Source organism: Apium graveolens, chromosome 6 (genome assembly GCF_009905375.1).
Source record: "Apium graveolens cultivar Ventura chromosome 6, ASM990537v1, whole genome shotgun sequence".
Lineage (NCBI taxonomy): Eukaryota > Viridiplantae > Streptophyta > Magnoliopsida > Apiales > Apiaceae > Apium > Apium graveolens.
Window position 1 is genome coordinate 87106063 of NC_133652.1, and position 72089 is coordinate 87178151.

The 72089-nt window shown below is 35.4% G+C and overlaps 4 protein-coding genes and 1 non-coding gene across 7 annotated transcripts; 4 read left to right on the plus strand and 1 right to left on the minus strand.

Annotated features, from left to right (window-relative positions):
* Positions 1–6430: 6430 nt before the first annotated feature.
* Positions 6431–9610, plus strand: LOC141667796 (pentatricopeptide repeat-containing protein At2g46050, mitochondrial). The gene is made up of 2 exons (XM_074474418.1): positions 6431–8542; positions 8959–9610. Exon 1 carries the CDS (start codon positions 6455–6457, stop codon positions 8435–8437), a length of 1983 nt encoding a protein of 660 aa, XP_074330519.1. The 5' UTR covers positions 6431–6454; the 3' UTR covers positions 8438–8542; positions 8959–9610.
* A 257-nt stretch (positions 9611–9867) lies between these two features.
* Positions 9868–13062, plus strand: LOC141666960 (calmodulin-binding receptor-like cytoplasmic kinase 2). The gene is made up of 6 exons (XM_074473224.1): positions 9868–10296; positions 11171–11415; positions 11501–11669; positions 11822–11911; positions 12002–12303; positions 12552–13062. Exons 1-6 carry the CDS (start codon positions 10062–10064, stop codon positions 12813–12815), a joined length of 1305 nt encoding a protein of 434 aa, XP_074329325.1. The 5' UTR covers positions 9868–10061; the 3' UTR covers positions 12816–13062.
* A 12608-nt stretch (positions 13063–25670) lies between these two features.
* Positions 25671–25777, plus strand: LOC141669754 (small nucleolar RNA R71). Its single transcript, XR_012554015.1, has one exon. It is a non-coding gene; the product is annotated as a small nucleolar RNA R71 (small nucleolar RNA).
* Positions 25778–31503: 5726 nt separating this feature from the next.
* On the plus strand, positions 31504–46449 carry LOC141664337 (uncharacterized). Of its 3 annotated transcripts, none has more exons than XM_074470267.1 (23): positions 31504–31840; positions 31946–32053; positions 32302–32450; positions 33226–33307; positions 35267–35682; positions 36415–36847; positions 36940–37163; positions 37525–37720; positions 37865–38010; positions 38087–38261; positions 38344–38397; positions 38723–38902; positions 39017–39129; positions 39828–40010; positions 40845–40902; positions 41336–41395; positions 42194–42235; positions 42320–42450; positions 42539–42677; positions 42761–42838; positions 44974–45090; positions 45748–45814; positions 45887–46449. In XM_074470267.1, the coding sequence occupies exons 1-23, from the start codon at positions 31694–31696 to the stop codon at positions 45904–45906; spliced, it is 3318 nt and encodes a 1105-aa protein (XP_074326368.1). In that variant the 5' UTR covers positions 31504–31693; the 3' UTR covers positions 45907–46449. The 3 variants fall into 3 exon arrangements, with proteins under 3 accessions (XP_074326368.1, XP_074326366.1, XP_074326367.1); XM_074470265.1 differs by having other exon boundaries at positions 31505–31840; positions 45748–45810; XM_074470266.1 differs by having other exon boundaries at positions 31506–31840; positions 42542–42677; positions 45748–45810.
* A 420-nt stretch (positions 46450–46869) lies between these two features.
* On the minus strand, positions 46870–51123 carry LOC141664214 (ferric reduction oxidase 2-like). Its single transcript, XM_074470127.1, has 8 exons — positions 50896–51123; positions 50724–50817; positions 50367–50558; positions 50039–50273; positions 48475–48802; positions 48155–48398; positions 47225–47931; positions 46870–47130 (listed from the first exon to the last, which is right to left on the minus strand). The coding sequence occupies exons 1-8, from the start codon at positions 51065–51067 to the stop codon at positions 46991–46993; spliced, it is 2112 nt and encodes a 703-aa protein (XP_074326228.1). The 5' UTR covers positions 51068–51123; the 3' UTR covers positions 46870–46990.
* Between the last annotated feature and the right edge of the window lie 20966 nt (positions 51124–72089).

Sequence of the window (72089 nt, forward strand, 5' to 3'; positions counted from 1 at the left end):
ATAAGTTTTAATACTTTTACTTCAATTATTTTATAAAGATTATTCTTTATGGGAATATTATTTAAATAATAATATTCAGTTATTTTTTAAATATTCTGGGGACTGGTTTACTTCATTAAATCAGCTTTACTCCAAACACTCTATAAAGTGTTTTCGAGTCTTCAAAAATGATTTTTAAAAGATAGAGCGGATCCCAAAACTCATTTTTATATTTAAGATCTTCCTTTTAAGGGGATTTAAATACTCGCTCAAAACCTGAGGGATCCGGCTCTGTGGTGTGTTTTATATTCGCAACGAGGTTGCTGTTTTGATAAATGAATTGATTACTTACCCAACACTCGGGAAGTAAAATTCTTGGAACAAGTTAATCCATTAACAGGCATCGCCTGGGAAATATCGGTGAGTTCTCCTTTCCAAATAGATACGACTTCTTGGTGGAGCCGTATCAACAAGTTTCTACTTGGGGAAAGTGGGGACGAGCTTTACGTTTCAGAGTCATGGATTTCATCTGAACTAGGAGTGGCGTAAGTGGCCGAGTAGCGCCGGCCCAGCCTTATTATATTGGCCCAAATGGCCTGGAAGTTCCGCTAAGGCGGTCCATTCCTTAGGAGTTCAGTGTTCGGTTGACAAGTAAATCCGACAGGTTCTCCTCTACATGTAGAAAATGGTGGGGTTGTACTACTACGACTGATCATCGTAAGTGGTCTTCCTGGCGCGGCAAACTCCCGTAATGAGTTCATCATCCAATTGGATAATTTCTGCAACACTACCCAGAGCACTTTGATAGAAAGGCTACGGTTGGGCGATTGTTGGGTGTTGGCAGGGTCAAGTTTTCAAAATGATGTTTACATCAAATGAAGTATCTCGTAACTTCATTTTATTTTGATAATATTTTAAAGATTTAATCTATTCAAATCTTGTCTTATAGTCTCATCTATGTGATGAACTTTTGAAATTAATTATAACTTGAACGGTGGTAGTTCAAGTAGTATTTGGAAAAGATATAAGTATATTGGAGTATTTGGTAACTTCATCTTTTAAACTTATATCTAATTAATAATTGTCTTATGTATGACAAAGATTTTCAGAAAAACGTTGAGACAAGGTTAGATATATGAGATCACCTTGCAACGATATTTTTTTTATACAGTTATACACTGGGACTTTGTGTATATTATGCATGGAAGAGGACTTCCAAGATTTTGAAAAGTATATATGTATATATATATATACTGAATATTTTACGACTTCATCGCATTAAGATATCAACTTGGTTCATTTCTTTTGACCAAGACTTTCATGAGTACTAAGAGAAGGCTCATATACTATTAATCATTATACATATTATTTTGGTGGGCTTGCTGCTCACCCTTGCTTTCTTCTTTCATCACACAACAACAGATAGAAAGGATGAACAGGACCAAGCTCCCAATTCGCAAGCGATTAGGAGACGTTCCGCAGTTTTCTAGAAGCATTGATGCCGCCGTAGCTGAGGTAGGAACTACCAATAGGCTAGGCTTTCAACTTCTAATGTACCAGATTTATGTATAATTATGAATTGTAATAATGGCAAAGAAATGTAAATTTATTCAGAAAACCTTTTAAGGTGTATTGGCAGATAATTGTGGAATAAAATGACTTGTGGTCATTTTTGGATGTTCATCTCTGAGACTATAACGTATGGTGTGTGTGTTTATTGTGGGGTCACAGTACAGAGTAGTTGAGTAATTATTAAGATTGGGTGTTATTAAGGGAAATGGAACTCGTGACAACCCGGATCCCCGACCCCGGATTTGGGGGTGTTACAATGAATCTTTTATTGCTTCACATACAATCATTCTATCACAAGATGCTGATACTGAAGATTCTGCAAGTTCTGTTGAAGAAAATACTGGTGAAGCTGCTACAAATATAAATGCTGATGCAGCTGGTCCTTCTGGACATGCACCTCCATAAACAGTTTGTAAAGCTGAGTTGATTAAGAAGTTTGTGAGAAAGGATGCACCAGTTCCTTGGAGTGAAACTCACAGAGGAAGAGAGTGGATCAAGGAGTGGAACAAAGTTTATTTTGTTTCTTCTATAGATGTTCTTGTTGAGCACCTGGCTAAAGCTGATGAGATGCTGATGAGATGCTGATGAATGATGACTTCAAAGCACAACTCAGAGTTACTGCATTGAGTACCAGGAACCTTCAAGGTCAACACTCAATAACTCAAGCCAAGGTGGACAAACTTCAAGATACAGTGACTAAGCAAACTATGAATATCACATTGGACAAGAAAATGTTTTTTAATCCAGCCTTTGACCGCATTGAGTATATAGAAAAGACTCAAGAAAAGCAGCAAGCTCAACTTTCTGATATTTTAAAGAATCAAGCTGTTCAACAAAACCAACTCAGTGAAATCCAAAAATATGTGGACTTGCTTGTCTCCCTGCTTCTACCAGATGATGCCAAAAAGGGGGAGAAAGTAATTAAGTCCAAATGCACAACTGATCAACCACTGAAGGGTAAGGATAATGATAATGAAGACCAGGGAAATTCTGAAAGGAGTAGAGGTCTAAGTCAAGGCAGGGGTTCTTTATCAAGGAAAGCCAGAACTATAAGTCAAAGAACAAGTTCCGATATTGGTAAAAGGATAAGTTCTGATGAACAAACTCTGAAACTTGATGAAGAGATCTCCAAAAGGCTGTTCCTAAAGGACAATCCAGGCATAGATATTGAAAGTCTGAAGGAAGAAGAGATTAGACTGAAATCTAAAAATGACAAATTTAAGTCAAAGTCTAAAGCTCAAGTCATAGCAAAGAAACCACCTAAGCCTAAGGGCATTGTGATCAAAGAGAGGACATATACTGAGGCATCTAAGGCCAAGTCCAAATCACAGGTGGAAGTTGATCCTAGATTCAAGGGTAAGGCAAAAGTTGATGAATCTGTAAAGATATATATGCCAATCATGGATCTGAAAGTAAATGTTGATGAAGATACAAGTCTGATTTTAAAGAAGAAAAGGAATATTCAAGCAACCTCTGACAGAGCTCAAGTTGTCTTGACATCAGAAGAAAAGGAAACCTCTGACATTGCTCATGTTAAACCTTCAACAGTTCTACTACCTGGGTTTACTAAAGCTCAACAATCTGCTCAACCTATGAAGACTTCAACAAATGTTTTTCAGGGTAGATTGATCCAAGGGAAGGAAGCTAGAGATAAAAAAGGACTGGGTAATCCTTATGAGAAAAGAGTAAACAACTCTACCTCAGATCCTACATCTCTTACTGAACCAGGATTAGGGACAACTCTAGAAAGACTAAATCAATTGGAGTCTGTACAGATGGTCTACAACTTCAATCTGAAAAGAAGACATAATGCTTTATTTTATGACAGATGGGAGAGTATTCCAGATAAGAAAGGATGCAATTCGGTTGAAGTATTATGAAGAACTGCAACATGTTTTATTTCTACTTCAAGTGAAGAACAAGTCAACAGATGGTGCTGCCAGATACTTAATATCTAATATTCAGAGGCAGAAGAAACTTTACTGTGTAAATTCTGACAGACCATACTATCCAAAGTACAGAGCTCACAATGGTGATTTAGTTGAGATGAAGCCCAATACCGCCAAGATCACTACTTTTCTGGGTAGTAAGGGTGTTGAATTTAATCTGGAGTCTGACAAAGCTTATCTGATCAGACTGGATCAGGAAATAAGGAAAGCAAAGATTAATGATCTCAGGGCTGCTATCTTTCAGACAGGAGAAGATACAACTGAACTTAAAGATGTTAAAAGGAGGATGATAAATGAACTTGAATATGCTGAGAGAACTCTTTTGAAGAACTATCTCAGAACAACTCCTGATATTCAAGAGATCAAACACTGAAGCCAGGTCGAGGACTACAACTGTTAAATTTTGAAGGATATACAGGCTAAAGCTGATATCAGACTTTAAGGATGGTAAAAGCTACAAGGACTGTGAGTTGTAGTTATCTAGTCAAATTCTCATATGCATTTGTACTTAATATTTTTGACATCATCAAATATCTATTGAACTTGTATATTATGCTAATTTACAAGTTGGGGGAGATTGTTAGATATATTTGTGATGTCATGTCTAATAATGATTTGTGTTTAGTTTTCAGATCTTGACTAACAGGACAAATCAGGACTTAACTGGAAATCAGTACTTATACTGAAGTTAGAACTTAAGATATCAGGACTTAAGTTATCAGAACTTAAGATATCAGAAGATATTCATCAGAAAATAATATCAGGACTTAAGAAGACTTTCAGATAAGGAAGGCGGCTGATTGAAGGGAAAGAAGATCAAGACTAAAACAAGAAGAGATATGTATGGAGAAGAATTCTATGAAGAATAGAAGACTTGGAGGAAAAGATAACTAATTGATATATTTTAGGATACAGAATTATATTCGATATCAATTATAAATTATCTTGTAACTGTGTAGTATATAAACACAGCATAGGGTTTACACTATAAGTGTTATCATTATCGAGAATATTATTCATTGTAACCCTAGCAGCTCTCGTGATATTTGTTCATCACTGAGAAAGAACGGTTCCATTGCAATACTGTTTTATTAATAAGATTATTCTTTGTTACATACTTGTGTTCTTAATTCGATTTGATTGTATTATACACTGTATTCAACCCCCTTCTACAGTATGTGTGACCTAACATAACTTGTTGATATCTCTGAGATCTCTATATGCAGAAATGACTTGTCGATATCTCCAATCTTCACATCTTCATTTGACTTGTCGATATCTCTGAGACTTCTCTGTAAGTTATTTTGGACTTCTCGATAAGTCATTCTGGAGTTCTCGAATGACTTCTCTATATGATTTGATCTGTGACTTGTAGATATCTTGACTTTGAACATTTTTTTCTAAACCAGATTTATTCAACTCCAAGCTTCTTCACCTTTTCTCTGAGGTATGATCTTTTTGATCTTCTTCCAGAGTTTATACTTAGGTTTGAGACTGTTCATAGAAAAATATTTCAGTCTGATCTTTAACATTTTTACAGACTCAAGTAATACAATACAAAATATAGATTTAGGCTTTTTGGGGTTTTAGATTGATGGATTTAAATTGGGTCAAGGGTGATGATTTTACATTTACCAGTCTTATTAATGTTTGTCTAGGATGGGGATCCTATGAATTTGGTAGGTTGATTTACGGAGTTATTCTTAAACAAGGTTTTGAAATAGATGTAGTTATTGCTAGTGCACTAATTGATATGTATGTAAAGAATGATGTTATGTATGATGCTCAGAAAGTTTTTCAGGCTATAAAATTTAGAAGTTTGATATCTTGGACAACTTCAATTGTTGGTTATGAAAGGCATGTGGTGGGAAATTGGCTGCCATGTTGCTTGTGCAAATGTTAGGAGAAGGATTTAATCCTGATAAATTAATAAGTAGCCTAGAGAGTTACATATCTTTTCTATTTAAAGAGATATTAAAACATACTAATATAATTGATTCTTCCATTATAATTGTGAATCAATATTCCAACACTCCCTCTTGATTCGAAATTATAAAATTAATTTAGAAATTAAAAAGATGGCAGCCAAAAGAGGTGGATCGATTCCCTTTATAACCATGGTGTACTTCTTAGTTCTTACCATAAATATGGAACACTTTTTTCCATAAACATGATTCACTTCTCACCACAAACATGGAGCACTCGATGCGCTTAATGAAAAGGAACTCTCTAGATTAAGAAAATTCTCTCCACAAACATGGAGCACTTATCTCCATAAACGTGAGGTTAACGCATACGGTTTCGAATCCGACCCGAAATTCATTCCATTCCGACTCGAACCCGAGCCCGACCCGAAACCCGTGTTAATTTGTAAATAATATTTTACATATACATGTCTATGTCTATGTAGTTGTATTATTATAATATTTAACATAATATATTACCAATATTAATATTAATAATGATTATACCCTTACAAATTATTGCATTAAAGTCTAACATTACTGAACTATTATCATTAAACATGTTTTCAATAACAGGGTTCGAAACAAGTATGTTATAAGGCAAGATTGTTATCTTGTTTCACCAACAATTTCATTCTTAGAAGTGTGATCCATTAACTTCTCTAAATCTATAAATCAACCGTAATAATTTCAATATCGTCGTACCTAAGACCCCTTTCCTCGAATCATATCATAATAATCCTTAACTAGAGTTTGTGGTCAAGATGCAGTTTGGTAGAGATTTATAAATCTGAACCCGAACCGAACCGAACAAAACCCGATGGGTTTGGATTTTTTCAGGTTCGGATTTGGCAAAGAAATTTGGATTCATGTTTGGTTTTTGCTAAACAGATTTCGACCGGCCCGATTGCCATTCCCGGTCTTGGGACAATATGAGACAAATTCTTCTTCAAACCGTCTCAAAAATCTGAGCCGTTGAAATCAGTCTTCATGTTGATCACTTACCGCTCCCACTCAATCCTCACCGTCCATTTCAAAAATTCGTTACTTCTTGCCGCAAATTTTCACAGAACTCTGTATAAAACCCGCAAAAGTAGTACTAAAAAAGATGATCAATTGAGTAGAGTCGGTGCTTCAATGGAAATTTCCGACCCGCCCCATTTTACTAACCCTTATTATATTCAATCTTTTTACTCAAATTCATTAAAATTGTGCGCAAAAAAGGGGTTTCTTGCACATGGAAAACAATTACATGCATCAATGATAAAGTTTGGATTTTTTCATAATGTGTTATGGTTACAAAATCAAATCTTGAATCTTTATATTAAGTGTAAACAAGTGGATGCTGCTAGTAAGGTGTTTGATGAAATTCATGTGAGAAATGTTGTGACTTGGAATACAATGATTTCTGGTTTAGTTGGGTGTGGTAGGATATTTTGTGACTTGGGTTTTTGTTATTTTACGAGAATGTTGATAGGAAGGTTAGTTCCGGATAGCACGACTTTTACGGGGTTGCTTAAGTTGTGTATTGAAGTTAATGATATTGAGATTGGTAGGCAGTTAAATTCTTTGGTGATTAAGGTTGGCTTGTCTAAAGATTGTTTTGTTGGTAGTGTTCTTGTTGATTTATATGCCAAATTTGGGGAGGTTGAAGATGCGAGAAAGGTTTTCGATTTTTGTTTGGATAGAGATTTAGTTTTGTGGAATGTGATGGTCTCTTGCTATACGTTGAACGGGTTGGGAGGAGAGGCTTTTCGGGTGTTTAAATTGATGGATTTAAATGGGGTCAAAGGTGATGATTTTACATTTACCAGTCTTATTAATGCTTGTTCTAGTTGGGGACCGCGTGAATTGGGTAGGCTGATTCATGGAGTTGTTCTTAAAAATGGATTTGATATGGATGTAGTGATTGCTAGTGCAGTAGTTGATATGTATGTAAAGAATGATGTTATGTATGATGCTCGGAAAGTTTTTCAGGCTATGAAATTTAAAAATTTGATATCTTGGACCACTTTAATTGTTGGTTATGGAAGGCATGGGGATGGCAAAGAGGCTACCATGTTGCTCGTGCAGATGTTAGGAGAAGGTTTTAATCCTGATGAACTAACATTAGCAAGTGTACTTAGCTCATGTGGTAATCTGTCTCTTTCTGGAGAAATTGTTCAAATTCATGCTTATGCAATAAAAACTGCTATTTCGGCTTTTCTATCAGTTGGAAACGCTTTAATAAATGCATATAGCAAAAGTGGTAACATTGCCAGTGCATTTCTATCTTTTAACTTAATTATAGAGCCTGATCTTGTATCATGGACTTCAATGATAGGAGCATGTGCATTTCATGGTCTATCAGGAGCAGGTATTCAACTTTTTGAGAAGATGCTATCACATAAGATTAGGCCAGACAGAGTTGCTTTTTTGGAAGTTCTTTCTGCCTGTTGTCATGGGGGATTAGTATGTGAAGGGTTCCACTACTTTGAGTTGATGACTGATGCTTATGAAGTTGTGCCAGACTTGGATCACTATACTTGCCTCATTGACCTCCTAGGGCGAGGTGGCCTTCTAATCGAGGCCTTTAACGTATTGCTTTCGATGCCAATACAACCTGGATCAGATACCTTGGGAGCATTTATTGGGGCTTGTAAAGTCTACGGAAATGTAGATTTAGCACAATGGGCAGTAGAACAGCTTGTTACTTTGGAGCCACATATGTCAGTTAATTATACTCTCATGTCAAATTTGTATGCTTCTGCAGAATGTTGGAACGATGTAAGTAGGGTTCGTAAGATAATGAGAGATAATTGTCACTATAAAGTTCCGGGTTGTAGTTGGATTGAGATTGCTGGTCAGGTTCATACATTTATATCAAGTGACAAAATACATCCACAAATACTAGAGACGAATGCTACCCTGGTATTATTGTTTAGTCTAATGAAGGACAAAGAAGGCGTGCCCTGTGTTGACCTCTTGCACTGAGAATAGCTGTGCTCTGATTTCAATTGACTCAATGTATTTGACTTAAAAATATAATTTTATTTATGAAAATATCCCGGGGCATATTGATCGATCTCTCTGTTTTCGGTGAGAACTGTAACTCATGCATTTTCTTAGCTTACTATGGTTTACTGTCATTCCTGTATCTGAAAATTCTCATAAAGTGAAAGTGTAGATTAACATAACTTATAACTATATATATATCACAGACTATCCATAATAATTCCCATGTTTTACAAGGCAAACTTCAATATCATGCCATCTCTTCTTGCTTAAAACTTTTAGTCATGGGGGGAGATATATATGGAACAAGAGTCCTGTTAATAAAACATACTACCAGTTTGCCATTTCAGATTGTTTCTGCAAAATGGAGAAAATGATAGTGTGATGAGTTTCTTTCTTGTTTAACTACAAGTCTATATATGTTGTTCCCAATGTAAATAGTAAGTGCTCATATTTTTTTTTTAATTCAGTTATTTTTTTGATCATTGATAATTTGTCAGGTTGCTGGATCTTTCTCACCAAAATGGGCAGCTTATGATTGCCATTTTGATGTATGATGGACATCAGTGCATGCTGTCGAGGATTTATTTCCAACAAGCACAGTATGTTTTGAAGTAGACTGTAAGTATTTTCAACCAACTGATGATTTTGACACATTTAGACAAGACAATGTAACTACAAGGTAAATAATCTCAGTGAAATGAACCTCATTTACAGCAACAGCAATGAATATATGTCCCTTTGCATTAATGCTCAAGCTTGCGGGTGAGTTATAATTCATGTCTCCGTCACTTAGCTGGAAAACATGCATCAGTGGTTGACTTGTTTACAAAACTATTAAATTGCTCTAGTTAGATGATCTTTTAACCTTTTTCAAAAATTGATTTTAGTCCAATCAAAGTCATCTTTATTAAAGTGTAGTTACTTCCAAATTTTAGTTTAATCATATATACCAACCTTGGGTGACCATTTAACCTTTTAGTCATAATAGATCCATCAAAATCAAGGCACCATAATTAGAAAGACAGCAGTTAGAGGTGTATTAGCAACAATAATAGAGTAAAAAAAATATGTTTAGCTCTCCACCATTGTTTTCTTGAGTAAAGTTTTTGGATTAAGGATCAAGAAGAGTGTCTGTATGTATATGTAAAAACACACATATGTATAGTTTACTGCTTTATCTTCACATATATAGATATTAACCTTTTAATTTGCTTTTATATTTTTAAAAGAAAAAAGTAGGAGTCTATGTTGATTTCATCAGGAACGATAATTTTAATATAAAAACAGACAACAATATTAAATATCTGATGTAATAAAAACTGTAAGATATCAGTAACATATAGAAATAGTGATTTCATCAAAACAAATACCATTGACCTTATTAATGAAGAAGTCAAGTTCCAATATATAGGAGCCTGTTCCAAGTTGGCGCCAGCCCCACCTGCTGCTGAACACACGTTACTCTAGCAATGACTCCACCAAATAAAAATCAAGAACTTGAATAATCTAAAGAATTATATTCAGCAGAAAGTTAAAGACTTTACAAGTCTATATTCACAAATATATATCTTTCTGTGAGCATTCTCTGCAGAACCATTCAATGAAAAGTACTAGCAAGTTTTCAGGTGGCCGGAGCACTCCTTCGCAAACACCGGACCGTGTGAGTAACACCTCAAGCTCTGCCTACTCTTCTTCATCTTCCTCCCACAGATCAAATTCTAGGAGAAACCCAGTAAAAGTTGCTGCTAAATCTGTTAAAGGAGTTTTTGTGGCTTGTTTTACTCCACCAGAGCCGGAAAATACCAGGGATTTTTCCGTGTTTGATACCCCTTCTGGTAATCTTGTTTGCTCAGAGTTCAAATGAGCACACACACACACAGAGTAGATATAGAAAGAGAATACAGAGTTATATATATAAAGCACTCACACAGTCAGTGGGGTTTTATCTGTTGCTTTGGTGGTTTGTTTGCGTTTCATACTTGGGTTGATGCCTCATGAGAGGGGGGAGGGGGGGTACTTATGTGCCTTAACTAGTTTATGCTTTAATTTTTTCTGAATTTTTTTAATCAAATTATTGATTTGTCTGGTAGTCAGTATTTCTTTTTCTTTAATTAGGTTCCAGAGACTTTTAAACCTGTGACAGATGAATTTAGATTTCATAGCTCGAAGTTATATTTTTTTTGTTCTTCAGAGTTTAAAACTTTTTAATCTTTCCAATCCTATAATTTCTTGGTGTTCCAAGTAAAAATTTGCTCAATGATTTCTTACCTGTTGATATCACAATGAGAACTGTCTCATATGTAGCGGATCATTTTCGGACACGTTTATGCTTCATTTTTGTCAGTCAATCATTGACCTGATTGTAAAAGTGACAATCTCTTATCGTCCTAATTCCTTCCGCTCTCATTTTTCTCCTTTCTATACTGATTGTGAGATATCTACAGTTAAGACAGCAATAAAGTATGTATTTGTTCTGTGTGATAACATCTAATCAACCATGTTGCAAGAGGTCAGGTTCTTTCTGATGGCGTTAAAAAGTTTGGGTTAAAACTAGAAATATGGAACTGAAAGGGGATTGTATTAACTTAAACTAATCTTCCTTAACCATTTTGGTCATCTAATAATGAGCACGCCAATCATCCTTTTTTCTTGGTTTAGAAAGTGAGTTTGAGGAGTAGTTGATCTTATTTATTTTTGACTTATTCCTAGTTGTTTCCGATGGTTCTCGTGCTGGTAGTGAGAAGAGAAATCGTAATTCTAGCAGTTTATATGGCAGTTCAAATGATTCAGCACGGATGAGGGATCCAGGGACTACTAAGTTTACTATTGCAGAAATATTAAAGGCAACTAAGAATTTTTCCCCTAATCTCAAAATTGGACAAGGTGGTTTTGGAACAGTCTATAAAGGTCGACTTGAAGATGGAACCTTTGTTGCTGTCAAAAGAGCTAAAAAGGTTGGATTTGTTATTAGTATTATTATTTGCTGAAGTTACAGAAAATATGGAGGTTTGTTACTTACTATGTTCGCATACTGGCCAGAGTGTGTATGATAAACATTTGGGAGCGGAATTCCAGAGTGAAATTAAAACTCTAACAGAAGTGGGGCATCTGAATTTGGTCAAGTTTTATGGGTACCTAGTGCATGAAGATGAAAAGCTTGTTGTGGTGGAATATGTTCCCAATGGAACCCTTAGGGAACACCTAGAATGTAAGTACTCTCTTGCTCATTATTTGGTGGATGTTTGTGAGTGTTTGTTTCTTTTTCCGTTCTATTGTCTGTGGTGGGTGTGGGGGATCAGAGGTGGGTGTTTCACAGTTTTTACTTGTGCATAACTAAAAATGTTTTCTGCATCAATACAGGTATGCATGGCACTGTTCTTGACTTTGCAGCACGGTTGGATGTTGCTATAGACGTGGCCCATGCTGTTACTTATCTTCACATGTATAGTGGTATGTGTTATCCAGAAATTATAAGTATATTTCAATGATGTTCTCTACAGCTTTTGGATACTTACAAAAGAGTTACGTTGCTGCAAATAGATCATCCCATCATCCACAGAGATATCAAGTCTTCCAATATTCTCCTCTCAGAAAAATTCCGAGCTAAGGTGGCCGACTTTGGCTTTGCCAGGATGGTAACTGATGGTGAATCAGATGCCACCCATATATCTACCCAGGTTAAAGGAACTGCTGGATATCTTGACCCTGAATATCTGACAACTTACCAGCTTACCGAGAAGAGTGACGTTTACTCATTTGGCGTGTTACTTGTGGAATTAGTGACAGGCAGGCGGCCTATTGAAGCAAAACGAGAACTGAAGGAGAGGATAACTGCTAAATGGGTATGATTACTCTTTAAAACATTGGGTCATTTTAGTTTTTCATATCAAAAGAGCTCAAACCTCATTTTGTAATTATAAACGGGGGTTCATCAGTGGCAAGTCCAAATCCACATACTACCAATTTTAAGTAGTCTTTAAATTAACGCATTCTGCTTTCTCTTCTAGTAATATACTGCATAAACCTAATCTTTATAGTCAAGACTTAATTTATTGTCTTTATATTTGATTTTATTTCATTATTTTCTTAGGCCATGAGGAAGTTTGCCGAAGGAGATGCAATATTAGTTCTGGATCCGAGACTGGAAAGATCTCCTGCAAATAATTTTGCTCTAGAAAAAATTCTTGAACTAGCATTACAGTGTTTGGCACCTCATAGGAAAAACCGTCCAAGGATGAGAAGGTGCGCAGAAATTTTGTGGAATATCCGGAAAGATTACAGAGAACTGTTAGGCTTTGACACCCCTTCACTCTCTTCTCATTCCCAAAGAAGTAACTCAGTAAGCGAGGGATAGCAAACGTTACTATTGATGAAATTCATCTTCTCGTGATTGCACTTGTATTAAAAGAACCAAGAAGAGATCTGCTGACATGGGAAATGTATAGCAGAACTTGTATTGTCAGATGCTAAGGATGCAGCCTAGGAAGAGTGACATGTGATTTGGCTTTGAAGTACACAAGTAAAAGTGTGAAATTTATTGTCAATGCATAATTACTATATTTGTTCCTTTTTTATTGTATTTGGTTATTTTTGGAGGGCTATTTTTTTAGAAAAGCCAGTAGATTATTTTACCATGTTCTGCTATACATTTGGAACTGAAGAAAATCTAATTCTAGTTCTACACAAGGCAATTCAAATTATACATTTAACAAGATATTTAATATACAGCTGATACAATTTTTGGGAGCTACAACGAAAGCTGATAAAACTCTTGTCAGTTGCAAAGACTTTAATTGTATATTTGTGTAATTAGGTTAATTGGATCTTGAACTCGCAGAGAGATCTTGTGTAATAGATTTAGCACTGCAAAGTTGCAACACATCCTGCAAACCAGTTTATAAATCAAGTATGGGAGTGAGCGTGATTTTTGATCTACCTGTGCCAAATTCCGTAGCTTTAATTGTTTTCCACTTCCCAGCATATCTCAGTGGAAACGCCTTAATATTTTCTTGATCACGCAATGAACCCATATCTTGAAACTATAAGAATAAAAGGAGAAACGTTGTTAGCGATTCTCTGCATATCAACCATGTAGGACCACTTCCATATATACTGGCTATACTGGGGACGCCTATGCTTGTCAGTATACGTCTTCTCATATCTGATTACTTTTCGAATTCTTCCAACTCATTTCACTTGGTGCACGAAGAAGTCTAAAATCACACTAGCAATCTTATAAGATTCTTTCAGAATGTATGAAGGGAAAGTCTTGATATATATGAAACTGGAGAGGAAGGGCAAGTTTTTTAGGCATAAAGGAAAAAACATTCATGAAGGCTACTACTATCTGTACATGCATGCTGATTATCTACTTGTGCAGGCAGTATGACATTCATATTTAAGAAATGATATGGTCACTTGCAGCGGCAGAATATTTGAAGAGGCCACAGGAGGAAGAAAAGTGTCCTAAAATCGTTTAAGTCAATCAGCCACTCCCACAATTAGACCTGCAGCCACAACTGCTTTCCTGTAACAAGAATAATATTGGATGGCCTTTTAATTTTGAGCACAGTCAAAGCGACTCATCGATAGTAAGTAATCAGTCACATGAACTAAAACCTGGTGGCTCGTACTTCAGCCATGAAAACTGTAAGAAAATGCAAAAACTTGGTGTAATATCCTCCATATAGAACTTAAACAGTAGAAGCCAAGTACACAAAAGTGCCCGCCTCCATTTTAAGTAAAAGCTAGAAATCCATCGACTAATTGTGCTCTTCAACCATTGAGATAGTTAGGAATCAGAAATCACTAATAAATAATTCTGCAACAAACAACCCCTAAACGTAAAAGAAGAAAAGGAAAAAAAAAAAGGAAAGAAAGGAAGGAAGATCTGCAGGAGGCATCAGTCAAAATCAAGCCAGTACAAGCAAAAGCATTGTGTTTCTTTCTCAAGGTTAATTCTCAAGTTAAAGATTAGTGAGCATTCTGGCGCGCGAATGTAGAGGCAGGTTATAATAGAATAGGACTCCTTGCAGCCCTTGTTAACTGGCCTCCGTCTCACTGTCACAAAAATTTTTTTGGCAACTCTAGCATTGCTGTTACTTAATCAGCCAGCAGCACGTACAAACGCAGGCGAGATCGGTGTTACAAGAATCACATTAGGTGACCTCTTGAATGTTGAGCACCGTGGTCAGTTGAAGTTGATAAATGTAAGTAACCTTACTAGCCTCGGTTGAAATTGCTGTTAAAGAAAAAGTGCTATTAGAAAATAGAAATTGCTGTTAAAGAAAAAGTGCTATTAGAAAAAATTGTAGACTGATTGGTAAATTTTATATCAATTTTATATCAAATCTGCTGTTAGAACGAAAATCATATATATATATGTGTGTGTTTTGTAATTAAATAATTTGTATAAGTATTGTTTAGCACTCTGAGACATATTAAGATAAACAACTAGTTTTTGTTATTATTTATATTTAACTATTGAGATTTATTCATCACTAACAAATTTAAAAAACAAAAAGATGAACACTTTACCAAAATTAATGTTGTTCAGCTTGATAAAGTAAATTACAATAAAAAATTCTAATAAACTACGCCACCATCAAACTGTAAGCAATTTGATTTTGAAGCAGGTCCACCTCACTTGTTCAATTGTTTGTTTGGATTTGGTCCATTGATGTTGGTATATGATCCCGTTGTACAAGACATGCCTGAACAATAACAAGATCAAGTCAAATTGATAGCCCTAAGTAAGTTGTATGGTAATCTAAGTTGGCATTTGGTATTGTATAGTATTTTTCTGTAAACAGTCTCAAACTTAAGAATAAACTCTGAAAGAAAATCATAAAGATCATGCCTCAGAGAAAGTGTGAAGAAGTTTGGAGTTGAATAAATTTTTTTTAAGAAAAACATTCTAAGTCAAGAAATCTAAAAGTCACTCATCAAGTCATATAGAGAAGTCATTCGAGAACTTCAGAATGACTTATCGAGAAGTCAAGATAAGCTTATAGAGAACTCAGAGATATCGACAAGCCAAAATGAAGATGTGAAGATTAGAGATATCGACAAGTCATTTCTGCATTTGAGAACTCAGAGATATCGACAAGCCAAAATGAAGATGTGAAGATTGGAGATATCGACAAGTCAAACTCTCATTAGAGATCTCAGAGATATCGATAAATCCATATGCAAATAGAGATTTCGGAGATATCGACAAGTCTTTTCTTCATGCAGAAATTCGGAAATCTCGACAAGCCAAATTCTCTTATAGAGAACTCAGAGACTTCGAAAAGTCAAAACAACTATAGAGTAATAAGAGATCTCAATAAGTCATTATACTTATCGAGATGTCGAGTTCTCTATATAACAAACTGGAGATCTCGATATAAAACTCAAGTACATAATGCAGACCAGTTAAATATCCAAGATTATCAATCAACAAAAAAATCAATCACTAATTTGAAAAGTCTACAAAAAGCAGCTTGAAGAGTACAAGATCAAAGGCCAAGATTAACTTACAAAGTAAAAGTAAAGTCACGGACATACACGATTTGCAAAGACACACTAAGCCAAAAATAGAAAGTTTTAGTTAACTTAAAGTAGGGTTTATTATTGCATGTTGTGTAAAACATGTGTTTACTGTTCTATAAAGTAAACACTAAATGCTTTGTTTTAGAAGTAACAAAATAGATCCAAAAATCTTGTAACTCTCTCAAGAAAGATACTGAGTTCTTGATCAACAAAGAATCCAGAAATTTGTAAAAAGAAATATTTGATTTTAATATAAAATTAAGTGAGTTTTGAAAGATAGGTGTTTATGTGCATGTTTTATTTTATTATTCATGTTAAAACATATTATCTCTACAAGCTAGACTATTTTGTTTACCACTTCCATAATAGTTCAAAAAGCTTAAAAATAATCTAAAACATATTCACCACCCCTATATGTGTTGTATTCATTACCTAACAAGTGGTATCAAAGAAAAATCTGAAAGCAAACAGATTAAAGATCTTGGAAGAATGAATACTCAGAAGCTCAGCAGTATCAAAATCCCTACCTTTGATAGATCTAAATACACACTATGGAAAAAAATATGATGTTGTTCATCAAGATGGCCAATCCATTATACATTCAAATCCTCAAGAATGGGCCTTTCACTCCCATGGTAAGAGTTGAGGAATCTACAAATGAAGACATGGTCATTCCTATACATTATACTCCTAAAGATCTTTCAAAATATACTGATCCTGGAAAAGAAAAAGTCTCTCTGGATAGTGTCTTGCAGCTGATCTTAATAGTGTCACTTGACAATGTAATGTACAATAACATTGTCAATTGTGACATAGCCAAACAGATTTGGAGAAAATAGAGATCATATGTGAAGGAACAGAGGAAGCTAGGTCAAACCAAATGAGGATTCTGGTTTCTCAGTATGAGGGGTTTATGGCTAAACCAAAAGAAGGAATTACTGAAGTTTTTAAAAGGTTAAATAAATTGATAAATGACTTGCAACTACATGATAAATATTATGAAGTTGAGGAGGTTAACCTAAAATTCCCGCTAGCTCTTCCTGACCATCTTGAACAGAAAATATCAACTATTAGAGAAGGAAGAGGTTTAAGCAGAATGACTTTGAAAGTTCTATATGGAATCTTGAAAACTTATGAACTTGAAATGCTGCAAAGAAAATCATTGAGAGCACACCATGGTCATGTTATTGATGGTTCAAATGTTTTGATTGTGAATGACAGAGAAGAAAGTGAAGATGAGCAAGATGATCAAGTTTCGGTTGTTCAAGCTATGGAACAGAAGGACAAAGGACCTCAGAAGCAAGTTATATTGGAGCTGGAGGAAGATGAATATTACACCTTGGATGAGCTAGATGAAATGGACCAATCCATAACTTACTTGGCTAGGAAACTTTCCAACATAAGAGTCAAGAAGCCAAGGTTTTTCAAAGGCAAGGGACAATCTTCCAACAACAATAATTGGAAACCAAAAGCTTAGTACAATTCAGCTATCAAAGGTGGCTACAAACAGGGTATGTGGACATATCAAAGATAACTAGCATCCATTGTTACAACGAAATAAAGAATCACAAGAAACTATACTTCCTCTTCGTTGCGATGTGCTAAAACGGTCTTCTTCCTTATCTCCTTGCTCCTCGATTAATACCACAATTCAACACACGTGAAACGTCTCTGAAAACTACTTATATAGGAGTCCCACAAAACCCAGCTATCTCAGAAGTCGGAAGCTCAATAGAATTAGGAGTCTAAAAATAATTATTTTAATTTACGTCCCTGAGCAGCCGCTCAGCAATCCTGAGCGGGCGCCCAGCTTCCTGAGCGGTCGCTCAGCAGAGCTGAGCGGGCACTCAAAACCTTTCTGGAAAATTCTTTGTTTTGCTCCCGTTCTTCGCTGCATTATGCTCCTAACTTCCCACTTGTCATGCCAAACACATACTAAGGCTTATTCTTGATGAAATCTCTCCACAAACGCAAGTAATACCCTGAAATGCACAAATACTAGAAAAAACGCATCAAATACACAAAATACTTGATTTCAAGACATCAATTCAATCCATTATAAGACGTTCTAAGTGGTATAAAATGCCACTTATCACACCCCCAAACTTAAATTGATGTTTATCTTCAAGCGTCACAGACTCAAAAACAAAACAAAAACATGCATGAATGCAATCTATATGAAATGCAGCGATCTCCCTCACTATGACCAAACCAACCAACTTACGACATCTCAACAAATGCAATTAGGCGAATAAAGATCAATCAAATCATGCAAACTAACATACAGCCAGAAACGTGGTGTGTGCAAATGCCTAACATATATGCTTCGAAACTAGATCAATTATCATAACTCGACTATCCTCAAGGCAATCACATGATTATACGAAGAATAAATTTCTAGGCACAAAATGACTTATAACACTTCAAGATTACTGGAGCTTATTACGGAATCATGCTTTTTATTTAACACACAAACAAATATTTATTTGACCGTGCAATGAGTGAGGTCCACAAAAGACTTATGCAATGGCACCCATTTAGTGAGCGTTAGGTTAGCGGATCCCAGACTACAAAAGCCTTAGGTCACTAGGCACAAAGTCCCCTAAGAACTTAATAACTCGAATACCAAAGAGCCCACTCATGATCAATTATGCATTAACTCTTTATTTTTTTCTTTTCTTTTTTTTTTCTTTCTTTCTTTTTTTTCTATATTTTTTTTTCTAAATTTCTGAGCAAGTGCGTTTCGCTCCATCTTGCTCAACCCTAGACTACTCGCATAAAAATACGAGCCGACTACTAGCCATTTGACGCCTAGCCACACTTAGCAATGAATTCCAATTTTTTTTACTCCATTTCTTTCTTTTCATGCCTTTTATCACTAAGAACCTATTATAAATTCTAAGCATAATCAATAGATTAACCTCAAAAACCATCAAACCATGACAACAATCTAGTCCTTAAGCATTCTCTAAGACTTGGTGAATTACAAGTGTTTCTAGCATGCACGTCTGCTTACAAGACTCAACATCACTCTAACGCTATCACTACACTCACATCAACATCACAAATCAATTGGTAAAGCAACGCAAAAGGGATCATGGTAAATGCATGAGCTAAATGACATGATAAATAAAGCGATAAAATAAAATAAAAAAACTATATGACAAAAATATGCAATTATATGAACTAAACTATCATGAATATGCAACTATATGACACACACACAAAAAATATTCCTTAACTACCATCCCCAAACTTAAAATCTTCATTGTCCCCAGTGAAGGTAGTAGAAAGGAACACAGGGTATACATACTCGGAGAAATCATTATCACCCTCAGAGGGTGGAGTATCAAGAGGCGGATACGCAGAGTCCTCACCAAAAACGGGCCACTGAATGTTAGCTCCAAGGCCTCTAAAAGCAGTCCCAAGTGCAAGGATGAGCTCCTGAGCAAACCTGCTCTGCATCTCATACATAGCATCCATCCTCCTCGACAGCCTCCTATACTGGGCATCAGCCATCCCAACACCCTCCAGAGCTCTAGAAGAGCCTGCCTCATCACACCCCAATCTCGCCATGGTAGCATCAGCAGCTGGACATCCTCCTGGAAGACGATAACCCAACCCATGCTCCTCGGGCTCTCCACCAGTCCACTCCTGCATCGCATTCAGAGTCCCGGAATCAATAGGAGCGGCCAGCAGCTGCAACTGCTCGTGAGAAGGCCACTGAACTCCCACTGCTCAGCAAAGCTTTGTAACAGTAGATGCATAAGGGATGTTCATGTGCTTCTCTCCCCTCAAAAACTTCAGAATTCCTTGGTAGATGAACTCACCAAGGTCCACATAGTACTCCTCATTCAAAATACCCCATAACAACTATGCTCGCTCAGCTGTAATCTCATGTGCATGTGAAGTAGGCAGAATATTAGCACAAATAAAGGCATTCCATGCACGGGCATACCTATTCATCGTAATCGCCGGAAAATGACGATACTCATTAGTCCCAATCTTGAACATCCAAATCGTGCCCGGCCGACAGAGAGTAGCACAGATCAAATCCAAGTCAAAATCTTCAGCATTCTTCTCATTCCAATTCTCCTCCGTGGGATTCCTCTATCGTTGCCCAATCACACGGCGAATCGCCTCAGGATGATAATCCACTGTTAGCCCACGCACAACAGAAAACCCATTCTTTTCAGCCTTTGCGTTTGCATAGAACTCGCGAACCACGCTCATCGGAACCGCCTCCGGCGACTCACAGAAAGAAATCCAACCTTTTTCAGCAATCATTGGCAACAACTCACCATCCCTCCCCGATGGTAAGAATCCACTCTCCTTCAAAATCGGCTTACCCAGAAGCCTAGTATACTCCTCCTCAGTAGCCCTATCAAACAAACGAGGCCTCGCAGCAGTATCCCTAGAAGAATCAACAGTAGGAACAGTGTTGCTGCTATCAATCGTCCTGGATCTCTTGGGTGCCATTGAAACTGAGAAAAAGTGCTTAAGATTTGTGTTTTTGAATATGATAGAGAGTTTAAGGTTGAAAGTGTATGGGGGAGTATATGGAATAGTTGTATGTATATATAGGGTAAAGATTAGGGTTAAAATTTGATTAGGAGTGGGGTTGAGGGTTAAAAACGTGGGTTTATGGGAAAAGGATTCGTGGGTAGTGGGTTTGTGTTTGTATTTTTGTATTTTCTGATTTTTTTGTGTTTTTTATTAGGCTAAAAAAAATTCAGGCAGTCGGGCCCTGAGCGGTCGCTCAGCAAAGCTGAGCGGGCGCCCAGCTTGCTGAGCGGGCGCTCAGGGACCTTCTGGAAAAAAAAATTCTTGGCCTGGTTTTTCAGATTTTTTTATGGTTTTGGATAGGTTACTGAATTGTAAGGGTTCCTATAGTCACAAATTATGGGTTGCCTCCCAAGAAGTGCTTCTTTTTCGTCATTAGCTTGACGTAGGGTACCTCGCTCAAGTTGACAATAAAACGGCACTAACCACTTCCCGATTTTCCATGTCCCCATAGTAATGCTTCAAACGCTGACCATTAACCTTGAATGCTTGGTCCAAATTATTCTCAAAAATCTCCACCGCTCCATGTGGAAACACAGTTTTGACAATAAAAGGTCCAGACCACCTTGATTTCAACTTTCCAGGAAAAAGTCGGAGACGAGAGTTGAATAAAAGAACTTGCTGCCCCGGCACAAATGACTTAGGATATAGCTTCATGTCATGCCACCTTTTCACTTTTTCCTTGTACATTTTGTTGTTCTCGTACGCTTGGAGTCGAAATTCATCAAGTTCATTTAGCTGAAGCATTCGCTTCTATCCATCTGCATCTAGATCAAGGTTCAACTTCTTCAACACCCAATAGGTTTTATGCTCAAGCTCCGCAGGTAAATGACATCCTTTACCATAAACAAGTTGAAACGGGGACATCCCAAGTGGAGTCTTGTATGTTGTTCTGTAAGCCCAAACAGCTTCATCGAGCTTTAAAGACCAATATTTCCTTGACGGACAAACAACCTTCTCTAAAATGCGCTTGATCTCTCTATTAGACACTTCTGCTTGACCATTCGTTTGCGGATGATAGGCAGTAGTGACACGATGATTCACATTGTAGCGCTACATCATAGAAGTGAACTTACGGTTGCAGAAATGCGACCCCTCATCACTTATGATTACTCGTGGCGTTCCAAACCTTGTGAAAATCTGCTTATGAAGAAAATTCAACACTATCTTTGCATCATTCGTCGGTAGAGCCTTGACTTCTACCCATTTTGAGACATAATCGACTGCCAGCAAGATGTACTGATTATTGCAAGATGAGACAAATGGTCCCATGAAATCGATTCCCCAAATATCAAAGACCTCGACTTCAAGCATCACATTTAACGGCATCTCATCCTTCCTCGTAAGATTCCCCACTCTTTGGCAACGATCACACCTTAAAACGAACTGATGAGCATCCTTAAACAAAGTAGGCCAGAAAAAACCTGCTTACAGAATACGAGCTGCCGTCTTCTCACCACTATAATGTCCACCATAAACTGTGGAGTGGCAGTCTCGTAATATCCCCTTCATCTCACAGAATGGGATACATCTCCTGATGATCTGGTCAGCTCCTTGTCTAAACAAATACGGTTCATCCCACATATACCACTTCACCTCATGCAGAAACTTCTTCTTTTGAGCTGTACTCATATTAGGAGGCATTATATTACTGACAAGATAGTTCATAATATCTGCGAACCATGGCTCTTCCTCCTGAACTGCGAACAACTGCTCATCCGGAAAAGATTCATTGATCAATGTCTTATCATGTGAAGTAGAATCGGGATTCTCTAATGTAGAGAGATGGTCAGCTACTTGATTCTCAGTACCTTTTCGATCCTTGATCTCTAACTCAAATTCATGTAGCAAGAGCACCCAACGAATAAGTCTAGGCTTCGAATCCTTCTTGGAAACCAAATAGCGAATGGCCGCATGATCAGTGAATACTGTCACCTTTATCCCAAACAAATAAGATCGAAATTTTTCGAAACCAAAGACTATAGCTAAGAGCTCCTTCTCAGTAGTGGTGTAGTTCATTTGAGCTCCATTTAAAGTCTTACTAGCATAGTATACCACATGAAAGAGATTATTCTTGCGATGCCCAAGAACTGCACCCACCGCATAATCACTCGCATCATACATCATCTCAAAAGGCTTTGTCCAATCAAGTGTCGTAATAACTGGTGCAGTTATCAAACTCTTCTTGAGAGTCTCGAATGCCGTCAAGCATTCATCATCGAATTTGAAAGGCACATCCTTCTCGAGCAAGTTACACAACGGCTTTGATATCTTCGAGAAGTCCTTGATGAAACGCCGATAAAAACCCGCATGACCAAGAAAACTACGGATTCCTTTCACAGAAATAGGTGGTGGAAGATTTTCAATGACTCCCATATTGGCTTTGTCCACCTCGAGACCCTTGCTAGATACCTTATGCCCAAGAATAATGCCTTCACGCACCATAAAGTGACATTTTTCCCAATTGAGCACCAAATTAGTTTCCACACACCTTTTGAGCACCGCACGAAGATTGTTCAAACATTCATCATGCGAATGTCCAAAAACGGAGAAGTGGTCCATGAACACTTCGATATTGTTTCCAATCATATCAGAGAATATAGCCATCATACATCTCTGAAAAGTGGCAGGTCTCCACATAAGTCAAACGAAACTCTACGAAAAGCAAACGTGCCAAATGGACAAGTGAAGGTAGTCTTTTCTTGATCGTCTGGTGCAATACATATCTGATTATACCCTGAATAGCCATCCAGAAGACAATAATACTCATGACCGACCAACCTGTCAACCATCTGATCAATAAATGGAAGAGGGAAGTGATCCTTTCTCGTGGCCTCGTTTAACTTTCTGTAGTCCATGCATACCCTCCATCCTGTGACTGTTCGAATGGGGATGAGCTCGTTCTTCTCATTTGCTACCACTGTAATACCTCCTTTCTTAGGTACACATTGCACGGGGCTCACCCAAGAACTGTCAGAAATAGGATATATGATTCCTGCATCCATCCACTTCAGAATTTCTTTCTTCACCACTTCTTTCATGATAGGATTAAGTCTTCGTTGTTGCTCAACCGTCGGCTTACTACCTTTCTCTAGCAGAATTTTATGCATACAATACGAAGGGCTGATCCCTTTTATGTCTACTATAGTCCATCCAATAGCCGATTTGAATTCTCTCAAGATCCTCAAGAGTTTGTCCTCCTCGCTACCTGAAAGGTCAGATGCAATAATAAATGGTAAAGTAGATGCATCACCTAAAAAAGCATACCTCAAGTGTTCAGGCAATGGTTTAAGCTCCAAAGTAGGTGCTTCCTCAATAGATGTTTTGAGCTTTCCCTTCAACATTCTTGAGGTCAGAAGTACCAAGAGATTCAAACGACATGTCTAGCTTTCGCCTCCAAGGAGAAGCATTTAGATATTGTAGTTGCGCATTGCCATCCTCATCATCACTGTCAAATTCCCCCACTAAGGCTTTCTCTAAGGCATCAGACCTTAGCATATGATCAAGTTCTGAAGTTACCGCAGAATCAATCAAATCCACCTTTAAGCACTCCTCGTCTTCTGTAGGGAATTTCATCGCTTTGAATACATTGAATGTCACATCCTGATCCTGCACCCGTATAGTAAGTTCACCTTTCTGCACATCTATCAAGGTATGACCTGTAGCCAAAAAGGTCTCCCCAAGATTATGGGAATCTTCTTATCTTCCTCGAAATCCCGAATGACAAAGTCTGCAGGAAAGAAGAGCTTATCCACCTTTACTAGCACATCATCCACTATGCCTGGTGGGTATGTAATAGAACGATCAGCCAATTGTAGAGACATGTAGGTGGGCTTTGGATCAGGCAAATTCAACTTTTTGAAGATAGACAACGACATCAGATTGATGCTTTCTCCCGAATCACACATGCATTTGTCAAACGACAACTTGCCAATGATGCAATGAATGGTGAAGCTACTTGGATCTTTAAGCTTTGGAGGTAATTTTTGTTGCAGCACAACACTGCACTCTTCCGTTAGAGCAACGGTCTCAAGGTCATCCAGTTTCACCTTCCTTGAAAGAATACTCTTCATAAATTTCACATAACTAGGCATTTACTCCAGAGCCTCAACAAAAGGTATGTTGATGTGAAGTTTCTTGAACACCTTCACAAAGCTTTTGTTATTGCAATCTCTTAGGGAAATGTGGTGGATGATAGAGCTGTTTCTCCCCTGTATTACCCTCAGGCAGAGTGTGTTCAACAGTAGTCTTCCTTGGTTCCGCCGCTTTCTCCTTTTGCTTAACTTCTTCATCACCAACTTCAGCTTCTCCGTCTTTTGCTTTTTCAGTATCAACAACTTTTCCAGACCTTAAGGTAATAGCCTTGACTTGCTCTTTAGCGTCCTTTCTGCCTGGCACTTCAGTATCACTGGAAAGTGTGCCAGGTTGACGATTGAGCACTGCATTGGCTATTTGACCGATTTGATTCTCCAAGGTCTTGATAGAAACAGCCTGACTTTTGCACAACAGTTTGAGTTCCTCGAAATCAGCACTAGAAGGTGGAGCTGCACCTCCTTGTTGAGGATATGACTGCATTTGAGCATAATGTTGTGGTTGCTGAAATCCAGGTGGATTAAACTGTTTACTTACGCCTTGCTGATATGGTTGCTGAATAGCATTTTGATTATTGCTCCAGCTGAAATTGGGATAATTTTTATTGTTGGGATGATAGGTAGCTGGCACAGGCTGCTGTGGTCGCTGATAATTGTTCACATACTGAACATATTCATTAACAAGGGAACACTGATTCGTAGCATGAGAACCTGCACAAAGCTCACAGACCATAGCTATCTGATTGACTCCATAGGTGGCTAAAGAATCTACCTTCATACACAGCGCTTGGAGTTGCGCTGCAATAGCTGTAGCTGCATCAACTTCCAGAATACCTGCTACCTTCCCAGGCATCATCCTTTGAGTTGGGTTTTGATGCTCATTTGCAGCCATAGTTTTAATAAGATTATAAGCCTCAGTATAACTTTTGGCCCACAAGGCGCCTCCAGCTGCTGCATCGAGCATGGGCCGAGATTGGGCCCCCAAACCATTATAGAAACCAGTGATCACCATCCAATCAGGCAAACCATGATGTGAACACTTTCTTAACATCTCCTTGTAGCGCTCCCAAGCTTCGCACATAGATTCTGTAGGCTGCTGCGCAAACTGAGTAAGAGCACTCCTCATAGCTGCAGTCTTCGCCATTGGATAAAACTTTACCAGAAACTTTTGTGCAAGATCTTGCCAAGTAGTGATGGACCCAGCTGGTTCAGAATGTAACCAGTCCTTAGCTTTATTACTCAGAGAGAATGGGAAAAGCCTCAGCTTGATAGCCTCATCAGTCACACCATTATATTTGAAAGTACTACAGATCTCGACAAAATTTCTGATGTGCATATCGGGATCTTCAGTAGCAGCACCTCCAAAAGAAACATAATTCTGCACCAACTGAATAGTGCCCGGCTTGATTTCAAAAGTGTTAGCCTGAATAGCCGGATGAAGGATGCTTGACTGAATGTCATCAATTTTAGGACGAGAAAAGTCCATAAGAGCTGGATCTGCCGGAACTATACGATCACCCATGATTACTGGTTCTTTCTGCTCACTCTCGTTATCTGAATCTTCAAAATCTATCTTCTCCGGAATATCAAGAACTTCGTCCATCTCCTCAGCCGTATCTAAAGTCCTATTGCGAGTACGAGAACATGTTTGCATAAACGCTCGCTAAAGTACCTGAAACACAACTGGAAACAATAAGTAACACGTCTTAATCAATGAGTCCTAATGACCACTGATGGTAAGTGCATAAACTAAACAAATACGCCGAGTCCCCGGCAGCGGCGCCAAAAACTTGTTAGGGTGGAAACACGCGCTAATAATACACGCAAGTATACGCGTTCGCAAGTAATATAGAATACTTTCTAGTTCGTTCCCACAGAGACTCAGACTAATTATGTTCAATTAACACTTACTCACCAATGTATAATTACTTCTCAATGTTAAGACAATAACACATAAAATTGATTAACTAGAATTAACTACGAAAATTAAACACTTAATTGACACTTGAATTAACAATATTAAACACACATGAGATCATAACTTCATTACTACTTCCTTCAATAGCTATTGTTATTACCCTTAGCATATAACGGTGATGATATTAATCGAACAACACGAAACTGATAAAAGACAACTTTCATTGTACTAATACCATTCTACCAAGCATCCACAATTAAGACAGAAGTTGAATAGGCATCAATTATATTGAGACCCTGTATGTCTACAGAATTTGACAACATAACGATTTAAGCACAAGTTATTCCTTTTGATTACACATGGCAAGTAAAACGGTTAGAGTTACCCACTAATCATGCATACACATACATGAACCTATGCTAGCATGCCAAGTTCTAAACCTCAAGATCCACCGTCGCTTCACAAGAGATTAACACCCTATCTTATATATTTGTGACACACATAAGACGAATAAGCACAACCAATACTAGATATCATACAATCATCACACACTAAGGTATTAAACATCTAACTAAAGAATTCCATAGCAAATCTGTTACGACCCCATGATCACGATTAGCCCATGATTGAACTCATCGTCACCATGGGTTCATATGAAAACATGATAAAAAAACACACGAGAATAACTAAATAAACTACTTATATTAAACCAGAGTACGTCACAAGAGTAAATAGGTTCAAAGTAAAGAAAACTAGCATCCACTGTTACAACGAAATAAAGAATCACAAGAAACTATGCTTTCTCTTCGTTGCGATGTGCTAAAATGGTCTTCTTCCTTATCTCCTTGCTCCTCGATTAATACCATGTTTCAACACACGTGAAACGTATCTGAAAACTACTTATATGTGAGTCCCACAAAACCCAGCTATCTCAGAAGTCGGAAGCTCAACAGAATTAGGAGTCTAAAAATAATTATTTTAATTTACATCCCTGAGCGGGCGCCCGGCTTCCTGAGCGGTCGCTCAGCAGAGCTGAGCGGGCGCCAGAACCTTTCTGGAAAATTCTTTGTTTTGCTCCCGTTCTTCGCTGCATTCTGCTCCTAACTTCCCACTTGCCATGCCAAGCACATACTAAGGCTTATTCTTGATGAAATCTCTCCACAAACGCAAGTAATACCCTGAAATGCACAAACACTAGAAAAATGCATCAAATACACAAAATACTTGACTTCAAGACATCAATTCAAGCCATTATAAGACGTTCTAAGTGGTATAAAATGCCACTTATCAAAATCTCAAACCTACCTTCTGATAAGCCACCAACCAAAATTCATTATAAATTTGTTGGGAAAAAACCAAAGAAAATGCAAGTTACTGAGAGGGCCATCTGGAACTGTTTCAATCAAAGCGATTTTCTACCTCCGAATTGGTGAATCTCAGATGAAGACTACTTTCAACAATTAGCTGAAGAAATGGTCAGAGTTTGGGTTGTAACATTGGGGGAAGTAAGAATCTACTATCAGGATGGAACCTTCACATTTCTTGGCAGTAATCTAATGGACACATTTTCTCCCATAGAGATCAAAAGGGTGATAAGTTTACTGAAGGACAAGGATACTGCAACAAAAGCATGGAGATCAGTTTTGGCCGAATGGTTGGTAGAAAGAGAAGAAAGAAGAGCACGAAACAAGGCTGAAAGTGAGGAGAGAAAAAGAAAGTATATTGAGGAGATGGACATGTATATACAAAAATCTGAAGATCTCAAGGCAAAAGGAAAAGAAAGTATATTGAGGAGATGGACAATTCTTAAACATCAAGGCTGGCAGATTCTCAAAAATAAGGGTTGGTTTCTTGGACAGTTATCCATTAGCTGATAAACTCAAACTTGTAGAAGCTCTAAGAGGGACACCTATCATAGAGGAACTGGAAATACTTGTAAAGTTAAAAGAACTCATTATAAAAGAAATAGGAGATGCGAAATTTGACTGATGAATGTATCTGTCAAACACAAGAAATCACTTATATATAAATGTTGTATTTCTGTCAATTTGTATGTAAAGTTTTATTGTTCATGTAGCTTGGGGTTAGTCTTGTTACCAGACATGAATTTGTGATAAGCAATCTTCTCACAAATTAGGGGAGATTATTGTACAAGACATGCCTGTACTATAATATGACTAAGTCAAATTGACAACCCTAAGTAAGTTGTATGGTAATATAAGTTTGCATTTTGTATTGTATCACTTGAGTCTGTAAAAGTGCAAATAGATTAGATTGGAGTATTTTTATGTAAACAGTCTCAAACCTAAGAATAAACTCTGGAAGAAGATCATACCTCAGAGAAAGCGTGAAGAAGCTTGGAGTTGAATAATTCTGTTTTAAGAAAAACATTCTAAGTCAAGAAATCTACAAGTCACAGATCAAGTCATATAGAGAAGTCATTCGAGAACTCCAGAATGACTTATCGAGAAGTCAAGATAAGATTATAGAGAACTCAGAGATATCAACAAGTCAAAATGAAGATGTGAAGATTGGAGATATCGACAAGTCATTTCTGCATTAGAGAACTCAGAAATATCGACAAGCCAAAATGAAGATGTGAAGATTGGAGACATCGACAAGTCAAACTCTCATTAGAGATCTCAGAGATATCGATAAGTCAATATGCAAATAGAGATTTCAGAGATATCGACAAGTCTTTTCTTCATGCAGAAATTCAGATATCTCGACATGCCAAATTCTCTTATAGAGAACTCAGAGATTTCGATAAGTCAAAACAAATATAGAGTAATAAGATATCTCGATAAGCCATTATACTTATCGAGATGTCGAGTTCTCTCTATAAAAAACTGAAGATCTCGATGTAAAACTCAAGTACAGAATATAGACCAGTTAAATATCCAAGATTATCAATCAACAAACAAAGCAATCACTGATTTGAAAAGTCTACAAAAAGCAGCTTGAAGAGTACAAGATCAAAGGCCAAGATAAACTGACAAAGTAAAGGCACATATATGCACGATTTGCAAAGATACATTAAGCCAGAAATAGAAAGTTTTAGTTAACTTAAAGTAGGGTTTAGTACATGTTATTGCATGCTGTGTAAAACCTGTCTTTACTGTTCTATAAAGTAAACACTAAATGCTTTGTTTTAGAAGTAACAAAATAGATCCAAAAATCTTGTAACTCTCTCAAGAAAGAAGCTGAGTTCTTTATCAACAAAGAACCCGGAAATTTTAGCAAGACATACTTGATTTTAATATAAAATTAAGTGAGTTTTGAAAGATAGTGTGTCCATGTGCATGTTTTATTATTCCTGTTAAAACATATTATCTCTACAAGCTAGACTATTTTGTTCACCACTTCCATAATAGTTCAAAAAGCTTAAAAATAATCTAAAACACATTCACCCCTTGTGCTGTATTCATTACCTAACGATTCCGAAAAATATCTCTTGGCACAAAGTCTGGATTTGCATTAATCACATTAAAAAATTGTATCTCCTCTGAAATTTAGTCTAATATAAGTATGCAGTGCCATTGTTGCGACAACTATATTCCTTTGAACACCAAACCAGTCTGAAGGCATATTTAATAAAATCTTCCACCATTTTTTCCAAAATCCAAAAGTTCTTTCGATACAGCTTCTAAGTGATAAATGTGCCTTATTAAATATTTATTTGTATACTTGCGTTGGTTATAAATATTTATTTTTCATCATATATAGTTATAAATTTTAATTATCAAGTTAAAATTCGAAGTTACACAAGTTTTTTTTTATTTAAACAATCACTGAAATTAATGAGAAAGTTTAATTTTAATATTTTTTGAAATAAAATTTTACAATCTGTGATGAGATTCTATAATAAAATCAATAGTTCTCCACAATTTTTCATATAAGATAATTTTTCACGGAGTAAAGGCCTATATATATAGATCTATACTATACTACAATAACCAGATGGATGTATAATTATGTTTGTCTTTTTTTGGTTGGTTTGGTTACCCTATTTATGACCGTCAGATCTTTTTAATCAAGTGATCAGTACCGTTAGATTCAAATACTAAAAAAACATATACTATTCAAACTCCCAGGTCCGAACCCCGCCAATAATAAATATTTATATTATTATTTATACACTATCCATGATTCATGTTCGAATCCTGCCATTAACCAATATTTACATTATGATTCATAAATATAGTAATAAGATAATGATCAATTTTTTTTATTATAATTTTAAATAATATAAAAATATTAATGAAGACCCGCGCGATACGGGTTGTAAAGCTAGTATATCTATATTAATATACTATACTAACTAGAATGATGTAGAATTTGTAGTTTGGTTAACACATTATTTTGGTTATCCCTTTTCATCACGATCGTGGAATCTTCTTTATCAAATAATTATAGCTGTTAAATCCAAATACAAAAAAATACACTCCACGAGCTCTCAGGTTTGAATCCCGTCAATAACAAACATTTATATTATTATTTATAAAAATATATAAGTTCTCAGATTCGAATCCAGTTAATAACAAATATTTATATTATTATTTACAAAGATTTATACATATAAGATTTATGGTTTGAATCTCATTAATAACAAATATTTATATTATCAATTATAAATAAGATCTGATCAGTCATATATTATTTGAACTTAACTTGAAATTATACATAATGAAATTATAATTATATAATTATTATTAAATATTTAATTATTTATATAAAATTTTAATAAAAATAAAAATAAATAAAAATATATAAATATTAATTAAGACCATTATATTCAATTTGTTTTACAAGTAGACAAGGAGTCAGTCTCACGTAGTCATATTTTCGGAATAAAATCGAGTTCCGATTTTTTCCTCAAAACAAAAAAAAAATAAAAACAAATTCATTATTGTATTTGACGGTACCGAAATAAATTCATACAACTATATTTTGTAAATGTAGATCCAAACTACTTCTTCTTCTTCTTCTTCTTCTTCTTCTTCAGTTACCCTTGGATTGATGTGATTATGCTGTAAACCTCTTTGAAAACCCTAGGTTTCTCAATCTTAATCGCTCAATATTTTGTATAAATCACACACATAAACTTGTTGTATATAAATTTGAAGGATGTATATGACATACGGATGGCCACAAGTGATCCCTCTAGAATCCTCCAATTGCCCCACATCAGACCACATCATTTACCTCAAACTGCTCAATCATTTCTTGCTCGTTGTTGCTCCCTCTCATATCGAGCTGTGGAGCTCTGGACAGGTCACTCCTTCACTCGCATTTAATCACATTTTTTTTATATTATTAGTTTATGTTGTAGTTTTGTGATTAAGTGTGAATTGAGTTTATTGGATTTGGGGGTTTCAGCATAGACTCAGATTGGGCAAGTATAAACGAGATTCTGACTCGATTCGCAAGGAAGGGGAGAATTTACAAGCTGTTTGGAGTCCCGATGCCAAGCTGATTGCCGTTCTTGTATGTTTTCGTGTTTATTTATTCTACATTTTTAAGTGATTAGTGTTTTATCGTATGATGTTTATTACGTGTTTTTAAGTAGCTTATGATAGCTGGGGAATGTTTAAATCCAAGCTACTCGCAGCACATGAATTATATTTAATAAGCTGCTACAGATGTATAAGCTGGTACAGATGTAGTTTTAGCTTGTCAGGTACTAGGAAATGCAATAATGACTTTGTTTGTTTTCTGTAAATTTTTTATTGCAGACGGCTTCTTTTTATCTTCACATATTCAAGGTCCAGTTTACGGATAAAAAGATACATATAGGTGGAAAGCAACCATCAAGTTTGCATCTTGCTTCTATTTCTTTATTGCTCAATGAGCAGGTGCCTTTTCTCAATGCGGGATTGAATATGTAAGTTCAGAATCTTGATAATACAAACCACTTATAGTAACTGCTCTCTTTTGTAACTTTACTACGCTCTTCAACTTAAAAAGAATTATTCTTATATATTGCACTTGATATTTTTTTTTAACTGTATGGATATCATGTATAGAAAGGGAAATTATAATACTTTTACTGGCATCCTGTAACATTTATGTATAATTTTTCTTACACTCGGTTGGATATTTGCATTTTTTGTTGATCTGAAGCTGTTATCTTCTATTATGATATTGGCTGAAAATGGATGTATATATTGTTTCTGTTTACTAATGATATAGGTGAATGTTTAAATACAAAATGATGCATTCTATTAACTAAAAATTAGGTATATTTTATCTGTATTCTTTTCCTAATTGTTATTTTTTGTTAAGTAGATCTAAGTTTGGATTACATTATGTATTGTATCTGATATTTAGTAAATCTTGCAGGTTTTAGTTTGTAGTTTAAGATGGTTGCAGAATATATTGATGCATTTACACATCAGTGTGTGTCTATATTTCTTCCTATTTTTTGTGGTTCTCATGGCCATTGAACTGTAGAGATGACTATATTCCATGTATATGAAATAAAGCTGTTAGAATTGAAAATGTGATGACATTTGTGTTGTAGAAATATAGATATACTATGTCTCGTAGTTTGCACCTCTCCTGCTTGAGTCTTTACACAATATTAATTGGGTCCCCCTCCGAAATAGTGATATTAAAATCAGCTCATTTGTCACTGATTTTTTCTATATGACCAACAGGAGCAATGTAATTTGTGACAATAAAAACTTTCTCTTTGGACTCTCTGATGGATCATTGTACAACATATCCTGGAAGGGTGAGGTAATCCATATGTTGTTTTTTGATATCTTATTTGATTCAAATAAATGACTACATACAGTTTGAATTTTTATTTTCCATAAGTATAGCACATGATATTAGGGATGGCAACGGGCGGTTTGGTTCGGGTTTGACAAAAACCGATACCTTACCAAATATTATTATCAAAACCACACCCGGACCGAATGAAATCCAAAAATCAATAATCAAACTCGAACTACCAGTTTTCGGTTTGGTTCGGGCTGGAACCGGAACCCGAAAATATATAGAAAATATCAAAATAAATATCTAATCCATTAACAAGTTTTTTGTTCGAAAATTAATATATCCCAAAATTATTGAAAACATAATAAAATACATATGATTAAGTATAGCGGTTACATCAATTACTTAAATAATACTCAGTTGTTTACTAGACATACTTAATTTGCTTTAGTCAGTTATCTTTCTCATTTTACTCGTGTTTCATTCCAGATTAGTAGATCTCCTTTATCATACATCTAACCAAACTCTTAATTCATTCGAAATGTTTTATATTTAGTTACTCAATTAAATTAAGTTATCATATGATCATTTCTCAATAATATAAATGTATTATAGGTCAGGTATCCGTCGGTTCGGAAAGTTTTGAAACCCCTACCTGATATGGTGTCTATTTGGGGAATGTTAAAGTATCCAAGTTGCTTTGTCGATGTGTATGGTCTTCTATGTTATTATAGAAACTTTTAATGAGCAAAGTGACGTAATGTTCTGAGAATAGAGACCATACATGTCGACAAAGTAAGAGCTCCTGTCTGTCACATTGTGAGGTAGGGATTGTTTATTGTTATGCCCACTTTTGGCATGGGTTCTAACTTCTAAACAGGCCCAATAGGCTCTCACACTAGGTCCACATCTCTTAATGGGCCTAAATATTGAAGATGGATCATCAAGACATGAGGCTCCATGCCTGGAGACGTCTCACTATGATCAAATAAACCAAAGTGAAGAGAAGATGCGATCCCACCTTAGGATTACATTACATCGCTGGACAAGGGATATGTGACCCCATTCTAATCAGGGGTCGCATCGCACCTGTATATTTTATATGAAGACAATCTTAACTACAAAGTAAGAATGAAGACATGCGACCTTATCCCATAGGGATCGCCTCACAGTAAACTAATATTATTCTCTATATTGTTTGACTTGAAGGCCCATGGCCAGGCCTCCAAGGGTCGCATGGGAGGAAGGGGCGCATGGGAGGAAGGATTGCACGTGCTCTCTCTAGGATTGCATCACATGGCCAGATCCTCAGGCATCACATGCTAGCCCAACTAGTGGTCATTTTATGTCTCTTTATGAGGCATCTATGCTCTCAACTCCATGACAGGCTCTCATAGCCACTAGTGCTTGGGCCATGGTCAGTTATGAGCTTTTATAGGACGACCTCCACAGTCTTAGGACTTGACGACCTACACTGTCTTTGGATTTGGGCCTTGTTGTATTGGACGAACCCTAGTCTAACTAGGTATCTTGTCCTCCAAGAACTACATGTGGTTTGAACCACTATAGAAGGTTATGTATGCCTATTGTTTTCAGTTGAGAAACAGTTTGCAGCAAGAGAGAATTGCCATATTTTCTCTTGAATTCTTTGGATCAACAAACAAGATCAACTACGTTTTCAATCACTTTACTTCCCGTGTTCTTCATAAATTCAACATATTTTGCTCTGTGATTCCAGCAAACCTACAAAACATTGTTATACCAAATTCTCCCCATAACACACACACACATATGGGTCTTACTATTGGTAAGATCTTTACTGGGTCATAATTCAGTTAGGGCCTGATAGGCGGCTCTGTCTTATTTTTATTTGTTTTGGAGTGACTGAACCTCTCTTCCTGTTTTTTTTCGTGTAACTTATATCTCCTCTAGTGTACTTTATTGGTAACTAGATAATCTAATGTCTGTTTAAAACAGTTTGCTGGACCCTTTGAACTTGATTTTTACTTGGGCAACCACAATGAAGCTTCTAAAATGACACGGTCATGTGAAAATGGTGTTCCTTTTAAACGGATTCAAAATGTTCCTGTTGGCAGTCGTACTTCATCCACAAAGTCTGCTATTACTTTTCTGGAGTTCTCGATGCCATTAAGGTTGTTATTTGTGTTGTTCTCTGATGGACAATTGGTGTTATGTTCTGTAAGTAAGAAAGGTCTAAAGCAAGCTGATTCTATCAAAGCAGAGAAGCATTTGGGTTCTGGTGATGCAACATGTACCTCAGTTGCTTCCGAGCAACAAATCCTTGCTGTTGGCACAAGACGAGGCATAGTAGAATTGTATGACCTTGCAGAACCGGTTTCAATTATTCGTTCTGTATCAGTATATGATTGGGGGTAAGCTTCTTTACTTCATTCCTGTTTTAAATGATTGGGTTTATCAAAGATTTATTTGCTAGAGATATTACCTGGAGTTTTGGAGGATAACCATCAAATTACCAACTTTTATAAATAGAGACATACTTAGTTGTGACCATATAAATACCAACTTTTACATATAGAGACACACTTAGTTGTGGCCATCAAATTACTAACTTTTACATATAGAGACACACTTAGTTGTGGCCTGCGCGTGTGTATCTGAAAGGGGGATGTAAGACATACGGTCACAACAAAATTTCCTCTGGACTAGAATAAACACAACTGTTGTATGGATGCTGATTAAGAAAAAATTACTTTTAAACTTTTTCATTCTATATATAATATGCTAAATAATCCCCCTCTCTCATATAAATTTACTGGTAAGCCCCCCCCCCCTAATAACACAAAAGTGTAGAGGAAGTGTAATTACTTTATTAAATTCTCAATACATATCCATTATAAGCATTTAATTGTGTCAACCTAAAAAGGAAAAAGGATGATCAGATTGGAAGGGAGTGTTGTAAATGAATGTTCTTCAATTTGAATTGGACATTTTAAGAATATGTTGTTTAGGGTTAGATTGTAGATTTGTATTTATTCGTTATAAATTTTGAAGCAGTCTGTGCCCAAAACTTTTTATCTATGTAATTCTTTTGGTTCATAGAATTATGGCAATGAGGTTTTCATGTTTGGCATGGCTTTAAACAGATATTCAATGGATGATACTGGTGCAGTCAGTTGTATTGCATGGACTCCAGATCATACTGCTTTTGCAGTTGGATGGAAGTTAAGAGGCCTTACTGTCTGGTCTGTCTCTGGATGTCGCTTGATGTCCACAATACGTCAGACTGGTCTGAGTTCTGTATCTTCTCCTGTGAATAAGTCAAATCAAGATTGTAAGTATGAACCCATTCTAGGTGGCACCTCATTGCTGCAGTGGGATGAATATGGGTATAAGCTGTATGCTATCGAGGAAGGATCCACAGAGAGAATAATTGCATTCTCTTTTGGCAAAAGTTGTCTTAACAGAGGTGTTTCAGGCTCAACATGCGTTCGTCAAGTTGTTTATGGTGAAGACCGGTTGCTTGTTGTGCAGTCTGAAGTCACTGAAGAACTTAAACTTTTGCATATTAACCTTCCAGTTATGTGCTATATACAGCAATGATATTGGTTTTTTTATCCATTTGACATGCTACGTGATCATTCTACTAATACAAATTTGATTTGTTCCAGGTTTCTTATGTATCCCAAAACTGGCCAATTCTACATGTGGCAGCTAGCAAAGATGGTATGTACTTGGCTGTTGCAGGCCTTCATGGGTTAATCATATATGACATAAAATCAAATAAGTGGCGATTATTTGGGAATATTACCCAAGAACAGAAGATCCAGTGCAGAGGCTTGTTATGGATGGGAAAGATTGTTGTTGTATGCAACTATGATGATTCCTCTAACATGTGAGCACTTCATGCATTTATTCATTAAGAATGTTTGGTAGCTTTGTTTTACCTGTAATTTAATACGAGGATGCAGTATGGTAAAGTGCTAAAACGTCCCAACTGCATGCACACCACCCTTACTGACTATACTAGCCAAATGAAAACTTCTAATTATTTATCGGGCTATACATATCTATTTTACTTTCAAGTCGCCTTCTTTTTAAAAATGTGTTCACTCTGCCAGCCAAATGCCTTGTTGATTAATCAATATACTATTTGAGGTCCATATTGTTTCTGTTGATATCATTGTCATTGAAAATCTTTATTTTCTAACTTGAGCATATTCAGGCGACTTCAAATCCTATTTTGATGTTTACAGGTACGAACTGCTATTCTATCCGAGATATCACCTTGATCAGAGCTCCCTACTCTATCGGAAACCACTGCTTGCACAACCAATGGTTATGGATGTTTACCAAGATTATTTACTTGTCACATACCGGCCATTTGTTGTCCATATATTCCATGTGAAGATATTTGGTGACCTGACACCTTTAAGTACTGCAAACTTGCAGGTATAACTACTTTCCCCTAAATGTTTTAGATGACGTTTTAGGAAAAATTTGGAGCTGTATGATGCACATTACTTTGGATGAGAGTCTTCTTTTCATGCGAGCTTCATTATTCATGGGTTTCTTAAGTAATAAAATGACAAACAGCTTTCTACAGTACGAGAGTTGTCGATCATGACCGCGAAGAGCCATCCTTCCGCAATGCGCTTCATTCCTGATCAACTTGAAAGAGATTATATACCAGGAAAAAACATATCATCTTCCTTAAATTTATCAGCAAAAGAACCTGTTAGGTATGTCTTGTTGGTTTAGTCGGACAAAAACAGTATTCCCTTTTGATATATTATATTGACTGCTTGGCCTTTTCAGATGTTTGATATTGAGGACTGGTGGGGAACTTTCTGTTCTTGATCTGGCTGATGGGCGGGAAAAGGAGCTCACTGATTCAATTGAATTGTTCTGGGTTACTTGTGGTCAGTCAGAGGAAAAAACAAACTTAATTGGAGAAGTGTCATGGTTAGATTATGGCCATCGAGGGATGCAGGTGCAGTTTCGATAACCTTTTGGAATTAGTTTTCTGTTGATTTTCATTGATTTAACTTTCAAGATGAATGTCATCGTTACAGGTGTGGTATCCTTCTTTAGGGCATGATCCCTTTCAGCAGGAAGACTTCTTGCAGGTATTCATGTATTTAAATGCTGTTTAATATAGTGGTTAAAAAAATGGGACGGATGCTGCATTCCTCTTTTTAAACATAAAAACTTGTAAGGAATTTTATAAGGTTTATATGCCTGAAAAAGTAGTTGTGCCTTCTCTTCAGTTTTTCATTTAGCATCTCTAAAGCAAGCTGGTTGGTAGGTGGATTGATCAGACCTTTTTCCAATGATTTTGGGACTGTTTTATTTTATAATTTTGATTTTGGGTTCTGATCAGTTTCAGTGTTGTCAAGGTTTTGAGTTTTTTCTATTGTTAGTTTCTGATATTAGAGTTATTTATGTCTTCAGTTGGATCCTGAGCTGGAATTTGATCGTGAAGTGTATCCCCTTGGTCTACTTCCAAATGCTGGTGTTGTAGTTGGTGTTTCGCAAAGGATGTCGTTTACAACATGTACAGAGTTTCCATGTTTTGAGCCAACACCTCAAGCTCAAACGATCTTGCACTGCTTACTCCGGCACCTTCTCCAGGTACCAAATTGTAAACTTGTATCCAATCATATAATATCCAGTGTATATAAATCAATGGTAATATTTTTGGCTTCTCATAATTCGTTTTTATAATTTGGTTATACTATTGAATAGAGGAACAAGAGTGATGAAGCTTTACAGTTGGCAGAATTATCGGCTGAGAAGCCACATTTTTCCCATTGTTTGGAGTGGCTTCTTTTTACAGTGTTCGAGGCTGATATTTCGAGGTAATTTATATTCAGTAAGCACACTTGCAGGGTTTCACCATTCTTTCTAAATTATGTTCACATGAGATGAGTAGATAGATCTGTGCCAGCATTTCTAAACCACTGGTATATGAAATCGAGTTTCAAGAAGCACGAAACATCATCATTTTCCTTCATTGGCATTGATGTGTCACAAAGTCCGCAGTTAGTCCCTCGTCTTACCCCAAATGTTTATAAAAGCAAGCCCATTCTTATCATTTTGCTCTTGCACATGCCAGGATTTAGTTTCAGTGTCTCTACTGGCTGAACAGGTGCACTTATAGTTCTTCACTGCACATGACCAAACACTGCAAACCTTTCTCATGCATCTTTTCCACTGTGGGAGCCACCCCCACCGCCACCCTATCCTATTTTATTTGTTTCTCAGTCTATCTCATCTAGTATGACCAGACATACAATAAAACAGGCACATTTCTTTTTCAGATGTTATTTTACTTTCTTTTACGTCAGAAGCTTTTTAGTGTAGTTTACCTTTTATGTTTGAATACCAAATCTTATTTTTAGCATTAAAATATGTGTTACTTTTTCCATTCCCATATGTTATGACTTATGAAGTTTGATAATTTAATTATATACAGTGATTTGACATCTAACAAATTGACAACAGTCTGAGCTTGATGTCTGTTAGGTGTTAATCCTTTGAAACTTATTTTGTGTAGGCAAAGTGCAAGCAGAAATCAGAGCTCAGTTCCTAATAATGCTAAAAATATCTCTCTTTTGGAAAAGACGTGTGATTTAATAAAGAAATTTCCCGAGTATTTTGATGTCGTTGTCAGTGTAGCCAGGAAAACTGATGGTCGACACTGGGCTGATCTTTTTTCTGCTGCTGGAAGGTCAACAGAGTATGTGAATTTAATGTTATTAATACAGCTGTCCTGGAAATATTAATAGACTAGCAATTGTCAAAACTGATGTTACCTGATGCTGTCTAACCTGATATAATGGCAATACTAGGAAGTAGGAATTTTTCTGATGAAAGCCTAAGCCACAATAACTGAGTTAATTTGGACTTGGTTGTTTTTGTACTGGTATAGCATTCTTGCATTCCATGGGTTTCCATGATTGTTTGTATTTTTACTTAGTAAGCATCTGACTTTTTCAGAAGACACCTTCGTTACCCGAAGTCTTCAGTTTTGCCCTCCCTCATACCCATGCCGACTGAAATGACATGGGTGTGGTGTGGGATCTGAGTAATCTGGATTCTTCATAGTTCATATGAAAACCAGACACTTTAACTTAGAGCAATCTAATTCAGAATGATTTACAAGTCCTCATAAGAACTTGGGCATATTGACTTAATTTGACTTGAGGTTAAATAGTAATATTTATGTTTTAACGAATCCAAATATTGAATTTTGTAGTAAAATAAGCATGACTACTTATAACTTATATTTTAAATTAAAAAAATTATATTATGTTATAATATAGGTAATGTGTGTTACGGAAATAGTCCAAACAGGCTAGTTTTCAAGGCCTAAATCAGGCCTCGAATTTTGTTTCACTTTGCTCCAATGTTTTAATTTCTTCTTTCGGATGTAAAATCTGAATAGCAGAGTTATGGTGTTTTAGGTGTCACTACTGGATCCATTAATACATTATTTTTCTGAGCTTACGATGTAGTACTGATGTTGATTATTAATATCTGCGCATTAGTGTAACTGTTTCTAATTTTGCAGGTTATTTGAGGAATGCTTCCAAAGAAGATGGTACCGTACTGCAGCCGGCTATATACTCGTAAGAAATTTTTGGTCAATATTTTAGATAATTGAGTTTTTATAATTAAACCTTAAAGCTCACGAGCAATTAATTGTCCATCTTTCCCATTTAATTTGGGGAATTCTATTACTGTGTTTGGCACCAATGTTGAGAATTTTGAACATTATATATTTGAAAAATCTAAAGCAGACACTTTTGAATGTAGCGAGAACATATTTATAAATTAAAATTAATTTACTTAGTTTTGACACATCTTAGAACCTGTGCCCATAAGCCCAAGAAACTATAAAATTTGTTGCATATTGGGCAGAGACAGCAGTAAATTTGTACTATTTCCGAGTTTGTAGCTATGTTCATAGAAATTATCTACGATGATTTGTTTGTTGGCAATGAAGCATTAAATGACATATCTGCTGTTTCATGCATAATTTTTTTCATTTTCTTTCCAAAGGTTATTGCTAAACTTGAAGGTCCTGCTGTAAGTCAGTACTGTGCTTTACGCCTATTACAGGTACACTTATCTTCTCCCTCCCTCCCTCCCCAGAGCCGTGCCTGAGATTTCATGTGCCCTGTACAAAACTAACAAAACGTGCCTAGAATCCTAACTATCAAAAATAATACTAGCAAATAATACAATAATCAAAATTTATATTTTTAACATTTAAAAATATTACAAGTACATAACATTAAGATAAAGTAATTATAAACAATAAGATAATCACATAAAACATAATTCATATCTAAACTTATTTAAATATATATATAAACAATAATTAATATTTAAATTTATTTTTTTTATTTAATATGTAGATACTACTATAATTTAAAATAAACGAATTACCTAATAACAATATTATTTAGAAAATGATATAATGTAAAAGTTGTTTAATATTCTTATTCTTCTAGTAATTTTTTCCTATTTTTTTTTGTTACTTATTTAATATTTAGGATTAATTTTTTTTTTCAAAATTTTATTCTAGATAATAATTTATAATTATTTTATATTTAATATTTTTAACCTTCTTCTATTTGTATATTTTTTATTTTTTATTAGAAAAGAAAGTTATACTTATTTTTATTTTTCAAACAAAGAAAATATATTTATATACACTTCATCTTGAAAATGTGCCCCTCAAATTTTAGGGCCTTGTTCAGTCAAACACTTGGAACACCCTCAGGGCCTGTCCCTCCCCTCCCTCTCTTGCTCTCTGTTCTCCCTCCCAACCAACCCGCTCGGTCACTCTCACACAAAAAATTCACATTCAGTGACTTCAAATTGAACGCTACTAACCACATTAGAATTCTGCAGGCAACTCTGGATGAGTCTTTCTATGAACTTGCGGGGGAGCTGGTATATACTCAGATTTCTTTTCAAACTTTTGAATACTTGGTATACATATTGTTTGGTGGACTTCATAATTATTTTGTTACTCAGGTAAGATTTCTCCTGAGATCTGGAAGAGAGTACGATCCTCCAGCATCGGATTCAGAAAAATTATCTCCCCGATTCTTGGGCTACTTTAGCGTTCCTTCAAGTTTTCGTAGGCAGTCTGTTGAGCCAAAAAGGTAAATCTGGGCATCTGTGATCTAATTTGCATGTTACCTGAGCTGCAGTTTAATGTTTATATGATAATTGGTGACGTTTATTGTGAAGCAGCCCCTCTTATAAAGAGCAGAATGCACATATTGCTTCTGTTAAGAATATTCTTGAAAGTCATGCTAGTTTTCTTATGTCTGGGAAAGAACTTTCCAAGCTTGTTGCATTTGTGAAAGGCACCCAGTTTGATCTGGTGGTGAGATTCCAGTTCTCTGTTAATACCAATTTTGTATCTTTTGCTATCATGTTATCTTAGAGTAGCAGTTTCACTTATTGCAGGAATACCTTCAACGAGAACGGTACGGTAGTGCTCGTTTGGATGATTTTGCTTCAGGACTTGAATTAATTGGTCAGAAGGTAGTGGCATCTAGAAACTATCTTGTTAACTTTATCAACCACTAGCTTAAAACCCGTGCGATGCATGGATTTTTTTTTTAAATTATAATTTTTTTTATATAAATTCAATTGCAACTTTTAAGATGCGGAATTTGTTTATTTAAAATTTTTATATAATGTGATTTGATAATTATTATACATATACACATATGTTTGTAAAAAGGATTACATGAACCATAACTATAAAAAAATTGGATAAAATCCCCATTTTGCATATTATTATATAATAAGGATATAATTTAATTTTTTTATTTAGAGGTATTTAAATTTGAAAAAATAATATTAAGATGAAATATATAGTGCTATTGTTATTTCTATTTGTGTTCACGAAATATATATATATTTTTAATTTAAACGGTAATTTTTATCTCGGTTCAATAGTATACAAATCACATTTACTTTCATTTTAAACTTTTCTATCCCGAGACCCATTATATCCAGATAAAATCCAACTAATTATATTTAATTTGATTTTAATTTTGTTTAAAGCTGGATAAATATATATTTTTGTTTAACTCAGATGAATAGTACTCCCTCTGTCCCAATTTATCTGTCATGTTTGACCTTTTGCTGTCAAATTGACTCAACTTTCACCGAAAATTTCACATAGTACATTATCGAAAATATTCATAAATATTATATCACTAGAATGTATATTTAATCTACTTTAATATGTATTTTTCAGTTTTTCAAAATAACAAAAGAATAAATTTTTATTTATGGTCAAATTTGAGTCAATTTGACTATCAAAAGTCAAACAAGACAGATAAATTGAGACGGAGGGAGTATGTATTATTTGTTTTAGCTAATCGAATTTTATTTTGATTTTATTTGTTTTTCCGTGAATAAGTTTTACACCGATTAAATTTTACTGATTATACTTAGTTTGTTTTAAATTTATTTTAACCTCATTCAATAGTATAATTCTATTTTTTAATTTGAAATAGTTTAAAAAATCAAATTAAAGTTAAAACAAATAAAAAATTACCGAGTTTCATTTGATTTTATTTCGGCTCTATCTTGAGTTCTATAAATCATATTTTGATGATTTTACAGCCCACGCGAAGTTGGCGGAGTAGTGTTTAATTCAGTGATGGTTTAAAAATTTTGTACAAAAAATATAATCCAGAATTTGAAGATAATAATAATTACGAATTTCACATTATTATTCTATCGGTTTAGGATACCTACTTCTTTTTGATTTAAATAATTGAAAAGGTAGGAAATTCTGTTTAATTTAGAATCCTACTTATCGTTGGTTATAGAATATTCCTTTATTTTAGATCCAACGGCTATGAACAATTTGTTTAAAGATTAAACGGTCAATATTAAAATGGTAGTACATGGAACATAACTACCAAAAATTTGGATAAGATCCCCCTTGTGCATATTATATAATAAGGATATAATTAGGCACACCATTCTTTTGTCTCTTTCTTGATTTTGTGTTTTAAACCTGTCTAACCATTGTGAATGCCATAGTTATTGATATGGAGAAATTATGTCATGAAATCTGTAATTGCTGTTGGGGAATTTATGATTCACACACCTATAATAGTTTTTTATTTACTTTCTATGGATTTGAACCAATCTGCGCTTCTTTTATTTTTACTATAACTCTCCATATTGGATTAAAAAAAAAGAAATATTTTAACATCTGTTTTCTTTTCATCTCATACACCAATGAATAAGGTGTACTTTTTTTGTTTCGCTTGACAACTTCCATGTTTTTGGGTAAAAGAGATGCATTTTCAGATAAATATGGAACTTTAAAAGATTGCAACTACAAAAAAGCTTTTTAATGATGTTTCATTTCAAAGTTGTCCTCTTGTGATAGGAAGGGTTGTATTATCATGACATTGAGACATTCACTTGGTCCCTGTCCATGGCTAGACATTAAATTTCAATTTTGTCTCGTCTTCTGCTCAAATTTGGGCCAAGGAGCCTAAGTTTGTGACTTCGCTCAGTTCATCTTGATATTTCTTGTTAGTGTATTAGATTCAATACTTCTACTGTACTGTAATCTTTTTTTAGTTTTCATGTTGCAATTAATGATCTGGTGATCGATAATTAAATTCAAATTAACTAACTTTCAGCTTCAAATGGCGATTTTGCAAAGCCGCTTGGATGCAGAATTCCTCTTGGCTCATATGTGTTCAGTCAAGTTTAAGGAGTGGATTGTGGTGTTGGCAACTCTTTTGAGAAGATCTGAGGTATGATGTTATCTTTACATGATTTCTCCGTTACAGCCGGTTTTTTAATGCACATCAATATTGACTACTAGTGCTTACATTTTGGGCTATAGTATCTTTTCCCCTTATTTTTAATCGGTAAAGCTACTAAATGAGAGAATATTTATATGGTTTCAAGTTAAAATTATACATAATTAATCATAGTTTGTAAAAGGAAACAGAACCATCTTAACATTAATTGATGATATTGTCTAAAGTTGTTTAGACTTTAGAGTGATTAAAGTATAAACTCTACTGTATAGAGAAATGAAGTTCTACAGAATTGTGTCACTACCATGAATTCTTCTGCCTCTAGATTAAAAACTAAGGCTTGTGTAGTATTTCTAACTAGATTAAGCAATATAATTACTTTCGACCGAAGAAGCTAAATATAATTTATTTATTTTTCATATCGGTGAATTTAAATTAAAAATGTAACAATCATATTAAATGTTGGACAGTATGTATGGAAGAAGTCTAAGCTGCATATATATGAAAATAAGGAACACCTTTTTTTGTGCTTGTGGATCGATCAATCACTATTTTAGGAATTTGAGTGACTATGTGTAGATACCTGATATAAAGTAAATGAGGACTCCAGTCCAGATCTTTAAAGTCGTAACTCATCTTGTTGTGCAGATTCTTTTTGATTTATTTCAGCATGATATGCGGCTATGGAAAGCATACAGCACCACTATCCAGGCAGGTCTCTTAAAGCTTTACCGCTACTTCTGTATATGCACTAGTAAATAACCCTAATTCCCATGTATACGTACAGTCTCATTCAGCATTCACTGAGTATCATAAATTGCTTGAAGACTTGGAGGAGAAGCTCTCATCGACGAAGGAAATACAAGAGAAGTAGATTAACTGATGAGATTGCCTACCTTAACAAAGTTATATATAAATATGACTGAGAATTCTCCCTTTTCAAGTCAAAGGTTCTATCCAAATCTAGTGTAGCTGGGTGCAGATGAGATGTGGAATAAATGTTTGTCCTTTTGGTGGAAGTTTTCCGCTCCTGTAAATTATAGGGAGCTCGATGGCTCCTTTTCTGGGTTTGTTTGTCTCGGGCAAGCCTGCAAGGCATCTAAAATTTCTTCTAGGCGTATATAGCAGTTCTCCCCTTTACCCTCGAGCTTTGTCTCGGTTACAAAGATACCGGTGTAATCTACTTTAGCATTCGTCCATGTATGTGGCAAGTAAGAGGAAAACCTATTACTGCACAGAATGTCTAGATTCACTTTTTCTTGCTGTGCAGTATCATCTGTAACTGTAAGCCAATGTAAATATACTATGATACATTTGTTTTTAGTGATTCAGTTGATTCGTGTTGAGATATGAGAGCTGTATTATACCTTTCAAAATAGTATCCCCTGTTCTATTTGCTCATTGCTAAACGTGCATTGGAGAATAGTGCATAGCCAGCAGACCTGATGTTCACATTTAGTTATTTTGCCGGCGTTGGCAAGAATTGCTATTTGGTCACTAATATTTGATCCTTGGGCTTGCCAATCCATGGTACGGTCTTGCCAGGTGCTATTTAATATCAGTTCAAACTCAAAGTAAAAGAAGTGAAATTGTAATTCATGGTTTGTACTTTAAAATGAATCAGTCTACCCCTGAATGAGAATTTTAGCTAAAATCATTTGAATGAATTTGAGAGTTCCATTTGAAATTCTAGATATGATTCTATTGAAGTAATCATACCATTTACATGTATAATTCGGAAATTCAACTGTTAAAAAGCAAAACGCACACTTGATAAAAGATCATTACAACATCACTGTCATGTAAAATTACACTGCTTTACATTTTATTAGTACAACTCTTTCTTTGACTGCTTTACATTTTATTAGTACAACTCTATAGCACTGGATAATTACCAGCTGAAGCTAATGGATTCGAAATGCAGGTTTTGTGCCAGACCAGATGAACAAATGTCTGCAACCTCATGTCTCATCTTCTTTGGACCACAAACAAGTACTCCCACACTTGCTTCCTTTCTCTCAAATAGATATCCTGTATCCAGCGTTCAGTTTTTGGAGTTAGTTCTATGAGATATGCAGATATGTTAAATTGCAAATGTTGCATGTTGTAGAAAAAACGAGCTTACTCTTTAAGTCCGGCCTCTCTCCGTAGTGCAGATTAGTAGATTGAGCTAGCCATTGTTGTGGGAAGCTTTCAACTTCTCTATCCGTTTTATAAAACCCCGAATCTGGAGTGCCTTCCATGTTCTGAACTTGCTTTCTTTCCATGACATCACAGTTCCTCTTGTTCCACATAAATGCACCACTTGCAGTGATGGCTATAGAAATACTTATGAGTAACATGTTAAGAACAGCTCTAGATGAGTATGGATAAATCTTATTCGTGTTATGATCAATGGGGTAAATATAGAATCGAGTCAAAATTCCCATGAAGATGAGAAAAACAATGAAAGACGATGAGATTATTGCTCCAAGCCAAAGCCAACTGTTTTGGCCTAGAACTGGAGTTACAGCAGTGTTTGATAGATTTGGTTTGAACCAGACATTATAACTTGGTAGTGTTTCACTGTTTTGAGTTGTTGTAATTGATTGTTTTTCCCTGGTTATATATGCTTCAATTTGTAGATTCAACTTGGAAAGTTCAGAGGAGACACTAGAAATCGGAAGGAGTAGGTCTAGCATGGTTAGATCAGAAGAGTTCTTAAAGGAACTAATGAGGAGAATCTTTGGGGTGTTGCATTTCAGTGTCTCACACAAGTAAACAAGCTCCCTAAAGATGGATATAAATGGCGTAATGCCGCTTCCACCACTCACCATCACCAGTGTCTCGTGCCTGTAAAAGTTTATGTATAATGAAATTTAACATGATAGAGTTAGAATAATCCATCCACAGTCCACTGCATATTTACCAAGTAATATTTACTAAACAAATAAAGAATTGAATTTTTTGAGAAAAAGAAGTTACTGATAAGGAATGTACTATCTGCAACTTCAGTTAGTCCAACTTTTAAATGGACTATCATCACCCCATGTGTGTGTGTGAGTGTTGAGTTTACCTTGAGAAATTAGTCGATGCAGGTCCATAAGGTCCCTCGATGGAGACATGAAGACGATCAAGAGAAGATGGCGAAGAAAGTGTTTGAAAAAGCTTCCTGGACCAGCTTCCTCCACCTTTAATGATGACACTAAGTGTCTCTGGCTCCAAGCTACTACTGGAACTAATTGTAAATGGATGCCATTGCATTTTAGAAATGCTTGGCACATTCAAAAACATAATGCTTGTTGGTGTATAACTCAAACCTAAGAAAAGAGAACAAAATGGTTAGCTTCCACATATATTGTATCAGTATGATCATTCTTTTAGACTTTTTGTTACCTCCACTTTTTAAGAAGTTTAGTTCAACAGTTTCACATGGAAGAACACGCGCAGAAACTAGACCAACGCCTTGTCGTGATTGCAAGAATCGGAGGTATCGATCGATGATGAAGAGGTAGAAACTGGGAAGCATGATGTAAGCATAAGAGATGCCAACATGTAATACAAAGAAGAAAACCAATGGAATGTAAAGATAGTGAGTGTAAAAGAAAAGCTCAAAAAACTTTCTCCTTATGCGAGGGAATGTCGTTAACCACATAAACAATCCACTTAACAAAGCTAGTTCTCCGGCTGCATTTGATACACCAACCTTAGCCCATTTCAGCATCTGCAGTTCAGATGGTGAAAATTGAAAGTCTGAGCAACAACAAATTCTAAGAAACAAAGTCGTAACCAGTGCACAAGACTCGCTCATGTCACGATCTCCATAACAAACTTACCATCAGTAAAGTTAATGTCAATTATGATCTTTCATCATTAAAGATCTTTATAATTAACTTTTAAACATTGGTCACTAAGCTAAAGAGATTAGTTGAACATGACGTACGAACACTTAGAATCTCCAACCAAAGAGAAAGATGGACCACACGTGCACTTAGACAGGAGCAGGGATGCAGAGCTTTTAAGGAATACTTGTTATACAATATTTTTTACAGACATTTATGTGAAAATAACAAAGCATCTGCAATGCATCTCAGTTTCTACTGCTAACTAACAAGGACGTTTAGGAATTGGGAACCACCACTAAACAAGTTGAAGTTGATCCACCCAACACACATACAAATCCTGACCATATAAATCAAAAGTGGTCTCTCTTTTTGTCACTAACTGGAATAAAGCTAGGGTATAACAAATTAACAGCAATGATGTCCTCAACAATCCTACTTATTTTATTTGGTTATAACCAACTCTTTGGAGACATCTTTTTAGTAGTTTTGATACAAATCTTAGGAAAGCTACAACAAACTGGAATGGCCATGACATAAAGGTAACACAAGGACTTGTATACTTGTATCCGACTAGAACTAAACTAAATTGCAATTATATATGGTCGTAACTAACTAGAACTAAATTAAAGGTGACTCAAGTATTGTATACTTGTATCCGACTACAACTAAACTAAATTGCAATTAGGGTCGTAAAATGTCCGGATTCGACTATCAACATGGTTTTAAATGTTAAGTAACCAGTCGTTATAAAACTTTAAGTTGTCAAAGATCGTCTGAACATGATCGTTTACGTTTCGCTAGGATTGACAACAACAAATATAACAAATACCAATAACAAATCTTTAAATTAAATAAATGCGATTGTGAGGATTCGAACATGAGACCATTCCCTATATCGAGTTCTGATAACATTTTAAGTAAAGAGTCCATCTAAACCTTAAGGTGATAATGTCAACATGATTTTATATTCTTTGACGATAAATACACAAAAATAAACCGATTATTGCAACTTGAATAACAATATTTGTGAATTTGATTACCTGAAGTGATATCAATAATCGTCACTGTCACTAATTTGTAGTAATTCAAATTTAGATGAAATTATAGGCGCGTACCTCTGATAGTTGATTTGTGAGAGCCCAGAAAATGAAATAAGAAAGAGCATGAGCGGACAAGAAGGTCATGGCGATGTGGCCAATCCAAATGTGATACTTGACACTTGACTCCGACGTAAGTCCAAACACAGGCAATAACGACGACCCTCTGGTCACCGGAAAAAACAGAAATGCCAAACAAATGTTTCCTATCAACCCTAGTCTTTTTGCTGCACTTTCCAACTTTGCTTCCCAGCTGCCATATATCAACATAGTAAGTAATTAATCTGGTACATTCTGAATGTTTTTGTAGTCTAATCAATTACGGATATAATACTATTTATCTTACAGTTTTGCGCCTTTTTTTGCTGCGTATTGAGGAGTGATTTTACTAAAACCAACATGCAAGTAGGTTGAGAAAGACCAGACCAAAAGTGCAAGGAACATGATTAAGAAAGCAAGCTCCGTCAGAGTAACAATCCCCAATCCTCTCAGTATCACCCGTTTTCTCCATACGCCCACCCCTTGTCGTTTCGAGTCCCTGCATGTTGTTCATTCGCACAAAATTACAATTTACATTATCTCATAAATTTTCTTAGGGAAAATAATTTATCTAGTATTATAATAATACACTACAACAAATCAGGTCATTTACCACATGGAAATATTATGGAACAGATCAGTAAGCAAAGTACTATTTACGTACCCTTGATTACGAATCTCCTTCCCTAGATGAAGATAAATGCAGCCCAAAACAGCAGCAAAGAGTACAGGAAACGTGTTCACAAGAAGTGTTGAACCTGTCATGCAAGTTCAAATTTATGAACATGTTTCCATGCATGTATACATACGTATATTTAAAGAGTTGATGAAGGTACCTTGGAGGCCAAAGTAGGTAGACAAGGAAGCAGCAGCTCGAATACTGGGCAACCAAGTCATTTTATAAACATTGGTTGGCATCATTATCCAAATTAACATATACCCTGATATTACTACCATTATTATCACCATTATCACTCCTCGGATAATCTTGCCCACCTTTGAATCCATCTTTGTCCCGGTGCTTCCTCTGCTTCTCTGTCTATTCTCTATGTTTGTATGTGTATGAGCTAGAGTGAATGATCTAATGAAGTTTTTTGGGGAGGGGAATGTTCATTTATATAGGGTAAGATTTGAATTATAATAAGAATATTTCTTGACATTAAAAAATTATAAAAAATTTAATAAAGAAAAATCTATTGGTACTCTTATATCAGAACCAAACTCAATATAAGGCCTATTTGTTTTCCTGTTTATAAGCTACTTCTGGATTATAAGCTCATTAGTACTTATCTGTTTGTCGACCCAAATTATAAGTTGAATTTACAACTTATAAGTTGATAAATTGAATTTAGTAATTACGTACTTTTTCTCAACTTATTTTAATTTTTCATTTTTTTATTAATTTTAGTTTTTAATTGTTAAGTTAATTTAAAAGTTATGAATTAAGATAATAATATTTAAAATTATTTATTTTAATTTATTTAAATTATATATAAAAAAATTGACGTATAAGTAAAATTAACCAAAATACTTAGTATTCGTCTACTTATCACTTTTAGAAGTTATATTGGGAATTCTAATAAGTTAACTTATTGGCTTATAAGTCCGCAACAACTTATCGACGGGTGTTTGTCGACCCAATTTATAAGTTAAATTTACAACTTATAAGCTGATAAGTTAAATGTTAGCGGTGACGTACTTTTTTCCAACTTATTTATATTTTTTCACTTTTTTTTTAAAATTTTGAGTTTAAAATAAAATTTTAAAATATTTTTTAATTTAAAATTCAAGAATTAAGATAATTGTATTTAATAATTATTTATTTTAATCCATTTAAGTAAAAAAAATCTAACTTATAAGTAAGATTATCTAAACACTTATAAAACTTATAAGTATTTATCAACTTATCACTTATTTAACACTTATTCATTTTAAGTCATAAGTTACTTATTTTAAAGTTTTCCAAACGGCCATTGGTATCTAGGGACTTTGTAAAATAGGTCTTAAAACTCTAATGCTGACATTATATTATTTATCGCCGATTTTGGTGGTCGGTTTTTCGATCATTTAGTTATCTTTTCTGATCATTATTATTAATTGATCAGAAATATCCGATCTTTTTATAGTAAAAATTGTAGTAAAACATAAAATTTTTAATGTCATATTCTCTCCGTCCTAATTTATCTGTCATGTTTGACTTTTTGCGATCAAATTGACCCAATTTTAACTGAATATTTTTCATAATATATTATCGAAAATATTTATAAAAATTATATTATTAAAAAGTATGTTTAGTATACTTTAATATGTATTTTATAGTTTTTCAAAATAATGCTGGAACGGAGAAAATATTAAGCGTGCATCCTCCGAATTTTTTATTAGTATAATTTTAACACAATATGTATATGGAAAGATATATGACAGTTGGGGTTCTAAAATCGGTAGCAGTGAAGAAAAAAGCAGGAGCCATTTCTATATGCCCCACACTTTATAGTTTCGTATGTAATTTATTCTGGTAATGGATAATGCAGCAGTATGTTGCATTTCAATTCCATAGCAAGTTGGATGTGTGTCCAAAATCTAAAGTACCTTTGTCGTACCTTAGAGTTACAGCGTTTACCACATTGTTTAAAAAACGGAAATTGGTATTATTTGGTAAAATAATTTTTAATGATTAATTGAATAATAGGTAATTAATCGAATTAATTAATCGAAATATTAATTAAATATTTTTAATAAAATAAAGAAATAATTAATTTTTAAATTAAAATTAATAATTTAAGAAAAAAGTGCAATGATTAATCTGGTTATAAAAACGAATTAGCGGAGCATGTTGAAATGATTAATCAAGTGATTAATAGATAAAATCGATGATCTTTCGAAGAGAGCTTTGCAGTAGCTATGTTGTTCAAATTCGTAATTAATTAATATATATTTGCATATTGATCATTGTTCTAAAAAAATTCGATGTAATCGATTAATTTTCGATAAGTTACCTGATCGATTCAATTTTTAAAATTCGATTCATCTTTACGGATTTTTTTATTGGAGTATATATAATTATTTCTTAAAATTAAAATACTATAATTTTTAAAATGTGAACAATTATAAAAAATATGATATAATAAATTTATAATTGTTAAGAAATAACTAATATAATCATAATAATATATTAAATATAATTAAATATTATAATACATCTGATTTTTACTCCGATTATTTCTTCTGATTAATCCCTGATTTTCAATAAATTCTAAATCGATAGCTCGACCGATCTTCTCCGATTCCTAATTTTTACAAAACTACTACTGATTAGTAATATTTAGAGAAATTACCAAATATAATATTTTTTTTAAAGTTTGTTTGCAATTTTACCATGTGTTGAAAAAAATTCAAAAATACCATTTGGAACAAAAACAGCGGCATATGCACCTTATCTGAAAAAATACTTAATTTTTTTGTTGCAATTGAGTTTGTATCATGTTACATTTGAGTTTGCATCTGCCGGGTTGCAAAATCGTATTTTTGCAAAAAAAATAAAAAATATATTTTTACCAAATAAAATTAAAAAAAATCATATTTTCGTAAAAACAAATTCAAAAAATCATATTTTTAAAAATCTATACTATTATATTAAAGACAAAACAGTGAAAGTTTGGTTGGTAGTGAGTCTGATCACTGTAATTATAGTAATATTTAAAATAAAAAACTCTCATAAATATATAAATATTCATAACAGAATTATAATCTGTCTAATGGTTTTCGTTAAAAGAAAATAATATATACAATTCACCAGGTCGGGCTAAACAAAATTATACAGTAGATCCAATTTTAAATAAAAATTAAAAAATTTACATATAGTTAGTTGGATTTGAAGAATTGGGTTAAAATAAAATAATAAATATTAACAAAATAAAAATTTGAAAAACAATTCGTGTAATTGATATAATGTCATCAAAATAAAACAAAATAATACGCCCGCGAGAATTGACTCAGTTGGTTAAAGAGAGGATAATTATCCTCTTGATCACATTTCCGAATCCCGTGCAAGGACAATTTGTGATCATGCCTCGTGTACCACAGAATGTCGCTTAAGTGCCGTTTATCTTGGTGAATTTATGATTATGCCTCATGAACCAGAACAGGTCGCTTAAGTGCGGTTTATCTTGCTTCACGTGGTTTAAGGGCTATTGCATGAGCTCGTGGGGTTTAGCTAGTGCGCACCCGAAGGGTAGCGGCTGCGGGTTCTCTACGGTAAGAAAAATACGTATTATCCATCCTGTCTAAAATAAAATATTAATCGTCATAGGCTAAAATAAAATTAAACAAAATAGTAAGGATATAGCATGTCTCAATCTAATATAATTTTTTTCCACTAACACATAAAATTTTACCATTGATTCGGGTTTAAAGATATTAAAATAACATAAATCCGAATATAGTTAGTTAGATTTGGTCGGTTAACAAACTAATAACAATTCGTATAATATTAATTTGAAATAAAATTTGTCTTTTAATTAAATATAATAATTTTTCATTAACACACCTATAAATATCAATAAAAATATAAATTTCAATCTAACATAATTTTTTTCCACTAACACATAAAATTTTACCATTGATTCGGGTTTAAAAATATTAAAATAACATAAATCCGAATATAGTTAGTTAAATTTAATTGGTTAACAAACTTTCGTATAATATAAATTTGAGCTAAAATTTGTCTTTTAATTAAATATAATAAATTTTCATTAACACACCTATAAATATCAATAAAAATATAAATTTTAATAATTATATTATTTTTTAAAACTGTAATATCATTAATTTATAAACTTATATATACTAATATATATTATCAAATTATATTATTAAAATTTTAAAAAAAAAAGTTTATAACTTAAAAAATAAGTTTCGAAGGGAATGATAAATTGGACAAAATTGGGGAATTACTTGGAAAGCGTACGTTTAGCATGTGCTTTGCCGTAGTACCGCAGTATACTTGTATCAAGTGATTCTGTAATAACTTCTGAACTGATCCTTACCATATTTTCAAATTCAACACTGTCTGAACAGTCAACAAGTTTTAAGCTAGTTATGTAGATATTGAACAGGTCTTGGTCAAAAATTGATAAACGAAGTTATGGAAAAAGAATTAAAATCTCTTGGAACATTGAAGATTACCAATAAAACGTATCAAATGCTGTAGATATAAGAAAAATATTATTATACGATAATTCTGGTGAGTGGGGCGGCTACTTCTGTGTAATATATGTAAAATAATAATAATAATAATAATAATAATAATAATAATAATAATAATAATAAGTGATGAGTTTGATTTAAGTTAGTATAAGGAGTCTTTGTAAAAATTATAAATAGCTGGCGTGTCTAAAATAAAGACACATTATTATTTAAAACCCTAATTTTTGGAGATTGCGGGGAGAGAGAGGCAAAGAGGAACAACGACGGCAGGCTTGAGATTTTAGTTTGTTGCTTTACTCCTTTTCTGTACGGTTTCGACAAGAGCAGGTATTATCAATATAATTCACTAGTATTAGATACCATAACTTAGCTAGATTCGATTGGATGGTATGTTAGTTAGGTAAAACATATAGTTTTGAGTCTGTGTTATTAATTGCCATTGGTTACAGTTTGTAATAATAAGATATTAAATAATTGAAAAGTTAAATAGACTCTCGGCACTAATACAAGACTACAGGTTGTGTACTAGCACAAAAATAGAACAGGGTGTTATGTGGGTGTGAGTGGGTGAGTAATTTTGTAGTTTTAAAATTAAAGTGAGTAGTAAATTAATTTACATGCATGTCATCACGTGTCTTTTTTCATGTGTATATGTTTATTTTGGTACTAAAATATTATTATGATTTAATTTTGGTTCACACAGTGTCAATTGCTTCATCCAGGAAGATGTTGCAGGTGTATACATGGTAGCAAAAAAATTTATAATCATATTAGTACATGTTGTAATATGTTTACTATAATATTAATATATTTTGTACTGGTATTTTGATTAGTTGTGCTAATGTCTTGATTAACATGGTGATAATTTATATTTAATATTTAATATTTTTTATGTAATATATGTAAAATAATAATAATAATAATAATAATAATAATAATAAGTGATGAGTTTGATTTAAGTTAGTATAAGGAGTCTTTGTAAAAATTATAAATAGCTGGCGTGTCTAAAATAAAGACACATTATTATTTAAAACCCTAATTTTTGGAGATTGCGGGGAGAGAGAGAGAGGCAAAGAGGAACAACGACGGCAGGCTTGAGATTTTAGTTTGTTGCTTTACTACTTTTCTGTACGGTTTCGACAAGAGCAGGTATTATCAATATAATTCACTAGTATTAGATACCATAACTTGGCTAGATTCGATTGGATGGCATGTTAGTTAGGTAAAGTATATAGTTTTGAGTCTGTGTTATTAATTGCCATTGGTTACAGTTTGTAATAATAAGATATTAAATAATTGAAAAGTTAAAGAGACTCTCGGCACTAATACAAGACTACAGGTTGTGTACTAGTACAAAAATAGAACAGGGTGTTATGTGGGTGTGAGTGGGTGAGTAATTTTGTAGTTTTAAAATTAAAGTGAGTAGTAAATTAATTTACATGCAGGTCATCACGTGTCTTTTTTCATGTGTATATGTTTATTTTGGTACTAAAATATTATTATGATTTAATTTTGGTTCACACAGTGTCAATTGCTTCATCCAGGAAGATGTTGCAGGTGTATACATGGTAGCTAAAAAATTTATAATCATATTAGTACATGTTGTAATATGTTTACTATAATATTAATATATTTTGTACTGGTATTTTGATTAGTTGTGCTAATGTCTTGATTAACATGGTGATAATTTATATTTAATATTTAATATTTTTTTAGTGATTCTACTAATTCGAATAAATATTTGCAAAAGTGCTTGGTTTTATAAAACTTAATATTTGGATCATGTTTTTCTTTATTTATTAATTTATTATTTAAAACTAAATTGTGCATCAGTTGATTTGATAATGATTGTGCAAGTGTGTTTTGAATGTATTAGCTATATAAAAGACAAATGGGGGCATGTAAGGTGTTAGTGTTAGCTAGATAATATTAATAATATTAAAGTTGATTTGCATGCATGAGACGTGGACTAGCACATTTAAATTAATTTAAAGCTTGCTAAACTCCATTGAAATCTCCCTGTAACGTGGGTGTATTTAAGGTTTATGTTGCAAGCTATATTCATGTTACTATATGTTTTTTTTAGGCTGCACTTGATCGAGTCTGGTCACTGGTGTGGTGGAATAGTTTATGGTATTAATTCGTTAACATTATTAGTATTAAAGAAAAAGAAGTTTCTAAATAATAAGTTTAAGAGTAATATAATATATATATAATCTAATGATTGACTATCTTAAAGGTTTTAATTATAAATCATAATAGGTCGGGAGCCGGGAAATTAGAGTAACGTGTGTGGATTCCATTATTGTTAGAGGTTGCGATTTCAAGGTACAGATTCTATCCCCTTTTTATTCAGCGCTACTCATCTTAGAATTGAATATCTCTGATTCACTCAATTCCATATTTTATTTGCTCCGTTAATATTATCTGATCATTTTAACTTCCGAAAATTATTTTAAAATTTGATTTGGAAAATTTTAGATATCTGTTTATGCGATTTTCAAAAATTATTTATGACACCCTTTGTCCTGGAAATTTGAATTACCTGTATCTGGTGATTTTAAATTTGCGAGAATATTTTTATTTGAACCCTTAGAGATATAGGGTATACCGAGTTAACCAGCTGTAGGGGTACTATAGCCATGTCATTGCGGCACCAGTGACATGACACTTCCGTGACAGTGTGATTGGTCACGGCGTATCCTTCTGTTAGCTCTTGGGAGGAGCTTTTGCGCATTTGATATTTGTTCAGGATACGTGGGTGCACCCAGAGTTTGATTTGTGATTTGATTTATGGTGACGTTGTATATGCCGTACACGTTATCCATTATGTTGCACACATTAGGTACCCTATGATGTGTAATTGTATCTGTTCTGATCTCGGTATGAAATATCCTAACCCCTCGTTGCTTCAGCCTTACTTATTTTTAAAATTGTTGTTTTATTATAAATTGCTGATTATTTATTTTTGATCTCTTGTTTTATAAATTGTATTCCAAATCCGTACTGGGCATTTGGCTCATGCCGTATTCTTTTTCTGGCAGGTGCTTAGGGGGATCTGGGACTGTGTGATGGAGAGCTACCCTTTATTTCGTTTTTAGGATTTCAGACTTCTATCATTATTTAGACTTAATTTCTTATTAGAGATTTCAGTATTTATATTTTTGGTTTAGACATTTTGGAGATTTAATATTATTTTGGAGATTTTAGACTGTTTAATTATTGTTAGAAATATATTAGTGCTCTGTTTGCAGGTTTTGGATTTTAAGTAATATCTCCCTTCTATTTTAAGAAGGGGGTGTTACAGAGATGGCATCAGAGCTTAGGTTCTTTCTTGTAGAAAGCCTACTTAGATTGACCTGTGAGCTTGGGTAGACGATAGGATGGGTGTTCCATTTAATTTCGTTTCATTATGCTCTTTATCGTTTCATTCTGCTTTATCATTTGAAATCTGTTTGTAACTGCTTCATCATATTTATTCTCGTACTCTTCATTCGTTCGCTATCTTATATTGTAGATGCCTCCTAGACGTGATCCCTTTCATATTGACCCCGCTCAGCTTACTGAGATGATAGGGCAAGCAGTGGCTCAGGCTGTACAGCAGGCTTTGGCAAACCAAGGAAATCAGAATGGAGAGGGAAATCAGAATGGAGAAGGGAATCAGAATGGAGAGGGAAATCAAAATGGACACGAAAATCAGAATGGCAATGGTAATCAAAATCAGAATGGTCAGGGCCATCAGTTAGAGCCGTTTGTATGGTTGGAGAGGTTTGTGAAGCAGAAACTAGATTCTTTTAGTGCAGCACCGACTCCTATTGATGCTGAAAATTGGATTGTTCATCTCGAGAAGATTTTTGATGCAATGGGTTGTGATGAGATTCAGAAGGTCAGGTTAGCTGTGTATAAGTTGGAGGGGGATGCTCAGAGGTGGTGGAGAGGAGTGAAAGCTACTAAAGGGGAGCAGTATACAGAGGCTTTGGAATGGCAGAGATTCAAGGAAGTATTCTATGAGCAATACTTTTCTAATGCTGATAGGGAGGCTTATTTGAGGGAGTTTCATTCTATTATGCAGCACCAGGATGAGAGCATTACTGATTATATGGCGAGGTTTATAAGGCTGGCTGGATTTGCTGGGACAGTTGCAGGGACTGCTGCGCAGTAGGCTGATAAATTTAAATGGGGGTTGAAGTCTCATCTGAGGGGTTCCATAATTTCTTTTAAATTTGATAATGTGGCAGAGGCGGCTGATGCAGCAAAGGATGTTGAGAAGGAGCGCATAGATTTCAGGACTTCCAGGTCTAACAGTGGTAGTAAGAGGACTAGGGATGATCAGGGTTTTGCACAGGGTAGACAGTGGTATGGAGGTCAGAATGGTCAGCAAGGAAAGTGGCGCGGACAGAATCAGAATAGGGGTGGTCAGTCATTCCACGGCCGAAATCAGTATGTTGGTCAGAATCAGAATCAGCAGTTTCAGCGACAGAAGCAGCCTAGACAGTGGCAGAATCGTCAGCAGGGACAGAGCCGTTACTCAGTGTATGGGGGAAACCACAATATGATTCCTGTGGCTCCTTGTACTACATGTGGTGGACATCATCCAGGTAGAGCTTGTTACAGACAGACTGGGGCTTGTTTCTTATGTGGTAGCATGTCCCATAAGGCAAGGGATTGCACAGTGTCACGCAACCCTGGTGGAGGAGGAGTTGGCGGTGGTAGTGGCAGTGGAAGTCAGCAGAATCCTATAGCCAGAGTGTTTGCATTGACGGCAAATCAGGCAGCAGCTAATTCAGGTACCGTTTCAGGAACACTTCTTGTTGGTAGACGTGATGCTTATGTGTTATTTGATACTGGTTCAACCCATTCTGTTGTGTCTTTATCGTTTGTTCGTCATCTTGACGTTGCACCTTCATTATTATATCCTCATATGTCTATTTCTACCCCGATGGGGAATTCTGTTTTTATTTCTGATGTGTATCGAGAGTGTCTGATAGCTGTTGGAGATAGAAGTTGTAAGGTTAACTTGCTTCCCATGGAGATGCATGACTTTGACATTATTTTGGGCATGGATTGGTTGAGTGAACATCGTGCGACAATTGATTGTCAAGGAAAAAGGGTGATCTTTGGGGATGCAGATAAACCAGAATTTGTATACCAAGGGTCTCAGCCGAAGGGGGATGTTAAGTTAATTTATGCTCTAAAGGCGAGTAAATTGTTGTCTAAGGGCTGTGATGGCTACCTTGCTTTCGTGAAGGATACATCGAAGGATGAACCTCGCATCGAGGATTATCCAGTTGTGAGGGAGTATGAAGATGTGTTCCCGGATGAGCTACCAGGTTTGCCACCACATAGAGAGGTGGAGTTTACTATTGAACTTGTTCCAGGTGCCGAGCCTATTTCTAAGGCGCCTTATCGAATGGCACCACTTGAGTTGCAAGAATTGAAGGAGCAGCTGCAGGAGTTGTTGGATAGGGGATTTATCAGACCAAGTGTGTCTCCATGGGGCGCTCCTGTGTTGTTTGTGAAGAAGAAGGATGGTTCTATGAGATTGTGCATTGACTATAGGGAGTTGAATAAGGTGACTGTCAGAAACAGGTATCCTTTGCCACGCATTGATGACTTGTTTGATCAGTTACAAGGGGCGAAGTACTTTTCGAAGATAGATTTGAGATCTGGTTACCATCAGTTACGAGTTAGGGAGGAAGACGTTCCGAAGACTGCATTTCGCACTCGTTATGGTCATTATGAGTTTCTCGTGATGTCCTTTGGGTTGACGAATGCACCAGCGGTATTTATGGATTTGATGAATCGGGTCTTTCATGATTATCTGGATAAATTCGTGGTGGTCTTCATCGATGATATCTTGATATACTCTAGGAGCAGAGAGGAGCATGAGGAGCATTTACGTACTGTACTTGAAATTTTGAGGGAGAGGAAGTTGTTTGCGAAATTTTCCAAGTGTGAATTCTGGTTGGAGGAAGTGGCATTCTTGGGGCATGTTGTATCTGGTAGGGGCATTGAGTTGGATCCTGCGAAAGTCGAGGCTATTACTAATTGGCCCAAACCTAGCAATGTGACAGAGGTAAGGAGTTTCTTGGGTTTGGCAGGCTACTATAGGCGTTTTGTGGAAGGTTTCTCTTCCATAACTTTACCATTGACTCAGCTAATGAGGAAGGGAATTAAGTTCGAGTGGAATGATGATCGTGATAAGAGCTTTCAAGAGTTAAAGAAGAGGTTGGTGTCAGCTCCAATACTTGTGTTGCCATCAGGGAGTGGAGGTTTTCAGGTGTATAGTGATGCTTCTAAGAGAGGATTGGGGTGTGTTCTTATGCAACATGGGAAAGTGATTTCTTACGCTTCTAGGCAGCTTAAACCATATGAGGTGAATTATCCTACCCATGACTTGGAGTTAGCAGCAGTGGTCTTTGCTTTGAAGATCTGGAGACACTATCTTTATGGAGAGACTTGTGACATCTTTACTGATCACAAGAGTCTCAAATACATCTTTACTCAGAAGGAGCTTAACATGAGGCAGCGGAGGTGGCTTGAACTTCTTAAGGATTATGATGCAAATATTCAGTACCATCCGGGGAAGGCGAATGTAGTGGCAGATGCTCTTAGTAGGAAGAACTTGGGGAGTGTTGCATCTCTCATTACTCAGCCGTACCTTATTTCAGATTTGGAGCGCTTCGGTATTGAGTTGTATGTTAGAGGATCAAGTGGTAGCATTGCAAATTTGAAAGTGGAACCGAATCTTGTTTCAAGGGTTAAGGAAGCTCAGAAGAGTGATACAGGTTTGGAAGCTATTAGATCCGAGGTGGCAGGTGGAAAGTAAAAACACTTTCGTGTTGATGATGAGGGCGTGATATGGTTTGGTGGAAAATTGTGCGTGCCCGCAGACCCGACGATTCGTGAGGAAATTTTGAAGGAGGCTCATAGTTCTTCATTTTCTATTCATCCAGGTTCCACCAAGATGTATAGGGATTTGAAGAAGCACTTTTGGTGGAGTGGAATGAAGGGAGATATAGCAGAATTTGTGGGAAAATGTCTTACATGTCAACAAGTGAAGATAGACCATCAGAGGCCTAGTGGATTGTTGCAGCAGCTAGATATTCCAGTTTGGAAGTGGGAAAACATTACTATGGATTTTGTGACTCATTTGCCGAGGACTTTCAAGAAGAACGATGTCATATGGGTGGTGGTTGATAGACTCACTAAGTCCGCCCACTTCTTGCCTATTAGAGAGACTACTCCTGTTCACGAGTTGGCAGAGATTTTTTAGCGAGATATTGTTAGACTTCATGGTGTGCCTGTGTCGATAGTTTCTGATAGGGATACGAGATTTACATCGCAATTTTGGAAGGGTTTCCAACAAGCTTGGGGTACAAGGCTTAATTTTAGTACAGCTTTTCATCCGCAGACCGATGGACAGTCAGAAAGAACGATCCAGACGTTAGAGGATATGTTGAGGGCATGTGCTTTGGAGTGGACAGGTGACTGGGATAAGTATTTGTATCTTGTTGAGTTTGCGTATAATAACAGTTGGCACGCGAGTATTGGTATGCCACCATTTGAAGCTTTGTATGGTAGGAGATGTAGAGCACCATCTTGTTGGGATGAGGTTGGAGAGAGAGTCATTGAAGGACCAGAGCTAGTTAGAATCACTAATGAGAAGGTGGAGAAAGTTAAAGAAAGTTTGAAGGAGGCTCGATCGCGTCAACATAGTTATGCGGATCAACATCGGAAGTTTGGTGGATTTGAACCAGGTGATCATGTGTTCTTAAAGGTGTCACCTTGTAAGGGTGTTAAACGTTTTGGTATGAAGGGAAAACTTAGTCCGAGATATGTTGGACCTTTTGATGTTATGGAGAAAGTGGGGGAAGTGTCTTATAGAGTTGCGTTGCCGCCACAACTATCTCATGTACATAATGTGTTTCACGTGTCTGTTTTGAGGGGCTATAAATATCATCCGTTACACGTAGTTCAGTATCCATTACATAAGATTAGAGAGGATCTTTCTTGTGAGGAAGAAGCTGGGGCTATCTTAGCTCGAGAGGAGCGAGTTTTGAGGAAGAACACCATTCCGTTTGTGAAAGTTTTGTGGAAAAATCATTCGGAGAGAGAAGCTACTTGGGAATTAGAAGAGTCTATTCGTGAGAAATATCCGCATTTATTCGATTCAGGTACGTATTTAGTTTCGTTTGATTCCGGGGACGGAATCCTTTTTAAGGGGGTATATATGTAATATATGTAAAATAATAATAATAATAATAATAATAATAATAATAATAATAATAATAAGTGATGAGTTTGATTTAAGTTAGTATAAGGAGTCTTTGTAAAAATTATAAATAGCTGGCGTGTCTAAAATAAAGACACATTATTATTTAAAACCCTAATTTTTGGAGATTGCGGGGAGAGAGAGAGAGGCAAAGAGGAACAACGACGGCAGGCTTGAGATTTTAGTTTGTTGCTTTACTCATTTTCTGTACGGTTTCGACAAGAGCAGGTATTATCAATATAATTCACTAGTATTAGATACCATAACTTGGCTAGATTCGATTGGATGGCATGTTAGTTAGGTAAAGCATATAGTTTTGAGTCTGTGTTATTAATTGCCATTGGTTACAGTTTGTAATAATAAGATATTAAATAATTGAAAAGTTAAAGAGACTCTCGGCACTAATACAAGACTACAGGTTGTGTACTAGTACAAAAATAGAACAGGGTGTTATGTGGGTGTGAGTGGGTGAGTAATTTTGTAGTTTTAAAATTAAAGTGAGTAGTAAATTAATTTACATGCAGGTCATCACGTGTCTTTTTTCATGTGTATATGTTTATTTTGGTACTAAAATATTATTATGATTTAATTTTGGTTCACACAGTGTCAATTGCTTCATCCAGGAAGATGTTGCAGGTGTATACATGGTAGCTAAAAAATTTATAATCATATTAGTACATGTTGTAATATGTTTACTATAATATTAATATATTTTGTACTGGTATTTTGATTAGTTGTGCTAATGTCTTGATTAACATGGTAATAATTTATATTTAATATTTAATATTTTTTTAGTGATTCTACTAATTCGAATAAATATTTGCAAAAGTGCTTGGTTTTATAAAACTTAATATTTGGATCATGTTTTTCTTTATTTATTAATTTATTATTTAAAACTAAATTGTGCATCAGTTGATTTGATAATGATTGTGCAAGTGTGTTTTGAATGTATTAGCTATATAAAAGACAAATGGGGGCATGTAAGGTGTTAGTGTTAGCTAGATAATATTAATAATATTAAAGTTGATTTGCATGCATGAGACGTGGACTAGCACATTTAAATTAATTTAAAGCTTGCTAAACTCCATTGAAATCTCCCTGTAACGTGGGTGTATTTAAGGTTTATGTTGCAAGCTATATTCATGTTACTATATGTTTTTTTTAGGCTGCACTTGATCGAGTCTGGTCACTGGTGTGGTGGAATAGTTTATGGTATTAATTCGTTAACATTATTAGTATTAAAGAAAAAGAAGTTTCTAAATAATAAGTTTAAGAGTAATATAATATATATATAATCTAATGATTGACTATCTTAAAGGTTTTAATTATAAATCATAATAGGTCGGGAGCCGGGAAATTAGAGTAACGTGTGTGGATTCCATTATTGTTAGAGGTTGCGATTTCAAGGTACGGATTCTATCCCCTTTTTATTCAGCGCTACTCATCTTAGAATTGAATATCTATGATTCACTCAATTCCATATTTTATTTGCTCCGTTAATATTATCTGATCATTTTAACTTCCGAAAATTATTTTAAAATTTGATTTGGAAAATTTTAGATATCTGTTTATGCGATTTTCAAAAATTATTTATGACACCCTTTGTCCTGGAAATTTGAATTACATGTATCTGGTGATTTTAAATTTGCGAGAATATTTTTATTTGAACCCTTAGAGATATAGGGTATACCGAGTTAACCAGCTGTAGGGGTACTATAGCCATGTCATTGTGGCACCAGTGACATGACACTTCCGTGACAGTGTGATTGGTCACGGCGTATCCTTCTGTTAGCTCTTGGGAGGAGCTTTTGCGCATTTGATATTTGTTCAGGATACGTGGGTGCACCCAGAGTTTGATTTGTGATTTGATTTATGGTGACGTTGTATATGCCGTACACGTTATCCATTATGTTGCACGCATTAGGTACCCTATGATGTGTGTATTTGTATCTGTTCTGATCTCGGTATGAAATATCCTAACCCCTCGTTGCTTCAGCCTTACTTATTTTTAAAATTGTTGTTTTATTATAAATTGCTGATTATTTATTTTTGATCTCTTGTTTTATAAATTGTATTCCAAATCCGTACTGGGCATTTGGCTCATGCCGTATTCTTTTTCTGGCAGGTGCTTAGGGGGATCTGGGACTGTGTGATGGAGAGCTACCCTTTATTTCGTTTTTAGGATTTCAGACTTCTATCATTATTTAGACTTAATTTCTTATTAGAGATTTCAGCATTTATATTTTTGGTTTAGACATTTTGGAGATTTAATATTATTTTGGAGATTTTAGACTGTTTAATTATTGTTAGAAATATATTAGTGCTCTGTTTGCAGGTTTTGGATTTTAAGTAATATCTCCCTTCTATTTTAAGAAGGGGGTGTTACATTCTGACGGCGTGTCTGGACCTTCTCGCGGTTTATGGTTTATGAGGTGTAATTGCAGTGAGGTATCTGCAAAATAACACCGGAGGACGGTTTGAGCCCCACGGCACCTCCGATGTGAGAGTAAGAACTCGCTGAGAAGATGAAAATAAACAGGAAAGGGAGGTGGCTGTGTGTGTATGCTTATGTGTAAGAGAGAGAGAGTGTGTGTAAAATATGTCTAACCCCTAAATCCTTTCTCTCTGGGGTATTTATAGCCTCAAGGTAGGGTTTAGGGGTTGGTACCTTTAGATCAGCACCGTTTGTTATTGGAGACGGATGACGTCTGACTTGGGTGGATCGCATACACGTGTCTAGGTAAGGACCGCCTTTAGGATGCGCTAAAGGTATGTTGACACGCGTCATGCTAGTCTTAGATGTTAGTTATTGATAGCTGTCAGCGTCCCGTGCCCACGTGCCCTTCCTTGACGGGTTGTGGGGTATGCCTGTGCTTAGGGGGACCCCCCTCGGGTCTGCTCTAGCTGGGTTGGATTCTAGCTGGGAGGTGATCTCGGTCCTGCGTTGGCCTTGAGCCTGGATCTTTCCACTTGACTGTTTTAGGCGAGGGGGTCTTGGTCCATCAACTGAGCCTGCCTCATTCTAGATCTGGGTTGGGCTTTAGCTGGGTTGCTTATACCCTATCATTTTCCCCCACTCCCTTATGTAGATTTTCTAGATGAGGGAGTAGAGAAGGGTTATGTAGCTGTTGTTGTCTTGGCAAAAAATTCTGCTTATTTCGTGCTCCCCAATCCGGGTTTGGTGTTGTACATACCAATCCAGATTTAAGTTGGAGAAAATGGTTGTCTTAGAAAAAAAACTGCTTCTTTCTTGCCCCCAATTCGGATTTGGTGTTTTAGAGACCAATCCAGATTCAAGTAGGAGAAAGTGGTTACCTTAGAAAAAGTTCTGCTTCTTTCTTGCCCCTCAATCCGGGTTTGGTGTTGTAGAGACCGATCTGGATTCAAGCAGGAGAAAGTGGTTGTCTTAGAAAAAAATATGCTTCTTTCTTGCCCCCCAATACGGGTTTGGTGTTGTAGAGACCAGTCCGGATTTAAGTAGGAGAAAGTGGTTGTCTTAGAAAAATTATGCTTCTTTTTTGCCCCCTAATCCGGGTTTGGTGTTGTAGAGACCAATCTGGATTCAAGTAGTAGAAAGTGATTGTCTTAGAAAAAATTATGTTTCTTTCTTGCCCCTCAATTCGGGTTTGGTGTTGTAGAGACAAATCCGGATTCAAGTAGTAGAAAGTGGTTGCCTTAGAAAAAATTCTGCTTATTTCTTGCCCTTCAATCCGGGTTTGGGGTTGTAGAGACCAATCCAAATTCAAGAAGTAGAAAGTGGTTGCCTTGGAAAAAATTCTGCTTCTTTCTTGCCCCCCAATCTGAATTACCGTGGGTCTAGCTAGGGATCTTTGATCTGGGTAGGAGGCTCTAGATTCTGAAAACGGGGGAATTCCTAACATTTTTTCAGTTCTCCCCCTACGAATTTGAATTGTGGGCAGTTAATTTCCTTGAAAGTCGCTCGATAGTGATTACGTGGTTTAATGTGTGTTTAATATATATGTATATATATAATGGTAACTGAAGATTCTCTCAAATTTCTTGAAGATTCTCTTGTAATTCGAAGGCTTGGATCTTGCTCTTTGCTTTTGTTGTGCTCCCTACTTCTCCTTCGCTAAAAAATTTGTAAGTTTTCATTCTTTTTTCTTGTTTGTTCTTTCTGATTTCTCCTTTTGTTCTTCGAGTTTTTGCATGCCTCTAGTATCTGGTTCGCGGGTTTGTGTTTTCTATGTTTTCGGTTATTATTTTTGGTGGAAGTTGTCGGTTTTTCGTTAGTACTGGATTTAGTGTTTAGATTTGTGGTTGTTTTATGTTTTTGGCTTAGTTTTGCTTTGGTTTTTCTGGGTAATTTGTTTATTGTTCTTGGAAAAATAGTTGTAAGTATAATGAAAAGGTTCATGTTTTGGTATTTGATTCATTTGATCGAACTGTTTATGTGTTTATTTTTTATTTTGATCCGGGTAGGGGGTTAGATCCGGATATGGCTGGGTTGATTTATGGAATCTGTTATTCTCAAACAATCTAACAAAGAATTACAGAAGGAGGTTTGAATGTAATTCTGGCTACTTTTTATTTTTAAGAACTGTTCTACCTTGAATATATAACTGTGTTTGATTTAGCCAAGGTGCGGAATGAAAGTATTGAATAAATCAAACACAAAGTAATCAAATACAAGTATTTAAAAAATTTCTGGTGGATTGAACTTTTCCACCATATATATATATATATATATATAAATTTGAGAACTCTGTGATGCAAGATTTGCACACAGCTGCTTACAAGTTGAACTTGCAAAGAACAGAGAAATTCTTTACAGATATAGCCTATTCTATTTCTCTGGTAATTTTTTTCTAACTTCGTTAAAGTTCTACTTGCTACCCATGGCTTATATATTACCAAGTTACATGATAAAAAGACAAGAAAATAAGACAAAATGTTTCTAGTCTAATTTCATGCTTCTTCATTTTTCTATCCAGCATCTTTGAATATCTTCAGTTTAGCATGAAAATAGAAATGCTTCTTTGTTCTTTAAAACCTGCAAATAGGCTGCCACATTCCATTTGCATACAATCAACGCATGTGACTGTCAAGTCACTATCAACTGCTTTTGAATTTGATCATCCATTGAAACTCTGTGTGATCATCCGTTGAGACTTTGTTGGATCATCCGTTGAGAGTCTGGTTGATCATCCGTTGAAACTCTAGTTGATCATCCGTTGAAGCCTTGTGGATTATCCATTGAGAGTCTTTTTACTTAACTCTATTTCACTTATACAAGATTACAAGACATCTAATATTTACAATTAGCCAACCTATGTTGCATATCAATCTAGAAGTCAACATGACTTAAAACATTCTACAACATCTAGTTCTCTAAGGCATTACAGTATGCAGAAATGTGTTACTAATCTTATTAATACATAAGCTACCCTTTCAATGGATGTTAAATTGACCATCCATTGAAAGCTACAAAGTACACTAAATTAAATTTACTGAGGTATTTTGTTTAACTTATCATCAAGTACACAAGATATTCCTAACAATCTCTCCCAATTTTTGTCTACCGGAATTGTAGGCATAAATTAAGAGAAACTTGATGATAACAAAACACCCTATGAATACAGACTGATTTCTAGTAGATAAAATTAACAAGTGCTGCAATATATTGAAAATTATGTAGAGGAAGGTTTACAGAGAATCTCACAAGCCGTTTTCATGGTGCTCCTCTAGACTGAGCAGATTTAACTTATTTTCTTGACTGTCTGAACTTCTTTCCCAATTTCCCATTATTTTCTTCAATTTGGTGTTGAAGTTATCTGTAGAATTCAGATTCATCTTCATTTTTCTAATCCAGCATTTCTTGCATCTCTATGAGAGTTTCATTGTTTGCAATTTTTAGCTGATCTTCTAATCTGAAGAATCTTCTGGTGCATTTCTCATCCTTGAACTCCATCAACTAGTAAGGCATCAAATGCACTCTATTTCCTGTGTATGGAATTGTTAGGACTCTTGGGAGTGCATTTGGTCCTCTCCAGCTATTCCCTATCTCCTCAATTTTATTCATTACCATGTTCTTGGCAACAATGTTGAACCCAAAGTTCTTCTTTATTGAGGAGAAAATTTTCACCAGAACAGAATAGCCTTCATTGAGAATTCTGTGAAGAGGCCAAGTTAGCTCTCTTCCACCCTTGTACCTGAAGACCAATCTCTCTGGAAGATGTTTGTAGGCATCAATAGCTCTTACTTCTACTAGCTCATCCAGATAGAGATTAATGTTTACAAATTCCTTGATGTCACAAATGAAGAGTTGTTCTCCCTTGTTGAAAGTTGGTTTGGGTTTGGCTGAGGCTCTGGATTGAAGTCTGACAGGCTTAACCTTTTTTATTGCTCTTTTCTTTGTTTTCCTTGGTTTGGTTTGGATTGAAATATTTAGATCAGGAAGAGGTAGGCTTTCCCAATTTATAGGTTCATCCTTCGGAATTATGGTTTCACCATGAAAAATTCATGTCAGGATAAACCTTGAATTTAGCCTGCTCTATTGTGCGCATGGTTGTTTGACTTGAGGTGGTAGATTGGGTAGGCATGAACTCTTCCTCATCTTCATTAAAATCCAGCTTCCTCCTTGGTTTGTATTTGTATCTTTGTTTCTTTGTCTGCTTTGGTTTTTCTTGCTTTTCTTCATTAACTGACTCAGCTATCACAGTAGACAATTCAGATTCTGTGGTTGCAAGCTTCTTAGCTTGGTTCTTGGAATCTAAAGAAGCTTTCTTTTGTTGTTGTTTGAGCCTTACCTTTTCTTCTTTCTTAGCTTCTGCAAACTATGGATGTCCAGCCACCACACAGATCAATTTTCCATTTTTTTAAATTTTAAATTTTTTTTTCTTCAAGACTGAGCCTCTGGGATCTTTGAAGGAAGAAATAGATCTACCAAACAGCTTCTTCTCATCAAATTTGGGGGTTTCATAAACTAGGTCCTATGGATTTTTGTCTGAATTCTTTGGATAGTTTCTCTTTGGCTGAAAAATCACATTGGCCTTTGGAGATTTTATTGCTGAGGGTTGACCCCTTTCCATGTTTCCTAAGCTCATGTCATTGGCTGAAATTGGTCTCAATTGGGAGAATGAGATAAGGCTTTTTCTTGTTTCTCATTTGGACTAAATTTCTTCTTGATTTTCTCATCAAGCTTCTTCCATTTCTCTTTCATCTCTAGCTCAGCTGCTGCTATTTTGATCAAGTCACTGCTGTCAAGAACTGGTGGCTTAGAGAAAGTAATTGCTGGAACAATCACTTTACTAACTTGAATGTTGTGCACTTTTTCTCCCTCACTAGATGACTCCCTCTGACTAACTGAAATGATAGAATCTTTCTCCCCCTTTTTTTAGCATCAAGTTTAGCAGAGTTTGAGGTTTGTGCAACCACCAATTTTTAAAGAAGCAGTGTCTGTTGAGCGTGATGGAGTTGGATTTTGGCTATAGAAGTTTCTAGGATTTTTAGCCTTGTGTCCAAAGAGTCAACCTTGATACTGAGATCAGAATCCTTCCTTAGCTGCCTATTTATATCTCTTATTATAGTGTCAGGAAGAAAATATTCCAATCTGTCATTGATGTCCTTCTTGACTTGTCCAATTCTTGTCTTGATATCAGACACATCTTGATTTTGCTTGAGAAATTGGATTTTGTGCAAGTGAAGGGACTCAAGGTGCGCTTGAAGAAGGCTCTTGGTGTTGGCATATGTAGTAGCTTGAAGAACTGTCTGAGTCTGGTGGATTATGTGAAATAGAGTTGATTTGAAGTAATGCTCACTGCATTCTTTGCTAAACATCCATGATGGAGTGTTTGTGCTTGAGCTTGGACCTGTTTCTCCCCCTTTGTCCATGAAATCTTCTTCATCATCCTCACCATCATCACGAAAACTGTCTTCAAAATCACCAGTTGGATAGTCAAAATCATCACCAGCTGTGGAGGGCATGACAGTGATTGCATCCTTGGCCCTTTTCATTGAAGCTGTTGTGTGCACCAAGTTGAGAATTCTCTCAGCAGCCTCATTGTCCTGTTCAACCAAAGTTTGATAAGCTGGAACATGGTGAGCAAATGCCTCAGCTTCATAAGAAACAAAATCTAAGACAACTTGATATTCTTGCTGAAATAGCTGTTTCTTTTTAGCCTCATTGACATCCCTTAACTCATGAACAATGGGCTCTTCCCATTCTTCAGTACCTGCCTTTCTCTCATTTTCTCTCTTTTCTTGCATCAAGGGCTCCCCTTGGCTTCCCACCCTCACACCCTCACCTTCACCTTCTAAGGTGGGACTCCTCTCACTCACTTTTTCCAAGCTGGAAGAAATAGCTTGCATTTATTCACTCATTTCCTCTCCTTTTGCCTGAGAGCAACTCAGCCTCTCACTATGTTTACTCCCTTCCCTCAATCCTAGGAGTGATTTTACAACTACTAGATCATCTGCACTTGTAACGATAGTTGAAATTTCAAGTGGTGCAGTGATAGTCAACAGATGAGAACCATCCATCGAGGTAGTGGTTGAGAGTTTCAACGGATGACTGTTGTTAAGCACATC

Coding starts and splice junctions, on each gene's coding strand:
- LOC141667796 (XM_074474418.1), top strand. CDS start 6,455: ATGTTGATCACTTACCGCTCCCACTCAATCCTCACCGTCCATTTCAAA.
- LOC141666960 (XM_074473224.1), top strand. CDS start 10,062: ATGAAAAGTACTAGCAAGTTTTCAGGTGGCCGGAGCACTCCTTCGCAA. Junction 11,416..11,500: donor CTGTCAAAAGAGCTAAAAAG/GTTGGATTTGTT, acceptor CATACTGGCCAG/AGTGTGTATGATAAACATTT. Junction 11,912..12,001: donor TTATCTTCACATGTATAGTG/GTATGTGTTATC, acceptor TGCTGCAAATAG/ATCATCCCATCATCCACAGA.
- LOC141664337 (XM_074470265.1), top strand. CDS start 31,694: ATGTATATGACATACGGATGGCCACAAGTGATCCCTCTAGAATCCTCC. Junction 32,054..32,301: donor CCAAGCTGATTGCCGTTCTT/GTATGTTTTCGT, acceptor TTTTTATTGCAG/ACGGCTTCTTTTTATCTTCA. Junction 37,721..37,864: donor TAAGTACTGCAAACTTGCAG/GTATAACTACTT, acceptor AATGACAAACAG/CTTTCTACAGTACGAGAGTT.
- LOC141664214 (XM_074470127.1), bottom strand. CDS start 51,067: ATGGATTCAAAGGTGGGCAAGATTATCCGAGGAGTGATAATGGTGATA. Junction 50,818..50,895: donor TACCTACTTTGGCCTCCAAG/GTACCTTCATCA, acceptor CTTGCATGACAG/GTTCAACACTTCTTGTGAAC. Junction 48,803..50,038: donor TCACAAATCAACTATCAGAG/GTACGCGCCTAT, acceptor TCTGAACTGCAG/ATGCTGAAATGGGCTAAGGT.